The sequence below is a fragment of the Miniopterus natalensis genome, chromosome 17, assembly GCF_054644295.1.
Source record: "Miniopterus natalensis isolate mMinNat1 chromosome 17, mMinNat1.hap1, whole genome shotgun sequence".
Taxonomy (NCBI): Eukaryota; Metazoa; Chordata; class Mammalia; order Chiroptera; family Miniopteridae; genus Miniopterus; species Miniopterus natalensis.
The window spans coordinates 4083587-4154313 of NC_142097.1; the positions used below are offsets into that span (position 1 = coordinate 4083587).

The 70727-nt window shown below is 49.3% G+C and overlaps 1 protein-coding gene and 1 pseudogene across 2 annotated transcripts; one reads left to right on the plus strand and one right to left on the minus strand.

The window, feature by feature from the left end:
• The first annotated feature begins 15331 nt into the window (after nucleotides 1-15331).
• Nucleotides 15332-44745, plus strand: PMP22 (peripheral myelin protein 22). Of its 2 annotated transcripts, none has more exons than XM_016196412.2 (5): nucleotides 15332-15452; nucleotides 17137-17247; nucleotides 18448-18544; nucleotides 35069-35209; nucleotides 43455-44745. In XM_016196412.2, exons 2-5 carry the CDS (start codon nucleotides 17170-17172, stop codon nucleotides 43616-43618), a joined length of 480 nt encoding a protein of 159 aa, XP_016051898.1. In that variant the 5' UTR covers nucleotides 15332-15452; nucleotides 17137-17169; the 3' UTR covers nucleotides 43619-44745. The 2 variants fall into 2 exon arrangements, with proteins under 2 accessions (XP_016051898.1, XP_016051899.1); XM_016196413.2 differs by having other exon boundaries at nucleotides 17140-17247.
• Nucleotides 44746-54638: 9893 nt separating this feature from the next.
• Nucleotides 54639-57859, minus strand: LOC107524546 (rho guanine nucleotide exchange factor 7 pseudogene; annotated as a pseudogene).
• Between the last annotated feature and the right edge of the window lie 12868 nt (nucleotides 57860-70727).

Sequence of the window (70727 nt, forward strand, 5' to 3'; positions counted from 1 at the left end):
ACAGGTATCCGTTACTACAGCCCCCATAGAGCCGCCTCCCCGCCCGGGGCCTCTGCGCCCTGCCTTTCATCACCCTGGCTCCCCAGCCCCCCACCACTGACCTGCTGCCGTCTCCAGAGCTCTGCCTTTCCCAGGGCCTGGACCCTTACATGCGTAGCCTTTTCAGATCGGCTTCTTTCACTTACTAATAGGCATTAGATTTTCCCCATGTCATTTCACGGCTCCTTAGCTCATTTCTTTTTCGTGCGCTAAGTAATATTCCCTGCCTGGATGTAGTGCAGCTTATTTATACATGTGGTTATTTTAATTTTGCTGAGGCACAGGACAAACTGGCTGGCTGAGAGCACAGTGTGACATGTACGAGCAGGAGCAAGTCACCAAACCGGTGAGGAGACGGCTGGCTGCCCACCGTCCACGTCCCAGGGATACTTGGGTCTCTGGGGGGCCACCAGCACAGTTGCCTTCACATGTGATAAAATCCTATCTCCGTTTTGTTGTGAAAAACAATGCCAAAGCAAAAGCCAGCTGCTAGTGACAATGATAAAAATGAGGAGAAGCTAGGGACCTCTAAGGAAGCAATTGTCCTTCAGAAATCCGAAGCTTCTAGAGAAAGGGTGGACTCCGTGTGGAAGCTCAGGCAGTGCCCAGACTTACCCCGATGACTAGGACAGCTCTGCCCTGCATAAAGCGAGGGGTGGTGGGGAGGGAGTCTCGGAGAAGCTTTAGGAAGGGGTTCACCTTGCAGCTGCTCTCGGAAGGTGTCTTACCGTGACCGTGAGGCTAGGTCAGGTGATGAGAAAGACCGTGCATCGTCTGCCTGGAAAATACTGGTCAAAATGAAACGAAAGGACTTCTGTTTCTGGCCAAGAAGTAGTGATAGGGACTATTTACCTTCTGATGAGAAAAAGAAAAGAAAAGAAACAAACAACAAAAAATACAGACAAAATATACAACAACTGGACACTGGTCATCAGGCAACAAACAGCAGTGATCTCGAGAGACAGGAAACGAATTAGGCGAGCCCTGCGCTAGCCCCCAGTTTCCCACACTCGGGGAGTTTTCAGGCCAGAATGCAAGGAGGAACCTGGGGAGAGCCGGAGGAGGCAGAGGTGGGCGGAGGGGACAGAGCTGAGCGTCTGAGAAGATTAAAGCAGCTCAACTTTGCAGGCCTGGAGTTCAGAGGGCAGAGAGCTGCGGAGAGGGAGGCCCGCGAACGCTCCGTGGGATACCCACCAGCACACGCACACGTGCTACTGGAGACACAGGGAAAGAGCCACCTGAAAAGAGGAGGGGGCACGGCATCCGGGCGCACGCGGGGCTGCGAAAAATGCCTGTTCCCACTATCCAGACTGGAAAAACCCGGGCGCATTGGGTGGAGTGGTCAGGAGAGCCTTGCTTCAGCAGGGAGCAATAATTAGCTCTGGACTAAACACAGTTCTGGACCTGCTAACTATCTGAAAAACAAAACCAGAAAGGACCAAGCTGTGTCCAAGTAATTTAACCACATCCTAGAACCAAGCTCAAGCATATTTACAGGAGGACGAGCCCTCAGCAGACAATGCTCCGTTGGTAAGGCATTTGGCGACAGCACAGAGAAAAGAGAGCCAGGACGGGCAGATTGTTTAAGTTCTCTAAGCTTTGCTTTCCTCATTGGTTAAAAAGAAAACATCCCTGGCCCGGTTGCTCAGAGAGTCATTCTACTATGCTAAGGTTATGGGTTCGATCTCAGGACACATACAAGAATCAACCAATGAATGAATGAATAAGTGGGACACTAAATCGATGTTTCTCTCTCTCTGCTCTCTCTCTCTCCTTCTCTCCCTCTCTCAAATAAATGAATAAAAATTAAAATTAAAAATAAAACACAACCCAGCAGGCATTGCTCAGCAGTTGGGCATCAACTGTGATCCAGGAGATCGCAGTTTGATTCCTGGTCAGGGCACATGCCCGAGTTGCAGCTCGATTCCAGGTGGGGACGTGCAGGAGGCAGCCGATCAATGACTCTCTCATCATTGATGTTTCTACTTCTCTTCCCCTCTCCCTTCCTCTCTCTGAAATCAATAAAGACATACTTAAAAATAAAATAAATAAATAAATAAAACACAATAGAAATAATAGATCCAAAAATAGTATTGTCAACAGTGGCTGCCCCCGAGGGTTGGGGATTGCATGGAAGGGGCTTGAAGAAGCTTTCTTGGCTGAAGATAATGTTCTGTATTACACAGGTGAATGCAATTGTCAGATTTCATCAATGATACATTTAAGATGTGTGCATTTTACTGTATTAAATTTTACCTTTAAAAATTAAACATATAATGAGCTTAACTAATGATGATCATGGAAAAGAATTTAAGAGTGAAATATCACAATATCTGCAAGTTACTTTTAAATGCATAAAAAATAATATGGGTTGGTAGACAGATAGATAAAGCATATACTGATAGACAGCAATTATAGAATCTGGGTGGTGGGTATTGGGTGTTTACTGTGCAATTCTTTCAACTTTCCTGAATTTTTTTTATAATAAAATGTTGGGGGAAAATAATAGTACCTCTTTTTCCTGGCACCAATTTAATACTTAACACAATATCTAGAACATAATACGTCGGTGATGATTGTTATTACTAATGGTAATTAGATAGTGACAAAATGAAGGTGGTCAAAGCATTTTGCAGTAAGTCAAATAAAGCGATGGCCTGAAAGTGAGCAGTTGCGGTGAGAATGGAGGTGAGGAGACATTTCAGAGGCAGAACCGCCAACACCCGGTGACCAGCCGGTAACTGGTGTTTGGAGAAGGGGCAGAGTCCGGACGATGACCCAGTCTCGGCCTTGGCAATGGACAGTGGTGGTACCACTGGAGATGCCCGTCCTCTGTGCATGAAGGAGTGCAGGCTTTAGAGCGCCCTGGGGCCCAGGGGGTTCACTGCCAAGGAGCTGCCCCTTTGACAGGCCCGTCTCCCCCCTTCTACAGAGAATGTGAAATACACCACACAGTGTCCTGACCCCAGAGAAGAAAACTTTAATGCTCCAAGGCCCTCTCAAGAAGATACTTCAAGGGATGCTCCTTAGAGCACTCTGCAGATTTTTCTGGAAGCGATACCCTTTACGCTCCTGGTGTGTGCAGGTCCTTAAGAAAGTGGTGGTTCGATGGAGGGGGACACTGCCTGGAGCGTGGGGTGCACAAGCTGCAGTGCTGAACCCCAGCCCCGGCCCCATAAACACTCACCCAGCAGTGCTCGCACCCACATCCAGGACAGGGTGGCGCTCAGCGCAGCACTGCCATCAAGACTGTGGCTCCCAGATGGCTGCAGAGCAACGCTTCTTAGTACAACTGCTTTTGCTAACCAATGAGGTGCTAAACATTAAGAGTTATGATTTTTATTATTCAGGGCCTTTCCCGAGAAAGGGTTCTTTTCCTGTTATTTGCTATTACATTGGAGTTTGAAGAAATGCCATTTGGGTCAGTGTTGAAAAAAATTCAATAGTCAGGCTCATGCCACGACTGAGAGTTTGTGGTTCCAGGCCAGGGGCTGTAGGTACCATAGGGCCAGCCCCAGTCTTCTCGACAGCAATGCTACTCAAAGGGGGGCCCACACACATGACCGGAGCCAGCTCACACACTGTCACAGGGCTGCCGTGACATGAGTACAGAAACTGAGGGGAAGAGCTTAGAAAGCTTTATAGCATCTCTATGCTTCACGACATCCTATGCAGGATCAGTGGACTCGTCCACCTCACACGTCCTGCAGGATCATGTGACTGACTGATAGATTAGGAAGAAAGAAAGAGGAAAGGAAGGGACGGAGGGTGGAGGGGAGAGGAAGGGAGGGAGGGAGGGAGGAATGGAGGGAAGGAGGGAGGAATGGGAGGAAGGAAGGAATGGGGGGAGGAAGGAAAGGAGGGAAGGAGGGAGGAATGAGAGGAAGGAAGGAAGGAATGGGGGGAGGAAGGAAGGGAGGGAAGGAGGGAGGAATGAGAGGAAGGAAGGAAGGAATGGGGGGAGGAAGGAAAGGAGGGAGGGAGGAAGGAAGGTAAAAGAAAAGCATATGGTGTTCACCACCCTTGGTTAGAGGTGCCCTGCTCTGCACTGCAGCTCAGAGCCCTCCACGGATACATACCCAGGACTCTTTGCAGAGCCACAGGCTTCTCCCTAGAACCACAAGACTCAGAAAATACCTGAAAATCTTCACAGAGTCAAGGAATTCCCACAGAACCTCAGGAGTCTTCTCACTCTCTCACCTCATCACTCTTCTTCCTCACAAATGCTGCTGAGCCAACTGCTACAGTCCACTTTCTAGGCTGCAGAGCACCAGGCATGAGTGGAAGCACCAGGCCATTGCCTTCACCCTGCTGGCATGGGGTCCTGCTTCTGAGTATAGCGTGCTTGGTGCCTAACCCCACCTTCTAGGATTCTTAATGTATCAGTCTCTTTTGCTATGTAACAAATCACCACAAAAAGCAGTGGCTTAAAAAGACAAAGTATTGGTTTTCCCAATTCTGAGGGCTGCCTTGGCCTTGTTTGGCATCCTTTCCGGTCTGGGCAAGGAGCAGCTGTTCTCTCCGGGGCTGGTTCACATGCCCAGGGCCTCAGCTGGGGTGGCTGGGATGGTTGGGCTTGTTCTCCATGTGGTCTATCAGTATCCAGCAGGCCTCCCTGGGCCTTTTTAGATGATGGGGCAACAGTCTCCAGCAGCGAGAGGGCAAGCCCCAGTGAGCAAGCTCCATTTAAGTGTCTGCTTATGCCACAAGCAGGTCACTTGGCCGTGTCCAGAGTCAGGGAGTGGAGGAATGGACTGCACTTTTTCATGGAGGGAGCATAAAGGCTACATGGCAAAGAGGCGTGCAGGTAGGAGCAAGAAGCTTTTGTGGCTATTTTTGCATTTAACGAAGATTGAAGAGGCCAAGTGACTTTGTTTGCTCTTGGCCTGTAGTAGCTGCTGCTCAATAAAAAGCTATTGAATAAATATTGTTTTAAGAGCCGTCAGTTCTTCTTCTTGTCACCTAGTAGAGCTTAAGATGTTCAAAATACCCTTCTTCCAGAGTCTGGTTTTAACTGTTGATGGCCTCGGATGCCAAAAACACTTAAGTCACCTTCTGTTTACTTTGTCATCATGAAAGAAGCCAGCGAAGGCCAGTGACCTTAGTAAGATTCACTGTATGGCTTTTGCTTCCTTTATAGAAGCAACCACTGGTGCAAACTGGGAACGGATGCTTCAGTGTGCAGTTGTCAGGCCTGTGACAGCCAGTTTCAGCCCTACCTCAGCATTCCTACATAACCCTGTGTATAGAGCGAGGGTCAGGGACCAGCTGCTGAAATTGTTGGGTGGAAAATGGCTGCATCAGTCACCTGAGAGGGACATAGCACTGAGCGTCGGGCTCTGATGGACTGCCACCAAGTCTATGCATAGGTCATGTACATAGCTCCATAACTGAGCAGCCCAGTGCTCAGCCTCATAGCAGATCTTCTCCCTCAGTTTGAAGGGACAAAGGTTCCTTTTCAAGAGGTCTTCCAGTTGGGGGCCCATCACTGGCTCTTCATGCCTACCACTCACCCTGGGTTCCCTAGAAGAAACTCTTCAGCTGGACTATTTGAGGAAGCTGGGATGGCCAGTGTGATGCTAGCTCCAGAACACTTCTGTTTCTCTGGGGGATCGCCTGTCCTTCTCTGCATGCATGAGTCCTAGGGGCATCACTGGGTCCTGGATCTCTGGGCACCAGCCCCAATATTCCTCTATTTATTACCTCTCTCTCTATATGGGGGTTTGTTAGAGGGTCTTGGAGATGATCTAGGAAAAATATGACCACAAGAGGCAGTAACACAAAACAAGCTTTACTAGGTGGCACTTGGACAGGGTTCCGTGAGAGGCAAGGTCTCGCACAGAATGAGATTGTCCAGTGGCTACCATAAGCAGAGGGCTGCCATCCAGGAAAGAAGAGGAAAGAACTCCTGGGAAAGTTGGGAGCCTAAGGGGGGGCTCACCTGCTTAGGAGATGTTGCCAGCTGCACAGTGGGAGTCTCTGGGTCAGAGAACTCTGAAGGCTGGAGCAACTGGGGGTCTTATAACTGCAAGGCTCTGTTTCATCAATGGCCAGCCACGGTGAGGTGAGGTTTGATGGGGTACACAAAGCATACATGTCCTAAATGGCTAATAATCTTCTTGTTTGGGCTATTTTTAAAGTAATTGGATGTGTAAAAATTTGCTTTAGATGCCAGTTGGCTTTAAACATAATGAGTCTCAGCCTGCAGTGAAGAAATAAGCAACATAGGGACCAATACATAGAGGCCACCTTTGGATCATTCATATGACACTATAACTGGGTATGAGGTGTCTTCATAGACCATGATGAAGCCACTCCCAGAGCTGAATGATGGTGGCCCCCCCCAAAAGGAGAGTAAGCACATAACAAGGGAGAGCCTGGGTGGCCACTGGGAAGGACATGGCACAGCATGGCCTCAGGCCACATCCACCCAATTCCTTACTTGGAATCACAGCAAAAATCTCTGGCCTCAGTGGATGCTTTCTCTTTCCTGCCTGGGAAACTTAGCCTGGCCTGGAGCCCTTAGCTGGCTCCTGCCTTCCCATATGCCTCTTCATTTCCTGAAATGTCTATAGTCAGTTTGAAGAAATGCCATTTCTTCCACCTGCCTTCATCAATAGAGACTAGACTGTCAGAGCTGAAGAGGTCATGGGAAGCTCCCAGGTTTCCAACTGGGAGTTTCGTGTAAATGAAGTTTTGGAAAGAATTTGAGAGCAAAAGTTCCGGGTTCAATAAATTTAGAAAATGCTTCATAAACATGTCCCCTCCTAGAGGTCCACAAGACAGGTGCATATTCAATGGTTTGTGATTATATAGGAGTGAGGGGTGAGACCATGCCAAGTAGACCACCCCTGAGAAGACTGTTGAAAATATCTTGCTGGGAAGGAAAATTCAAAAAAGTCTTGAGGTCTTCCAGTCATTGAGGAGCTCGCAAGGCAGTGAAATTCAGATATTGTAGGTACTTTGATTTCACTATGGTTGCACACTGTAATGGATGAATGAGGAGAGACAGATAGATTGTTAGAGTAATGTGGCAGGTGACAGACCACTGACAATCATGTAGAGCTCTCCCCCTTGGTCAGATGGAGCATAATTTTCAGTGCACTTTCACTCGTCTGAATCATGTCTGACTGTGCTCTTGCTGTGGGTTGTAGGAATTCTCAGATTCAAAGTCACAAAACTTAAATCAATGAACTGTTGGCTCATTTGGGGTTCCTCAAGATCAGTAGAAGTCCAGCCACTTCCCCCAAGTCTTCTGGTGTATTTTAAATAAGTACAAAATAAGGTTACTAAACTCATGGTGCACATAAATGCTTACATTTTACCAACAGTATTGTAGGATGCACAGCTTAATTCAATCCTGGCTTAACCCTTCTGAGCCTGGATGTGTGACTCCAATTGGAGACAGCATAGAAGGAGCAGGGCCTGGCCTGTGGCCCCCGGTCCTCCCTGGAGCAGGCGCTGTGCCCATTTTCTCTGCCAGAAAGCCACAGATTCGTCATGATGAAGGCATGAGGCTCAGCTGTGTGATTATTAATCACTATTAGCCCCAGGGCATGTTCACTTCCATGCAAATATATTTTTCCCCTTTTAAGTTAGAACTTGAAGACAGTGTTGAAAGAATTCTTTTATACTGCATCCTCCAGGCTGCCCAGCCTTTCAGGCTTCGCTTTCATTTTTGTCACTGTTGGAACTCGGGTACCTCTAAGACTATACACTTGATGGAGTTTAGTGGTTAAGAAGGTAGGGTCTTGGCCTCAGGGGTCAAAGTTTACATTTGGCTACACCACAGCCAACTGTGTGCCCTTGGGCAGCACATTCACTTCTTGGTGCCCTAGGGGTCATAGCAGTCAGCTCCTCTGGGGTTGTTGCAGGTCACAATGACAGGCTGAGCACAGTGACTGGTAAGTGTCCAATAGATTGCAGGTATAGCGATTTATAACATTTTCCCAACAAACCACGTTGTTGATTTCCTCATTTCACTAAGCAATCGTCCTCAACATTATTTTTAATATCCACGTAGCATTTCATCTTTTCTCTGTACCCAAACTTACCCAGCCCCTTTCCTATTGTTTGAGATTTAGAATGCGCAGATTTTCCTTCATCAGAAAGAGTGCTGCAGTAAATAGCTTTGCATAACCATGACTATTTTAAGATACATTTCTAAAATTTTAATTCGGAGTTAAAATCCTAAGGTGATTGTCCATGAGACCCAGGATTGCCACTGGAGTCTCCTAGCTTGGGAGTTTCCAAGTCTTCAACCACGAAGAGTAAGAGAACTTGATGCTTGGCCCAGTGTTGCCTTGAACCTCTCAGAAGCATGTGGCCTTTGTCTGTGAACTTCCCAGGCTTTGGCTGAGGTTTCCCACTTGGTAAGTGGTCCAGGGACTCGGAGATGAAGAGAACATCTGCCCTCAAGCTTGAAGGGCAATCACTGTTTGCCCAGCTCAGAGGCATGCTCAGGGCATCATGGATACAATGGTGCATCATGGGAACTGTTCTCCCAGGTTCCCTTCCAGAACATTCGCGAGGGTCTCCTTTTTGCTGGAGATTGATGTCCCACAGCTTGGCGTGGCCGCATATGCCCGAATCAAGCATTCCCTTGGCTTATATAGTTGCCTTTCCTGTCCTCCCCTAGTGAGGACAACCGCTGACATTAAGCCCAGGTTCCCTTCCTTGGCATTGTCGTGCCTGGTCCATGGGGCCTAGAAAACCCATCCAACCCTCTCTTACTGCATCCATTGCTGTGTGGCCTGATAGCTCACATTGCTGCCTCAGTGGCTTATCCTGGCTGGCGTAGAAAAATGTCCCGTAGGGGTTCAAGTCTTAGAAGAGTTTCAGAATTTCCAATCCCAAGTACAAATGAGTTTCGAAAGCTCTCTTGCTTAAGTTGCTCTTGAGCCCCTCTCTGCTAGCTCATGAGGTCTCAGGGAAAGGACCTCTCGCCCCCTCCACTTGCGTCTGTGGCGGCCGGCTTTCCTAAGGAGCATTGCGTTTGGGAACAAAGAATTCTCTGTGCTTCGTATTGTTCCAACGGCACAACGCAATCACGCTGCCCGTGGTCTCTCCCAAGCGTGAAGGAGCAGGATGCAATTTATCCCAAAAAGAATGTATGAATTTGCGTAATTTAGGGAATGGTCTGCGCCAACTTGAGTTTGTGTCTTAGGTGCTCTCTGCCTGCTTCTGCGCTGTTCACTGGGAACACCTTCTGGGGGCTTGGAGGTCACATCACTTCAAACTTGTCTGTTTGTAGAGGGATCTGCTCTTGGAGGGCAAGCTGGCTCCTTCAGGTTCTTCCCTCCTTCCTCTCCTCCTCTTCCCTCTCTCTTTTTCCTCCCTCCCTTCCTTCCTTCCTTCTTCCCTCCCCTCCCTCCTTCCTTCTTCCCCCCCTTCCTTCCCCTTTGCCATCTCTTCCCATTTGCTTGCTCTTTTAATAATCAGCTGCTCTAACCCAAGGTCAGCCCCGAGGTCAGAAGAGTCTAGATGAGACTAGATGAGGCAATAGCCCGACATTTGAGGACCCTCCGGACCAGCTGTGCCCCGGCTCCGCCAAGCCCACCCACACAGGCTGCGGCTGGGATGGAGCAGGAAAGGCCTGTAGTGTAAACACGGCCCAGACACCGACCGAATGCTGCTGAGACAGACACTCCGGAGACCGCGTTGCCCACTGGACAGATGCCCAGGGGAGACTCCCCTCTGTTTTCCAAGTGGGGTGTCTGCATAATGGAAAATCACAGGTTTGGAAATCAGAAGAACTTGTCGTAGGTCACAGCCTGGCACTCACTCGATGGTCCCTGGAGGGAGCTGCAAATGGTCATCACAGTTCCTGGTCAAATAAGACACTCCATGGAACAGAATTGTAGTAGCTGTAAGTGCATTAAAAAAGGGCTGCTGCCCGCTTCCCGAGTCTGCCTGGATTCCACTCCCCAAGGACAGTGACAGCCTGGTGAGATGACACTGCTGGCTCTGTGTGGGATCCACTGGCTCTGGGGCATCGCAGGTAAGCAACGCAGGCCTCAGGGGCAGGACGAGGCAGGGCGGGTAAATGGGGACTCCCAGGATGAGGCAGTCAGCAGAGGTGTGGGGACACTTTCTTGGTTTATTAACAGAAAAAGAAATGTGAATCTATAAATAGGTATAACGTATCAGGATCTTCGGTAAACAAAGGAGGTTAGACTATGCAGTGCCTGTGGGAGCAACAGGAAAAGGCATGGATGTGCCACGACTGCGGGAGCCTGCCGCGCATCACGGGCGTCGCTGCGGGCTCTGCAGCCAGGGGCTGGGTTTGAATCTGTCATTCCTTTGTCGTGAGAAAGTCACTCAATGTCTTGCTCTCCCTTAGTTTCCCTTTATATAAAAGGTGGTGATGGGTGCATATTTTGTAAGGTTGTTGTAAGGATTAAACGACTGACTTCATGCAGAATCCTCAGAATGGTGCCTAACGCACGCAAGTACCTAGTAACCACGAGCTACTATGGTTGTAATGACTTTTCTCGCTGACTGTGGGATGACCTGTTGCTCACAGGCTGAAGAGGCCTGTGTATCGGAAGAGCTCGGGTGTGGAATTAGCCAGTCTGACTCCACTGGGTTTCCCCCAGGACGTCTGCCCAGTTCTCACTTTCCCCATCTGTAATAATAACACCTGAAATAATAACAATAGTAATAAGTGTGACTTGGTAAGCATCCTGTTCTTTATTACGGCAGGTGGCCTTGTGGGACATTCTCCATGACCTTGAGGACAGACACATTGCTCAACACAGATCTCCTCTGGAGATCCAGGAGGGCACTTCCCTGGGTGACTGTGGGGAGGCAGAGTCTGGCCTGGGTGTTGGGGCCTGGTGGATGTGGCCAGCGGAGTGCAGCACTGACCAGCTCCGGTGCCTTGAAGCCTCAAGGAGCATGCCATACAGGCCACAGCCAAAGCCAGCAGGTTCTCCAGGGCTTTCCTGCAGGAGATGGGGAACCAAAAGAGATGCAAGGCCAGGAGAGCAAGTAAGTCCTGAAACCTGGAGCTCCTGGAAGGCTGGGAGCTGATCAGATTGGCCCTAGCTCCTCAGAAACAGAATGCATTCCCCCCACCCCCTGCCCCACCCTTCTTCCTCTGAGCAGAAATGATCTTTTCAGAGGTCTCCAGGCTTAATCCTGGCCTGGAGGGCAGCAGCCTTCAGAGTCTCAGTGTGTGGAGCACCTTAGGAAGGGGGCTGTCTGGGGGAGCCTGAAAACCATGCTCACTGGTACCCTTCCAAGTCAGGAGAGAATCAAGGGAGGCTCCTCTCTCTCTCTCTCTCTCTCTCTCTCTCTCTCTCTCTCTCGCACCCTGATTTGCCTAGCAGGGCTGTGAATTATAACTTGCAGAGCATTGCCACCCACTTTGGGCCTTGCCTCAACTGGGCTCCACAACAGAAGGCAACTGGAGGGAAACCAGGAGCCATCTGACAGCATAGGGCAATCTGTCTGATGCTGGACCATTGTGAGAGATGCGACGAGCCCCATTGCAGACCACGTAGAAGATGCTAGAAGCACAGGCCCAGGAGAGGCCCAACGTAAAACTCTCAGGTGATTCTAAAGAGCAGTTCAAGCCTGAGAACCACTGCTGGGAAAAATAAAAATGACTCACCCAAAGGGAAAAGGTGAATCTGTTTCATTGGGACTGGATACGCTGGCTGGGAGCAGAGCAGGGGAGAGGGCCACTTGGACCCTGACCCCACCCCGATTGATTGCGAGGCCCAACAGAACAAAATGTCTGCTGAGGGCGCTCCTCCAAGCTCTGCAGGGCACTCCAGACTGGGATCCCTAAAGTAAGAGGTGGGGAGCCCTGGCTGGGGGGCTCAGTGGGTTGGAGTGTCATCGTGCTGTGCACCAAAAGGTTTTGGGTTCGATTCCTGGTCAGGGCACATACAGCAGGCAACAGGTGGATGTTTTCCCGCCCCCTCAACAAAAACCCCAAACCAAAAAGCAATAAAACATATCTTCAGGTGAGGATTAAAAAAAAAAAAGAGATGGGGAAATTGCCAGAATTTTAGGAAACTCATTCAATAAAACCAACTCCCTTTGTCCTGGAGTTTCCAAGCAGGAGAGCTTGCAAGGGATGGAGGGCTCTTTTTGAGAGCTTGAAGGTGTAGAAGCCACAGAGAGCCTGCAGAATACTATGCTTTCATTTGTCCAGCTCTTCATAACTTTTCAATTTGCTCCTCTAGCCTATCCTGCCTGACAGGTTAGAATGTTTTCAATAGAGGTTTGTTGTTTTTTCCTTTGAATTGAATTATCTCATGAATGTCAACATTTTATAGTGACATTTAGACCTTTGGTTCCCTGGGGTGAAGCTATGAGAGATGATCTGTGTGATGTCTGAGATCCATAAATGATGTTGTTGATTAAAAGTAAAATCTGTCCGCACACAGATAGCACTATGGACATAGACCCTCCACACAGTATGTTTCATCTTTGCAGGATTCCCTGGGAGGTGGGAGGTGGGAGGTGGGCACTGAGAGCCCAGGAGACCTCTTTGCTCTTACACAGGCTGGCACTCACAGTGAGAATAGCCTTGGCGTCCTTGGCGTCGCAGCTTTCGGGCATCCCCAAAGCTCATCTCCTTGTTGATTTCAGGTTCTGCATGCCCTGCAGAGCCTTGGGATCACCCTGTTTCGGAAAGTGCACAAAGTTGGGCACTGTCTCTTTAAATAGTAGAGGCTGGGAGGCTCTCAGGCCACCATGACATATCCCAGCATTGGACCAGCCCCTGAATAACTGGAGGGACGCCTGGTCTGGCTTTCAGTGACAGGGAGCTCTACCAGGGAGCATCTTGGGGAGCCTGGTTGGGAGCGGTGGCGCTTGGTCTGCCAGCTGCTGGCCTCTCTGCTGCCCTGTGGGGAGGCCCTGCCCTTGCACCCTTTGCTTTGACTGCAAAGAAAGCCGCGTGGAGGAAGGGGTGACACTGTTTGGGCTGGTGAGTTTTACTGCAAACTGTGCCTCTGAGTGGTGTGTACGTATGCTTTACGGAGTGTTTGTTGCCCAAGCCCCCAACCCCTGCAAACCGCAAATGGAAAGGATTGCGGTGGAGACAGTGCATTTGTGTTGGAATTGACTGGGGAGTCAGGGAATTTTTTAACCCTAGGTTAAGAGCTGGACATATACTCTGGCTGGGGTGGCGAGAACGACCATCTGAGGGCATCTAGAAAGCCCAGTACATCAGATTTGAAGCGATAAGGGGGTCCAGATGCTTTTTTCCTGATGGGAAGCAGCTCTGTGTATTGATCCTGCATTGGCAAGCAGGTCAGAGAGAAGCTTCCACCTGTAGCTGAGCGGCGGCCCGCCCTGGGTGGGGCAGAGCTCACGTGCACTGCACTGAGCAGCCTCTGGAGACAGGAGAGGCAGGAGGACCGCTGCCTTCACAGCCCTGTGGCCTGTTATTGATTAAAATATTGGGTTCAAAAGAAAGGAAGCTATGAGCTGTGCCTTACAATGTGTATACTTTTCTGGGTGTATAAATATATTAAAAAATTTACTTGGGGGGGGAAAAAAAGAGGAAAAATCCTGAGTTAAATATGCTAATATTTTTAAAGTGCTTAGAATAGCACTGGGTATGTAGTGACTACGTAAATGTTGGCTAAATAATAAATTAAATAAAAGTCTAAGTGGCATAAAACAAAGCAAACCTCTTAGGGCCAACCTGACTATAACATGATCTGGGAGAAGAAAAACACTCCCCTTTCTCTAGTTTGTCATTCTACTTGCATATGCATCTTAACCCGCGGAGACAGGAGCCTTTAGTCGGGGCAGCCAGGCTTGCCCCTGACCTTGTTGTAAGGCCTAAATGTGATATCGGAGTAAGAATGGTGACAAGGTACTGGGCACTGGTCCCTTATTATTGGTTTCACACGATGCTCGCTGCTTCCCGTCCTTTAAAATAGGCATTATTAGTCCTGTTTGCTGAGAGAAAACAGAAGCTCCTTGAACTTCAGCTAATTGCCCGAATTCATAAGCCCTGAGTCAGCAGGGTAATCAGGTTTGGCTGAGGCAGAGCCAAGTGCCTATGGGGCCACACTGCCTCTCACAGACCAGGTGTAAAGTCCTGCCAAAGTGCCTGACATATGTTGGGCACTGAAAACAATTTTTAACCTGATAATATAACGATTTTTAAGAGACCATTGTTTGAAGAATTTTTCAAGTAACTTATTTTCACTTGAAGATAAGAATGCATGTACAATTAACTACATAAGCAGCTCCTTTCAAATAGTTAAATAATGTGGAATGATTTGAATACTTTAAAGTGATGAGGCTTTATGACACAGTTCACTAGCAGGCAGCTGTGTGTGCGCCCCCCCATGATTAGGCAAAGACTTTAACATCCACATTGGGGCCCTCGGTGGGTCCGCGCAGCCAGGCGGCCTGCAGGAGGGCCTGAGCGCATCCTCGCCACGCCCGTCTGCAAGGGCTGGTCTTTCTGGGTGACGCTGGGCGGGCCGGCCGAGCTCAGGCGGCTATGAATCAGCTGATTTCCCTGGCTGCTCTTCCCCCACCTCAAATGGCCAACTCCCCATCTCTGGCATGGACGCCAGCCCAGCCTGGGAGGCAAGCCAGGCAAACTTCTCTCGGAGCGTACGGGGCTGCGCTCTGGTTTTGCCCAGGCTAGGAGGGGCTGCACCCCAGGGCAGGCTGTCTCATAGTTGGCGGGACTCTCCCTCCGCCCCCGAACTCTCCTCCAAGCAGGGTCCCCTAGATCGGTCCGCTCCCATCCTAGCACCGCCCGCATGCAGACCCTGGTGGCAGGGCTCGCGCGGTGCAGACGTGCGGGGCTAAGACGACGGGGCGGGCCGGGTGCCATCTCCCAGCGCTGGTGCCAGCCCCCTCCCTGCCACCCCCCCCCCCCCGCAGGAGAGGCATCCAGCCTCGCTCCCCAAGTGAACCCAGACTGCGTGAGTGAGCCCCCCCAAGCCCAGGGCTGGGCACCCATGGGGGCTTTTCCCACGTGGCCTGAGGGGCGGAGGGGCCGGTTTGTTGGTCAACACTTGGTTTCCATGAGCTGGCGGAGCGAGGGGAAGTGGAGGTGAGAAAGCTCCGCCGCCTCCTAGTTTCCAGTAAAAGTCGCGGCGGTTTTGCAGCGATCGGCTTTCTCCCGAAGCCCACGGAAGACCGAGTAGCCGCGTCCCGCCCCCCCGCCGCGTCCTGCCCTTTCTCCCCGCCGAGTCCCGCCCCCCTGCGCGCGCCGGCCCAGGGACACACCCTGCCGCCGCGACGCAGACGGGGCGTCGTTCCCGTTAAAGGGGAACGCCGGGAGCCTCCCTGCGGCCCCTCGCTTCCCGCTAGCAGCCCGGCCGCGCGCTCCTCGGGGACGCCAGCAGCCAGCCGAGAGGACTCCGCGAGTGCGTGCCTGAGGCCACCCTGAGGATCGGGGACAGCTACCCCTTTGGGCTGTAAGTGCCTTGGTAGGGAAAGTGGAGGAGATGGAGGAGAGACGTGGGCATCTTTCGTCGATGGCGCCAGAAGGCGCGGAGCGGGCGCGGGCGCGGGCGCGGGGCTGGCCCGGTCCCCGAGCTTTGCGTATCGGGCGCGGGCAGACGGACTACGGTCTGTCCCGAAAGGCCCCTACCGGGCTGGGAGGGGTACAGAGGGGGGCGTGTGGTCTGGAAACCGTACGGGGCGCGGGTGCTGCGGTCGGGATATGGGGCAGGGGCGGAGCAGTTTTCGCCTCGCTGGAAAGGAGCCTACTTGGGGACTCACTGGCAGAGCAGTGCCTGCGGTGGGCATCCCCGGGTGCGGCCGGCCCCCGCTTTCTAGCTATGTGCCGGATCATCCTCCGCTTGCCCCTCCCGGCGCTAGGAGCCACTGGATTTAATTTAAACCTTCGGGGACACATCAGAAAACCGTGCTTATTTCTTCCTGGACATTCCTGGATTCCTTTGAATGTACTGCTTACGGAGGGGAACCAAGGGGCTGGGGATTGGGCACTTTAAAACCGAGTTATGAAACGTCTCCCTGGCCCAAGACTCCGTCCTGAAATGGTCCCCAAAGATGCAGCTGGCCTCTGAGCTTTACATATCCTCTAACAGGTCCCCCCCTCCCCCGGCCTTGGGTTCCCCAAGGTGCGTAAAATGCGGGGCGAGGACCGCACAAGAGCGGGCAGATGTCTCGCAGGCTGCGGCCGCTGCGGCTCTCCTGGGGCTCAACCCTTCACCCTCTGCCCCTCCCTCCCACCGACGTGGGCCCCGCGCCGTCAGACGGCCGGCTTAGTTCACAGAGCACCCTTTAGGACTTAAAACTGGAAAGTTAAGGTGGGCTTTTCAGAAAAGATTTCATCCCAGGTCTGCCGGACCGGGTAGCGTCCCGGGGCTCCGCGTGCTTAGTGCCCCGAGGGGCTGAAGGGCTAGTGCGGGGGGCGGGGGGGCTGGCTGCGGGGTGGCCCCGCCCACAGGGGCCGCCGGGGGAGGCGCGCGGGGGCGCGCGGGGGGCGCGCGGGCCCGGGGCTCTCCCCCGCCGCTCTGCCTCCGGATCCCGATCCCACCCTGGCCTCGCCCCGGAGCCGCCCGTGTCTGGCTGGCTGAGCCGGGGCCTGGACGGCTCCCGGCGCTGGCGGGACCGAGTGGAAACTTGGAGACTAACGGAATGCGGAGCGCGCCGGGATCTGGGAAGCCCACCGCCTGCCAGGCGCTCTCCCCAGCCTGCCCCCGGCGTCCGCAGGCCTCCCTCGGGAATCTGGGCGCCTAGCCCCTCGCCCCCACCTTCACTCCGCTCTCTGACCCCTTCCCCAAGTTGGGCTGCCCGCGGGAGGCGCCCGGGGTGGGTGGAGGCGGGCTGTGGCCTCTGCTCGTCATTCTGGAAAAACCTCTCCTCCTGGACTGACTTACCACATGTTTTTTTCCAAAAGCAAAAGATGTTCTGTTGTCGGGGCGCCCCCCCGCCCCCACCCCGGCCGGTCGCTGGGCGGGCAGCCTACGGTGCGCTGCTGCCCCCTGCCGGCCGCCGCGGGCCGCGAGCGCCCCCACCGGGCCGCGGGGTGGGGGCGCCGGGCATTCCGGGCGCCGGACCTCCCCCCGCCCCGCCCGCGCTGGGCGCGCGGCCGCGCGGGGCTCACGTCCAGCCTTGGCTCTCTCCCCGCAGCAGAAACTCCGCTGAGCAGAACTTGCCGCCAAAATGCTCCTCCTGCTGCTGGGTATCATCGTGCTCCACGTGGCCGTGCTGGTGCCGCTGTTCGTCTCCACGATCGTCAGCGTGAGTGTCCCGCGGGGGGGGGGGGGGGCACCCAGTCCTCGCCCAGTGCTCTGGCCTCCCCAGGCCACGGCTCCCCCCGTGCCCCTTTGGGTCAGGGCTGCGTGGTGACTTGCGGACCAGAAGTCCCACAGGTTCCAGGGCCTTTTGCAGTTTGTGGCCACCTGAGCCTTTTCGGTGGTTTTGAGAAAACCAGAGCCGACTAAGGGTAGAAAGGAAGCAGCCACTGGACTGGGGCGGCTGGCTGGGCCTCTTTAAGCCCAGTAGATTCTGGGCAGATCCAGGGTCCCCAGACCTTTCTTGGATAAAGTCGTTCAGCGTTTTTTTCTTGATGCAGGTTGGTTGAGGAAGTGGAGTATTTTCCAAATGCCATAGGTCAGGTGGGCAGCTTGTTCACAAAACCCCCGTTAGGATTTAAAATTGAGAAGTTAAACTTGGCTTTTTTAAGAAGAGTTGACGGTCCCAGGTCTGCTTTATGATGTGAGCACAGCACCTTCTTAGTAAAGCCTCCCCTGCATGAACAGGGCACCAGGGTAACATCACAGAACCATCGGGCAGCAGGCAGATTAGATTCTAGTCACGTTTTCTTGGCTGTGAAGATGAACACAGACTCAGGCAGGTAGGTGCTGTGGCTCTAACTTCTTAACATAAGGCAGATCCTAGGCAGGATCTTCTTGTCTGTTTCAAAGGTTGAGAAGTAATTATATTCAGGACTTGTGAATTTCATAAGCATTCGAATTTATCACTTATTAGCATTTTACAACATTTTAATTGTGCCTGATAATCTTGTCCAATGGGTAGGAGTTATAAATAAGGAAACAGGCTCAGACAGGTAGTGGTTTGGGGATTGACAGCCAGAAGATCCAGGAGGAGGGACCCTTGAAGCAGGTGTCCCCCCCAGGTGAGTCCATGGCTCCTTCTACTACAGTACACAGCTCTGCACGTAGTAACAGATGTGTGTGCTACTTTTCCACTTACAAAGTGCTTTTCACTTACAAAAACTGGCCTTCCCCAGACATAATGCCTGAGCCAGACCAACACCTCTCCTTTCTCCAGCATTACTGTGACCTCCCGCTGGGGCGGCCCTAGGCAGGCCAGGGGCACAGGTGAATAAGGTGTCTCTTGGCTCTCCCTTGGTCTTCTCCCGCCCTGTCTATCACTCCTCACTACCTCACCTGATCTAGGATGTCTGGTTCTTTCCAGCAATGGATCAAGGGCAATGGCCATGTGACTGACCTCTGGCAGAACTGTAGCACCTCCTCGGGCCACATCCACCACTGCTTCTCATCATCGGCAAACGGTGAGGCTGGAGCTTTGCTCCACAAGCTTGTCTTATCTGTCTGTAGCATGTTCTTAGTCCAGACCTGGAAGCCCTTGTTTTTGGAAGACATAAGCTCGGGAGTTGTTGCTGGGGTTGGGTGGAATGTGACAGGGCGCCATGAATTAAGACAAAAGGAGAGGGGCAGAAGTTTCACTGGCTAAGCAAAGAGCCTGGGTATCATTGTACATTCTCTGTGCTCACAGGATGCCCTTGAGCTTCCCCTTATCCCTAAGTGTAACGCTGCTTGTGAGTCAAGACGTGTGGATACAGATAAACAATAAAGGTGGCGTAGTGGCAAAAACTTGGGTTGACCTCTCGGGACTTTGGCTTGGTGGCTGTCTCTCTTCAGAAATGTCCTGCCTCTTCCTGTTGCAGCGACAGTGGGGCTGTCCCAAGCATAGTTGGGCCAGCTTTGGTCCCCTAGTTACAAAACTGTCTTTCCAAGTCCTGGGATTCAGTAATGCCATTTAGTACAGAAATTTTGAGTGTTTCTTTGTGCAAGAGGGGTACTTGAAGCCCTTTGCAAAGCCCTTAGCTGAACCCGGGAGGTTCCTTCATCCAGATGATTGTGTTTCTCCTTAGCATCAGTGCTTGTGAGGTACTGGCAATCAGGCTCCCTTGGATTCGAGTTAAGGGCATAATTGGCAGTGGAAGAACCTGCTGGATACCTCAAGTTCTCAGAGGAGAGGAGTACTCAGCAGGGGCCTCGTGTCTGGGTGTGGAGAGGCTGAGGTGAATAGATGCATTCTTTTTGGTGGCTGGGTGATGTTTAGTGGCAGCGTGGACCCTGGAAGGAGCCACAGTGCTTGGCATTGATACAGTGAGCCTGGCTCGGCACACTCCTGTGTTCCGCAGGAAGTGTCCTCAGCCTGCAGAGGGAAGCAGGAGAGGTCTGAGAGTGCTTTGCTGACATCCTGGGTTTAAAAGTCCAATAACATACGGGTTTTGATGTGGCTGTAGTGACTCATAAATCCAATATTTCTGTTGAAGATGCTACACCCAATGGAAGAAACCAGTTTAGATCCAGCTCATCCAAGAATGCAGTGAAGTTGCCAGTTCCTTTGCTGGGCTCTGCCTCCTATAGGCTCCACACCCAGTAGCACCCGAGCTATTGCTGAAGCATTTCAAACGAAACATCTGGAGCCTCAGTATAAAGAGAAAGGGCTAGATATGCACTTGGCGGTTGATGTGGGGGAACTGGTGAGGAGTAGGAAACCATGCTTTGTGTCTCCGCTTTGCTGGGGGGAGAAAAGCAAGGCCCCAGTTTGTCCTTACCGAAGCGAGCAGCCTGTGATCTTTTGTTTAAGCGCATGACGGACGTTGAATTAAAACCGCCCTAGAAGTTACGTAGTGAGGTTACATGGTGAGTTGCAAGTAAATGCGATGCTCGTGAGTGACTGAGAATCTGAGATAGCACTGCTTGTCCCCAAAGCCACAGCTTCTGGGGTCTCCCCCTTCAGGGTCTGCCCAAGTGCACTGAAAACTCAGGAAGGGAGTTTCCTCACTCGTCACTGACACCTGGTGGTCACAAGTGGTGACAGTCCTGGAGGCAGGCTTTCCCTGAGGCCGGCTCTGAGTGCATCCGGCCCTGCCAGCCGGCCTGGGACCCTGCCTCGGTGGGCGGGAGGCGGATCGGGCGGGCATGGTGAGGCCAGCCGGGCCAGCAGAAACCAGGCGGTGGAGCAGCCCGTAAGCTGTGCCCAAACCTTGCCTGCGGGGGGGGGGGGAGGGGGAGCAGTGTTAGGCCCCAGCCTGATGCCTGATGACCCGCCGCACCTTCTGCAGTCCTAAATCGCCCGTGTTGGCGCTAGACGCAGGCCTCAGAGGGGCACTGTGTTATTTCAGCCAGACAACTTCTCCCGCCACGGGCTCTTGGTGCACCAAGCTCATCCTGCAGGGTTGGTGTAGCTGACCGAGGGGTTTTTGCGTGGTTACTTTTGTGGGGGTCCTGGAGCGTGAGTTCTCTGCTTCTGCATTCTCAGCTTTCACAAGGGCATTTGGAGGAAATCTGGACATGCCCTTAAACAGACTGCGGTTATATTGGACCTGGGCGGGTGGACTACATTAGAAGTTTCCATTTCAGCTCCCCAGCCGTTGTCTCTGGTGACATCTTCCTGACGGGGCAGCTTGTGTGACAAACGCCAGCTCTGAGGGGGAAAACTCCTCTGGGTCTTTGCTGCCTTTTTGATGGGGTTTAACAATTTCTGTGCCAGACAAGAAGGCAAAAGATATATACATTTTAAAAATTAGACTCTCTTTACAAATGAACTATATCTGTTGCAAACCATTTACCTTGGTCTGAATTTGCTTTTAGCATGTTTGGAACATAATTTCTATTTTACTTAATTCAAAAGTAATTTGTTATTGATAGTGATGTATGCAGCGTATGCTGCAAGTGTCTGGGAAAACACGTTGGTTAGCAGAACTTGTTATTTTTTCTGAAGGGGCTCATTTTTGTATGCGAGGGGCCGTGGCACTATACTTCTCAGGGCTGCCATTCACTTTGTTTTTTATATGAATCGTGTCCCTTGCCAGGTTAACCTTATGGCAGGCAAGCCTCTATGTCATACAGTTTGAAGGAGGCATATCAGATCTTTCCCCCAAGTCGCCTCTGGGTATTAGAAACAGTTTTAGATATTTCACAGACTGCCCTCACCTCTGCCTGCCTTTCCATTTTTAGAATTTATTTACATACTTTCTGGCCCCATCCTGATCCTGGCTGCAGGTGGAGGTGAGGGAGTTTGACTGAGGCATATCCAAGGTGACCTTGTAGTGAATGCCTCTTGGGTCCAGGGAATCAATCCAAGGACCTAGAAAATGTGCACCTTGCCCTCGGTGGTCCTGAGCCTCTTCGAGCAGTCAGGAGGTAAGTGTAGAGGGATGAATCACTGTGAAGGCAGCTTAGGCCAGATGCCCAACGGGTGGGGGCAGGCAGGCAGTGCCAGGGTTCAGGGGAGGAAGTGGAAGGGAAGTCTCGTGTGGGAGGTGGAATTTGATCCAGCCTCCAAAGCATGGGCAGGATTTAAATAAATACAGGCAAAGAGGAGGACAGTCCCTATCAAGGCAGCGACGTGACCTAAAGCCAGGGGAACAGTGCTGCAGGGGGTGTGATTAACCAGTCAGCTCATGCTCACTTTAGGATTAGGATTAACAGCATACAACAGAACATCTTCAAATGTCAGCAGCTTAAATGGATAGTGTTTCTCTGACTTTTAAAGGAAGTCTGGAAGTAGGCAATCGTCAGAGAGGTAGGGCAGTTTCATGAAGCTGTCAGGTGCTTTCTTGCTTATTTCTTCGCCACGTCTTGGATTTGGCCTTCACCCTCATGGACCCACAGGCTGCTAGAGCTCCAGCCATTTCATCCATGCTCCAGGCAATAGGGTGGAGAAAGGAGGAGCAGGAGAGTGTGTCCCCTTCCCTTTGAATGAAACGCCCTCAGATGGACCACACACTTGATTCTATCTTTATTGGAACTTAGTCACACAGCCACACCTAGTGACAAGGGAGGCTGAGAATGCAGTCATTTGCCCTTGTGAGATGCATGGCTTCTCAATCCATACACATTTAATAGCCAGCACCTCCCAGGAAGCTGGCTTGAAACCCTTCTCTCCTAGGCTTTGACAGCCCCGCTCCCTATCCAGTCACCCTATTTCAGAGCAGCTCTGCTGGGTCCGATGCAAGTTTAAGATTCTTCAAATGGTCTGTATCCATGACTTCAGGCTTTGTCAGCAGCCTGAAGGGTCACCACCAGTCCACGGTGACCCTTATCAGGAGCTGCAGAACCCTCCCACTTCCCTCTCTCCGGCCTCCCTGGTCATTAATGCAGTCTTACTGTTTCATGCTCTCTCTTGGTCCTTTGTTTCCTTCTGGTCCAGACCTCTCTCCTGAGCCCCAGACCTGCATGTCCAGCTACCCACCGGATAGCTCCACTGGGAAGTCTCAGAGGGACCCCAGCCAGTCAGTGTTCACTGCCCTCCACCCAATTCACCCCTTGACAGTTTCTAGTATTTTAGTGAATGCTGCTCCACCGGCCAGCAAGCTAAACATCTAGTCTGCCCGACGTCTCTCCTTTCTCAGTCGTCACAGGTCCCCCAGGCCACTCACCCTCCCCGTTTCTATTGCTGTGCCTCCCTACTTGTCAGAGCTGCCGCCACCTGTGAGCTCCTAACCTTCCTTGCTCCCTTATAACTCATTTTTCATATTGAATCCAGGTGATATTTTAAAAAATCCAAATCTAATGATATTACTCTTGAATTAAAACCTTTCAGAGGCCCCTCATCGGTCTTGCTCTCCAGATGACATCTGTACCAAGGCCTATAGAAACCTACCTGTTTCCCACAAGACCTCATCTTCCCTCTCCCCTCCTTTCCCTCTTGGAATGTCAGCCTCTCTTACTTCCTTGATCGTGAACTTCCCGCCTCAGGACTCCCTCCCTTCCTCTGTCCTTTCATTCAGAGCTATTCACTGAACACCTACCATGTACCAGGTACCATTGTGGACGCTCAAGATACAAATGAGTAAGAGCTTGTATTTTCCTGGGTGAAAGTCAGTAAACATGGATAATTGTGGGGGCTGATAGGAACTACAGCGAGAATGAGACAGGACAGTGTGCTGAAGAGGAACTGGGGTGGGAGGAGTGACACCTTGAGGACCATCAGGAGTCGGCCATGTGGAACCTCACACAGGCTCCAGGCAGAGGGACCATCCAGGGCAGGATCGCTGGGGAGGGAAGGAGCCCGGCAGAGCTGAGAAAGAGAGGGCAGGCTGGTGGGAACAGAGCGAGGAGGAGTACAGCGGGTCCCCCCAAGTCCTTCTAGACCAAGTGAGGAGTCTGGTGCATAGAGATACGTTTCCGGTCTCTGTGATGTCGTTTGGCCTGCCCTGTCTTATATGTGTTCTATAAATGTCTGTTTTATTCCAAGTGAGAGTAACAGCCCAGAGCATTTATAAGGCAGAATGTACCAGAAACCTTGCAAAGTAGAATCACCGAACAAAAAGTGTTAGTTCACTCAGTTCAAGGTCAGTGCTTTGCCAATCTCTGGGTCAGTACTTTCAAACTCACTTGTGCTGTTCAATATAGTCCCAGTGATGACCCAGGTCACAGGTTCTCTCCACTTCTGCCGTTTTCTTTTCCCCTGCTGCCTTACTCATTTCCCTCGCCAAGATCTTTAATCTTCACAATCTGAAAATAGCTGTGAGCAATATTTTATGTTAGGAAGTTAGTATGGAAAAACAACTAGGTTCTCTCTGCCTTGATGAAGACTGTGGGGTCAGGGTGTGGCGGGCGGAGCCTGTTTGGCAGGGTTCACACAGTGGGCATTCATCTAGAGACAAGACAAGGCTGGTTCCTGGAGCCCTGGTTTTCACACTGATAAGTTCTGAGCAGCTTGGCTGGGATCTGGGGGTAGGAGTGCACCAGGCCTCCTCTGAAAGTCCTGAAGGTGCCCATCTTCCTGGGGTCCTTATACCGCAAGTGAGTTTAAAATTTACTGGCCCAGCGGGTAGCAAAACATTTGTCTTGCATTGAGTGAACTAACGCTTTTTGTTTCGAAATCTCAGAATTACCCAGATTTTAAGTCCACACCTGCACAAGTGTTCTCCCACTCTGTATTTTATCTGTGTGGACCCCTGTGTGGGGCAGAATGGGGCAGAGGACAGGAGTCTGCTTACAGGCCCTGGAGCTGGAAGGCACAGCCCTGGCCTCACCCTGCCCCGGGCTGGCCTTAGCTAGCTTCAGAGACTCAAACTGCGGCAGGATCCCGGCAGAGTTTGTCTTCAGTAAAACTGCCTCCTGTCCCCTGTCCCCACTTACAAAGTCCTCTCTCGTCTCGGGAGAGAGTTAACAAACTTTTTCATACTGAGAGATTAGGCACGTGAAATGCATACATTCTTGAAACATTTTGATTTTTAAAGAGGAGGCCTGTGCTCAACACAAAAGCATGAAGGAAAAACGGGGCTTTCTTCCAGGGTGTCCCTGTCCTTTGCCACCTCTTGTTTATAGAGGCCGCACACATGCACTTGCTTCCCCATGACCCCAGGCTGGTCCTGTCTGCCCCAGTGTATGGCTGGAGCCAGGGTTGGAAGCCAAGACAATGAGCCCCATTGCCTTTCCTTCTATTCTAAACGACAATGACAACTCAAGGCAGTCAGCAGGCATGCACAGCATTAGACAAATGCTTTGGGTTGAAAATTAGGAAAAGATAAACCTCATTAGCCTCCAGAGCCCCCAATTCTGGTGCTCGTGGGCTCCTGTGGTCTCTGTCTGTATAATTCCAGAGTCCTGTTGTTTCTCCTGTTAGTGGCGTTGTCATTTCGTAAAGGGCATTAGACCATTTCCTCTTCTGTGGCTCAGCTTTTGGTCAGATTTTAGAAAACACAGAGGCCCTCTGCATTTATGGGTTCATGTTTTGCAATTTAACATCTTTGTGGCTCCCTGGTCTAACCCACAATCTCTGCCCAAGTAATGGCTCTTGATTTGACAGGCCCTTGTAGGACGCCCAACCCTGGCAGGCGAGAGGTCCCAGGGTGGAATGTGGTGTCATGATGCTGACGTTTCAACCCTCGCAGTTTCCCATCAGATAGATGCCAGCAGCCAGGAGCTAATTTGGAATGCTCATTCAAGCCTGCATCTGGGCCATGTGGCCCTTGAAGCTCACAGGCTTTGCTTTTAAAAAATTTAAATTGCATTCCTAGGATTTCCCAGAGTCGAGAAAGCATCCCTTGTGTTATTTCAGGAGCAGGGATTGGCTGTGATGCGGCCTGAGGTTGTGGATATTGGTTTTCGGTGAGAGAAGTTTGTCTGGCAAGAAGCCTTCCGAGTATGTGGTCATCGACACACAGACTCCCAGCGTGGGCAGGGAACCAGGAGGCCATTGTCCCTTCACCTTATCCACCTAGCTCAGGCCCCTCTGTGACTTGCCTACCACATGTTCATCCTATCAGTGCTGGGGAACTCACTACCTTTCAAGAGAGCCCCTTTCATTCGAAGAGCTAACAATGTGGTCTATTCATTTATTTGATGTGGACACATGGAGCTGAAAGACCCTGCTTTTGTGGAGCTCATGGTGAGCTGGGGGAGACAGAGACTATAGGAAGTAAATAGTTGTGGATGGTGGAAAATGGTCTATAGGAGACACATAGGGTAACAAATAGAAAGTCACCGCTGGGGAGGAAGCAGCTGGTCACCGAAGACCTCTTCCTCCCATCATTGTGTGGATTGAGATGTAAAGGCCGAGAGGCACCAGACATGGGAGGAACCCCAGCAAAAAACTGCAGGACGTAATGGGAAGAGTTGATGTGTCCACAGTGACAGGGTCCGGTGGCTGGGCCTGCTGGCGGAGGAAGGGGTGTGAGGTGCAGCAGGAGAGGGAGAAGGGTGAGATCGCTAGGTCCTCACAGACTGAGGTACTAAGAAGCATAGCTGGGACCCACTGAAGGGTTTTAGGCAGAAGAGTGGTATGTTTTTTTCTTTTTAAATTTATCTTTATTGTTGAAAGTATTACAATGTTCCCCACTCCCCATTGATTCCCATCCGATTGTGTTTTGGAAGCTCATGCTGGCTAGTATGTTGAGAGGGTAGAATGGGAGCAGAGTGCTTGGATTTAGACACCTGTGGCTCATGGCAGAGGTCTGGGCTGGACGTTCAAATGTGGGAGCCCTTAGTCTTCAGAGGGGTGTTTGATGTCATGGTGCTGAATAAAATTACCAGGGGAGTGAATGAGAGGAAAGGGCAGAAAGAACGGAATAGAGGCCAGGGCTGAGTCTGCTGCTGCTCCTGGGGCTCACGGGTCCAGGAAAGGGTTTGCTGCTGATTGGGAAGACATGGCCGTGATGTGGGAGGGATGCCCTGACATGTGTCAATTAAGAAATCAGACTTTGTTGAACCCAAGTCTGTCCCCTCTCTTGTCCAGCCATTTCTAGTGGTCTTTGTTCATGCCTGATGTGCTAGACTTGGGTTTCACTTGGTTGCACGGCTTGTCCTTAATGAGTTTCAATCTCTTTAGTGCTGGTGACGTCCTCTGGAGTCCCAGCTGTGCGAGGGCCGCCTCTAGATCACAGGCCGCCGCTTCCGGCCCCGAGGCTGGGTCAGTGGGAGGCTTGCTGATGCTCAGAAGATCGGGAATCTCTTTCCCTTTGCCATACCTTTTCCCTCTTCCCTCTCTATCTTTTGTAGATTCTAAATGTAAAGGAAGGCAGTGGCATCATTTAATTCATTAGTTTTGAGACAGATTGTTGAGCTTCTCAGCACCCGCAGTGTGTTGTGCTGGAAAATCCAGCAGCCTGGGCGTCAGGAGCCCTGGCTTTTCTGCTCTCTCTCTGCCTCTGAGCAACTGGGGCCTAGGAGAGTGGGCCCGGAGGCAGGACCTGGGGTGGGTGCCCACATCATGTGCGCCTGGGGCCTCTCCTACTCAGGATGTAGTTGGGACGTGGGCGGGTCCTGAGCGGGGCAGCTTTGGACGTGGAGTGGAGCTTGAGGCGGCGTGGGCAGGAGAAGGGCGCCGTGCTCGGGGAAGGGCATGTCGGGGGGTTTGCTGTGTTGATTCCAGGGCGGGTGGGGGCTGTGTTGATTCCAGGTCTTAATTTGCACGATGCTTGGCCCTTTTTATACTTTAGGGATATTCTGATTATTTTTATATGGAGAATGCCTTTTAAACCCAAAGATCTTGAACTCAGTCATCTCACAAGTACATTCTCCACTGGCACAGCTCACGGTCAGGCGGTTAAAGTGTCTTCTGTCTCTTCACTGTCATTTTCTGTGGCCAAACCCAGCACTGCTGAGTGAGCTATTCTTAAAAAACATTCTGATAACTGAAATTTAAAAGTTCGGCAGGCTCCCCCCACCATGGCAGGACTGCTTTATATTTCACTGTCCATTATGATGTCCAAGGAGGAGGCGAATGTACTTGACCGTGAACCTACTCCCTCCATGTTTTGTTTAATCAACTGGTGGGGTACGTCTTCCCACGGTGCTTTGGGAGACACAGCCTAACCTGATCCCAATGCTACTAGAGTTTTCCAACCAGGGAATGAAAGAAGCGTTGGTTTTCAGGTAACCTCAGGTCCCTCGTGGCTGTACTATACTTCCTTTTCCAGTCCAGGGACTAGATAGCAGAACAAGACTATTGTCAAGCCGCGTATATAAACTAGACTCTGTAAAAGTCGTTCCTGTGCCTACCAGGGAGCCCCTCGCCTCGGGTGCAGTGAAGGGAGTGATGGGAAGCTTGTGTCAGTTGACGTGAAGGCCTTTCCGCTGATGAGCAGCTTGTTCACTAGGTCCCGGCCGTAGGTTTTGCCTGTTAACATGCCCCCTCGCCGTGGTGCCATGGCGTCCTCATCGCCGTGAGCTCCGTCCACGCCTGCGGGCTGAAGGCCCACGTAGTTCCACTGGGGCTCGCATCCTGCAGGGGCCGCAGCAGAGCTGGCTCGGGACCTGAATCCTGTTTCCAAGCCTGCAGCTGGTCTGGACGGGAAGGGGGCCGAGGCCCTGGGGGAGGACCTGCTGGGCCTGCACATGTTCCAGCTGGTGGGCGAAGCCCAGTGCAAAGGCCACATTGTTCAGGACAGAGGCTCCTCGGCAAGTCAGCTATTTCAGGAATGACATTCACACCGAGAAGCGGGGAAAATGGAGGCTTGTGCGATGGCAGGGGGCTGGGAGGTGTGAGGGTGGCCCGTGCTTTTGAGAGCAGCCCAGCACCGTGCAAGCCTGTGGTGCTGTCTCTTGCAGTTGGGTCTGTCCCCTCCAATGGCTCTCCTCACGGCTTGTTTCTCCCGTGGCCTCTTCAGTTTATCTTCTGACTGTCCTGCAGCCGTCCTTTCTCTTTCAAGAAAACCTGTTCTCCTAAATGAGTCAGAAAGCTTTTCTGAACTGACCGGAATGGGACCCGAGGGGAGTCAGGGGGCGAGGGGGGGAGGGGCAGCTCCGTGCCGGTGATGCAAGATGCAGAAGGACCCAGACGAACCGCCTCACCAGCCCTGGCCGGGGAGCTCAGCTGGTTGGAGCATCGTCCCAAGGACCAAAAGGCTGTGGGTTTGATTTCTGGGCAGGGCACATCCCTAGGTTGTGGGTTCAATCCCCGGTCAGGGTGCATATGGGAGGCAACCAATCCATGTTTCTCTCTCATATCGATGTTTCTCTCTCTCTCAAATCAATAAACATATATTCGGTGAGCATAAAACAAATAAATAAATAAAATAGGAGTGCTTCACCCCTTCTGGGCCCTTAATTTACTGGATTGTGGGCCCCAGGCTAAGAATACAGCTGAGGGGGTGGATGTACTTCCTTCACCGCTTAGCTGCAGGCGGCAGGCGCCTGACCTTGACGCGAGCTTTCACCCTCATGCAACTCAACCTTCTCCTTACTGGGGGAGCCGGGTCTGCCGTAGCCAAAGCCCGTTTCCAAAAGCTTTTCAGCAGCCCTTCTGCCTGACCCTCGCACTGGAACAGTAGGTCTGCAGAGAGTTTTAGGGCTTTTAATTCCTGTGCCCAGCACCACTGTTGAGATTAAAATGCTGCCCCTGGGAATTCCACAGTGTTTACGAGGCCCTGAGTGAGGCCTGGAGAACGACAGTGGTCTCTGCTAATGACTGCAAACTTGTCCTGGGGCTTGGGTAGGCGTCCAGATCTGCCACTTGGAATGCTGGCCTCGCATCAGATTTGCTCTGTATAGAACAAGTTTGTAATTGGCAGCTTTTCCCATTGCATCTAACTCTAATAATTATTTTCTGTACATCTGATCTGTTGGGCTATAGAAGAGGTTGGCACGTTATAGTCTGCAGGCCAAATCTGGCCAAGCCTCTGACTTTGTAAATAAAGTTTTATTAAATGAATGGGGCGCACCCATTCATTTACATATTGACTAAGGCAATTTTGCTCTAAAATGGCAAAGGTGAGTAGTTGCCAAGGAGAAAGACAAGCAACCTGCTAAACCTGAAACATTTACAGTCTGACTCTTACAGATAATTCGCCCACCCCTGTGCCGAAGATTAGACATGAATGGATATGAAAGTTGTACCAAGATACTTTTCAGAGTTCTGGTTGATGCCCTAATAATATGGCTATGTAAACAATGTGGTCCCCATTATTCCATCACTTGGAGTGGCCCACATGGAGATGTCCTAAAAGCCATACCCTGGAACATCTGTAAATGCTACTTACCCTCAACACCAGCCATTTAAATGAGGTTATTTATACTATCCTCTAGCAGCTTTTAGAACAACTCTTTTATTTGATATGACAACAACCTTGTGTACCTCATGTTAGAAAAGAGGAAGTCAAGGCCCAAAAAGTATTAAGTGGCAAGTTAAAAATGTGGTCAGCAGAACTAGATAGCAGAGCAACCCCTGTTCTAAGCAGAGCGCATGACGGCCTGAGTAGAGCAGGGCTCTGTGCCTCACCTGGGATCAGACGCCCCGCACCCGGAGCATGTGACAGCTGCTCTTCGTTACTGCCCGCCTGGGTCTAGCCCAGTTCCCATGAGTGGTCTGGCCCTGGAGTGATGTCCTTTGAACCTCAGGACCTCCTCAGGGCATCATGGGCGTCTCTTCAGGACAAATACCTGTCAGGCTGGGCTTTTGACTCTTTCCCCAGCCTCTTGGGGCGGCCTGGCAGCCGCTTGCCCCTGGCTTGCCGTCTCCCCTCTGCCCATAAGCAGCTTGGATGGCCAGCGGGGAGGGGAGGAGAAGCCCCTCTTTGCCTGTGGACCCAGGCCTGCCCAGGACGCCAGCAGCACTTTGGGTTTGGGAATCCTAACTTAGTATTGACTGCCATTTCCGCTTTATCTTGTCATCTTTTATATTGGTTTTAATTGTTTACATATTATATGAAAATAATCTCCTTATTCAAGATAAATAAAATGATGTAAGTTAAATGAAAGACCTTCTGAACCAAACTCCTTCATTGCATCTCCAGTTCCTGGGGTAGCCATTGATATGAGTGTAGCGAGTCATTGCCCCCCCTTTTTAATGAACACAAACACACATACACACATTCATGCATGTGTACAGATATATACACAGGTAGGTTTTCCGTGTGTATTTACATAATGACATCATGCTGTATGTAAACCTTACTCTTTGCATTGTCTTGGAGATCTTTCAGAGGTGGTTCATTTTCTAACTCATGATTTTTTTTTTTAAAGATATATCTTTATTGATTTCAGAGAGAGGAAGGGAGAGATAGAAGCATAAATGATGAGAGAGTCATTGATCTGCTGCCTCCTGCGCCAACCTGGGCATGTGCCCTGACCAGGAATTAAATCTCAATCTCCTGGATCCTAGTTCGATACTCAATGGCTGAGCCATGCCCGGCTGGGCTACCTCATAATTTTTTAATTATTGTAGGGATATAATCTAATTCATTTCACTCACAGGAATGATGTTACCAATGAACATCCTTATTCATTTCTCTTTGAGGTTTAAGTATTTATCCAGAATATAGTGATTAAGCTGTGGAGTCCTGTTGTAGGCATTTAAAATTTAAATATATTCTGCCAATTGCTGGTCATCAGAGGATTGTGAGGATATTGTTCCTGTGAATAGTGCATAGAGGTGTCCATCACACATGCACACTGTGAATATCAGTCTTTTTGTTTTTACCAATTAGATGGATAAAGATTGATAACACATTCCTCATGGATTTTACTTGCATTTTTCTGGTTACTAGTGAGGTTGAAGTATGTTTATAGGCTATTCATATTGCTCCTTTGTGATCACATGTCTATATGGCTTTTTAATTCTGCACTTAGGAATTGAGTTTTGTGAATGATGTGAGCCAGAGATCTATTTTTAGTTTTTGAACCATAGATTACCAACACCACTTATCTGTTTGTTGAATTCTTTCCCTACTGATTTCTATGCTATGTCTATTGTGTACTAAATTCACATGCATATTTCTAAAGTCTTCATTCTGTCCCATTGTGTTTTTTTCATGACTAATACCACATTGTTTGAGTTGCTAAAACTTTATCCTATAAATATCATATGAGCTTTGTACATCCATATGTTTGACATCTGGCAGGTGATGCCTGCCTCTTTGGTTTTGTTTATTTGCCTGTTTTTGGTCTTTGCTGTTGTGTTTGGTTCAAAATTTTTCTTGGCTATTATTACTCAGGTTTTTTAGATGAATTTTTGAAACACTTTGTCAAGGTTTAGTTGAGATATTAATTAGGATAACACTGAATTTGTAGATTATGGTGGAGAAAGTGGCATGTTTACAACTTTAAGTGTTTCTATCTGGAAACATAGTATGTTTCTGTTTCTTTAGCACTTCTTTTATGTACTTTAATAAAATTTATCTACTGTATTGATTCCCCCCAAAACAATCTAGATTCTTTAATTAACTATATTTTTGTCATATTTCTCTATTTTGTTAATCTCTGCTTTTATTAGTATTAAGTCAACTAATTTGGGATTTAATTCTTTCTGTTCTAACTTCTTTAGTTCGAAGTTTAGTTCATTCCTTTTCAATACTTTCTAGTAAGTGCTCTATCGGTATATGTACTCTTCCAAGTACTGCGTGGGCCACCGCCCAGGTGTGGTATGTAGTGCTCAAAATATTGTTCCTTCCTGAAGAAATTTCTACTTCTCATCTTGACTTCTTTATCCAAGGGGTTATCTGGAATACTACTATTTTTTTTTTTAAATATATCTTTATTGATTTCAGAGAGAGGAAAGGAGAGGGAGAGATAGAAACATCAATGATGAGAGGGCCATTGATCGGCTGCCTCCTGCATGACCCTGACCAGGGATCGAGCCCGCAACCTGGGCCCGGGCCCTGACCGGGAATCGAACCCCGATCGCCCGGATCCTAGGTCGACACTCAACTGCTGAGCCACACCCGGCCAGGCTGGAATACTACTTTTAAATTTCCAAATTTATTTTGGCTAATTTGTTTTTAATTTCTACTTCCTATTTGCTTTTAGTTGTGCCTACATTGCCTATTTCATTTGAGATTTATTGAGATTTTTTTGTTGCCTAAAACATAGTTTGTAGAACTGTCCCATGTGTGTTTGAAAATAATTTATAGTCCTTGCTATATGGCCACAAATTTTCTATATACCTATCAAATAGACTTGGTTAATCCTGTTCTACAAACCTCTCTCCTACTGTATATTTGATCTTGATTTATCTAGTCTGAGAGAGGTATGCTAAAGTCGTCCACTGTGATTGTACTTTATGAGCTTCTTCTCATATTTTAATTATTTTTTGCTTTGCATGTTCCTGGCCATGCTATATGCATAAAGGTTTCTGACTGTTATTTCTTCATGGCAAACCGGGCCCTTTCCTCTCTATGAAACATCCCTCTTTGGCCACTTTCATCCTTTTGGATTTAAATCCTGTCTGATGCTGTCATTACTATTCCTGCTTTCTCTTTGCTGATACTTGCCTGGCACCTCCTTTTAAAACCTCTGACTTTTGACTTGTTTGATTTACGTGTAGCTCTTACACAAGACGATACATAAGAATGGGCAGTTCAAGGTGAGATTCTACATCGTGCAACAGGCGACTTGACTCCTTTCACATACATTGTGACTGACGATAGAACTGGACTTACTATCTTCATGTTTGTGTTTCATTTATTGTGCTTATGGTTGAAAACCTTTTTCTTCAGCTTCAGCCCCAGAACCAACCAAAGGGCTTGGCTCAAAAACAGTAGGTGCTCAACAAAAGCTCATCTGATAAAAACTCCCTAGATCTCCTAATTCTGATCTGGTTTGAGAAACAACTATTGCCATAACAGCTCAGTTGTAATGGGGTTGGGACTAAAGTTTGAACTATTGGTAAACAAAGTTTCAAGAAGGATTTACGTACACTATTTAGCCTAAGGGACTTTCCCTGTTCTTGTAGGTTTAATGTAGGAGATTTTAGGTTTTCTCTAAATACGACGTCTGGGAGAAGTTCCCGTTGTCATGGCGGTGGAGGCGAAGTCCAAGGTGAGGTCTCAGAACTGGAGGCGAAGCCCCAGGATGTGCCTGCACCAGCTGCCTCCTTCTGTGGTGCCTTTGGGGGAGCCCCCAGCAAAGCAGAGTCGCTGTCTGTTTAAAAGCTGTGGATCTGCCTCTCAGATTTCTTTAGGTCTCTAGCTCCACCTACTAGAGTGCTGGATCATTGGTTTACTTAAAAAATAATAGTATTACAGCGACATTAGCTTTATTGCAGACTGTCCTTCCAGGAGAGCCACTAGGCTGGATACAGACAAACACATTTCATTAGGGATATATAAAAATGAAGTCAGGATGGCTCAGAACCCATTAGACATCAGTCTCTTACCTTAATTGACAAAGAAACTGAAAAAATAAAAAAGCATATGTTCTGTGAAAAGAATACTAGCCTGGAGGGCGGGCCTCCCAGTTCGGCGGTGCCAGTGGCTCATCCAGACGTCCCTAGGATCTCCTTCAGGACAGAGGAGCTAAATTAGCTGATCTCCCTTGTTTCTCCCAACTCTAAAATGCTTCTCGTCTGTCTGGAAAATCTTACATGAAGCTGCAGGAACAGTTAATCTAACCAGCACCTTTAAGGTTCTGCCATGAGCTACGACTGTTACTTCAGCCGGGCTTATTTCGTCCAGTTGCGACTGTGAACACCCCGTTGGTGGCTGTGAAAGCTGCGCGAGCACCCTGAGCCCCAGCGCCGCAGTGTCGCCTCGGTCAGAGCGGCGCCCGCCCAGCACGGCTCTGGCGCCTGGAGGACAGGACGCGGGTGACAGGCGGGCAGGGCCAGCCGGCTCAGCTCTCCTAAGCGGACGCGTGGGTCTCCCTCTGCGGTGCGGAGCCCAGGCCGCGTCCTCTCCTCTCGCTGAAGTGACATCACTTTGCGGGAGATGGAGAGCGCGGGAACTCCCTCCCTGCCTGAATTTCAGGTGGGAGCCTGAGGCCTGACCTGAGGCTGGGGGCCCATGAAGGTGGGGGGCGTAACGTGGTGGCCGAGGTGTGAGGTGAGGCCGCTGGTGGGATCAGGACCGGCCAAGAGCAGGCGCAGTTGCTGAGCGCGGGGTTTCCGTAGCTCTCCTCCGCCAGCATTTTCTTCGCGTTTCCTACCATTTCCGTATCCCCCCATCCCTAAGATGTCTGTATTCTTTGGGGGATGCTGATATTTTGAAAAGTAGTTTTAAGCTATTATAATACAGGGGTTCCAGTGGCCCTTCAAAAACCTCTGAGGCCGAGAGGAGAGAAGGCAGTGGGCAGGGCCCAGGCCCTCTTTAACATGTACCTATAAACATCAGTAATACCTTTGGCAAAAAGACCGGAAGGCAATTCCATATATTTTAATTTGAGTTTAACTGCTAGTGGTTGGACTGTAGATATTTTCTTACAGCCCTTCCCTAAAATGTCCACAATTGACTTTTAAGGGGACAAAAGCGAATTGTCCGATTTCGCTCATAAAAGAGGGCTTGTGCAGCCGAGCACTGTGGCTCTCGAGGGCCACGGGGCACCAGGCCCCAAGCTCCTCGTGACAGAGCCCTCCTAGCCATGCTGGCCTGTCCTAACCCTGTCTCTCTTCCCTCCAGCATGGCTGCAGTCTGTCCAGGCCACCATGATCCTGTCCGTCGTCTTCAGTGTCATATCGCTGTTCCTGTTCTTCTGCCAGCTCTTCACCCTCACCAAGGGGGGCCGGTTTTACCTCACTGGATTCTTCCAAATCCTTGCTGGTAAGTGGAGATGATGGAGTCCACGTGGAAGCTGGAAGCTGGGACCATCCAAGGCCGTGCAATGATCACTTAGTAGAAGGATGTGGCCGCAGAATGATTGATTTTCCTGTCTGCTCAGTGAACGATTTTCATAAAGTACAGGGGTGTGTGTGTGTGTGTGTGTGTGTGCGTGTGCACACGTGTGCATATATCTTAGAATAGGGAACTACCTACTTCTTCATGGAATGATGTACACAGAAAATAGGAGTTAGGGGCTCTGGAAGGAAGGTCCCTGGCCACGCAGACCTATCACCAGGAAGGAAGCTGCCATCTGGACATAGGATCTGCCGTCAGTGCCACGGGTGTCAGCACAGCAGAGCCAGTCCTGAGGATGGATTCCTGTAGGTTATGTTAGGCCCCAAGGAGCCATTCCGGCTTCAACACGCAGAGGGTCCCTGGTGTGGTGCTGAGAGCGGCCAAGGTCGCTCTCAGGTGCGTGTCCCTTCCTCTGCACGGTGATGAAGCCGCACTGACAAAGTCTTACTGTCCCTCACGCCGGCTCCTCGGGTCCACTGGGCTTGGTTTCCTGTTGTCATTTTCAAGTGTCTTCATTTGGGCACCATTGTGTAACCTGCCATCATTTCCAAACATGGGACCCTGACAATACACACAAGATATTCTTTATCTCCTCCCTAAACTGACTTTGGACAGGTTGCCCGTATATTTACAATGTGAGAGTCCTAGGAGCCTTGAGTATACAAGGCGACATCTTCCAACGTTGCCTCTAGATTCTGACCAATGTCTCACTCCAGCCAGTCATCCTTTTGCATGTTGACTGAGTTAGCAGGGCACTGGAGAGAAGCAAGAGGCAAAGGTACTGATGGATTCTATAGTCCAAGTTAATAAATCACAAACTCCATATGGACCAGAGCACATCTGGCTGCCTTGAGCTATTCTAGATTCCAGCTTTCTGAGTAGGCAGATGGCATAGCATCTCTTTTTTAGTTGGTTGTCAGAATGTCCATAGTGTTGAGTCACCACCTTATGCTCAGGAGCAGTCATTTGGAGCGTTGAAAGCAGTGTCCTTGATGGATGGGTGGAGGGGTGGGTGGATATCATGGCCTGCAGAGGTCTGTGTGGTTGAATTCAACCTCAGGTTGAATGTTGATGACCTTTTCTAGTAGCCAGAGGGTTACCTTTTCCTGGAAAAAGGAAGTAACCAGGAGATCCACTTCCCATTAAATACTTAAATATAACATTTCAATATGTGCAGTTTCAGGATTTCAAAACCAAATAGTGCTTTGCTACGTGCCCAATTTCATTATACCAAACCCAACTCCTGGATTGCTGCCAGCCTTGTTAAATTACTAATCACGCAGTAAGAGGTCATTTCTAGGTGTGCTCCAAGCAGAGTTATAATTTTCGCTCTGCTTCCAGAAGTAATACACAAACCTAAAATGTATTCTGGGTTTTCTTTGGCTCACCATTTAAGTTCGATATGTATTCAAATGATGATTATATCCATTGTATTAATGGGTGTATCCTCAAGATAAAGTAGTATAGACTTGGGAAGCAGAAGTTTCATGAAATACTTATATTTGATCTATACAAGTTTGTTACTTTACTGATACATAGATGGTCGTTGGGGGTGAATACGGTGCCTACACTCCCTCTGGATGCCTACACCCCCTCTCATGGCACAGGGCCTGGATAGTTAGGTACCGCTTTGTATTCAGAGACACGGAACACACCAGCATTTTCAAGGAAGGCACAATCCGAGGAGGAAACTCTGCTGTTTGTGTTTTCTTTCACTGACTGATTTGCAGTGGAAGGTCGATGCGGATTTGCATTATTTATTATCCTTAAGTTCCCAGGCATCCGTGAGGAATGAGAGCCTGCATCTTTGGAACTAACTAAACTGAAACAGTGACTGAGAAGAGCTAAGTCTCTGCGGAAGGGGCTTCTGAGAGCAGGCCGCACTTTCCCCTTGTTTTCCCACGGGCTGTTTCAGCTTCAAATTGTGCACCGGTGCCTCTTTCACAAGGTCGGGTTCAGTAAAAACCCCAAGTCCAGAGATGAGAACCACTGAGGGCAGACGCTGTCCCTGTGCTGCGTCTTCAAGTGTTTTGTTCAGCAAAAAGCTCTTAGGAGTTGAGATTTTCTGATCTTCCAAGGTTCATTTCTTGTCCGTACTCACTTTGTCCGTCTTCATTCTCCTCTGAACTCAACACGAGCCTTGTTGAACTCTCTAAAAACCTCTGAGCTTAAAAGCCCTGAGTTGTCCTTCCTTTATCTCCTTCAAATCTAGCTGCTTATCTCTCACAAGACCCACTGTTCAGTTGAGTTTGTCAGTGTAGCTGACCACATACGAACAAGACTTTATCTTGAATTGGAAGTGTTGAGCCAGAACAGCAGCTGTCGTTTGTAAGTCCGAAGAATGTTCTGTTCTTAATTGCTAACTCCAGTCAACGTGACCTGAAAGTTTGTCTTCTAGGGACCACAGGTCTCTGGGGTGCTGCATTTGAACTTGCTGTAGGGTCTTTCCATTAAAATAGAGAACAAAAAGAGTTAGGGATTTGACTTAGAAGCTTCCTGACTCTTAATGTCTGACAGTTCTAGATCAACTTTCTCCTGTGTGCTTCCCAATTCACAACCCACTAAGAAACCAGTAACTAGAGAGAAAATTAGGGGAAGGTTGTTGGAGTTGAGAACTGCTGATAGCCTGAGAAATTACAGCTTAATACTGAGGAATAAATCAGAAAAGCTAAAACAGACAAAAAGCAGGAGGGAAGGGAGGATATGGGGAGGGAGGAAGGGAGCAGAAAGCAGCCTCACAACCATGGAATGTAACTCTGAGTGGTCCTGCCACAGCGGTAGGATCCACGCAGGGCAGATGCATCCTCAGAGCCTAAAGCATTTTAAGTGGAAGCCACCAGATCCTCCACCGAGTCTCCCACGTGACGTTTGCAGGCTGGATTGTCTCTGCGTAGCTTCTCTTTGGGGAGCCTCACTGTGATCTTTACAGATCTGGCACCTAAGGGTGCAGGAAAGGCAGGGGAAAGGTGTGTGGGGCTCTTGGGGCTGACTGGAGATTGAGATTGGGGGCTGTCTCTGCCTTGTTCTAGATTACAGCTCTGTCTGTGGCAATAGGTCCACAGACCTATTGCTTTGCTGCGACATCCTTTCTCCATTTCATAAGCCACAAGGCTCGCACTTAAGAACTATCTTTCCTTGATGACATACTTCTTAGGTTGGCTGCTTCCTAAACACATATCAAGAGGCATCTTCCTCTAGTTAAGTGCTTTTCGATCTTAGCTGCACAGCAGAAGTACCTTTTAAAAGAGGGGGTGCTTTTTAATAAATGCCAGTGCTCAGACTTCATTCCTGGAGAGTCTCACTTAAGAGCTCTTGGGTGGGGCCGCTCCCTGGGTGGGGTCGGAACCCCTGGAGTAGCCATTAAACTGCCCAAATCCCACTGTCAGTTCTTCTGGGACATTTCCCCGCAGACTGTTCCTCCTACTCACGAGCCATTGATTCTTCTAAACCCTTCTTAGAGAAGGGCCAACCCCATCCTGTGTCTGGGGTTCGGTGTCATTCTTATTTGCAGAGCCTGTAGCCATCTGGTCCCCTCACCCTAGCTCTGCTGCATTGGGTTGCACTAGATGGGGAAACATCCAGAAATTCATGCAGATACAGACCTGAACGCGAGCTATGCATGATTTTATTTATCTCATTCCTTACGCCCAGCCATGAGCTCTGTGCACCCCACATAAAAGGAGGCCCTGGTGACCTCCTCACCGGGTGACTGCATAGTTGTGTTCCGCTGGCACAATCAAACTCAGGCCACACGCCTACTGTTCATTGTAATTAGAGGAACAAAAACGTGGAGGAGGAGACTCCTGAGTGAGTTTTACTTTTTCTGTTTGTTTTGTTTCTTTTATCAGGTTGATATCGATGTAGATACAGGGCTTTAGGATAAAATAATTTGGGAGGTGAGTAAAAGCACAGTGCCTTCCCCGTTCCGAGGGCATGGCAGGCAGCTCCGGCTGGACGCCACATGTAGAGCCCCCAGGAGAGAACCTGCCCTGAGGTCGCCGTGGCCGTGCCCGGCTGTCCAGCCTGCCGGGCGCTCTGGGCGGCGGGGTCAGAGGGTGCTGCGCTGGAGCCTGGGCCAGGCGCAGAGGCTTTGTGTAGGGGTTCGGCCTCCCGGCCCCTTCCTGCCCCACCCGTCACCCTGAGGATGTGGAGGGTGGCACAGGGGGACTCACTCACCGGACCAGTGCTAGCGGGGCACCTTCCTCGACAGCTCGGCCCCGTGGTCTCACCTGGCTTTCACTTCCAGCCAACCTCACTCTGGCTTCTGCTCCAGGCTCTCAAACGAGCTGCTTTTGCAAAGCTTACGGAGGTCCGCTTTTCAGTCATTTGCTGAATTCCTCCCCTCCTTTCAATACTGTTTTCTAGTCACCACTTGAAACTGTTTACTCCTGCGGCTTCCAGGTCCTTACTGTTTTCCCAGTTACCTAAGTTAACCCACCAGTCAGGCCAGAGTCCCCTCCCTCCTCCCATATCCAGCCCACCCCCGAGTCCTGCTAGTGGGTAGCATTCTGCATAGATATGGTGTCCATGGCTTTTCTTTTACTCACTAACAGCACTGCAGCTGTGCAGAAGCCCCCGCCTGCACCTTTCTGTCCCGTCTTGTCCCCACCCCTACACCTGTTTTCCACACTGCTCTCGGGGACCGTCCTGACCATCCTGTATGCTCTGCTGAAGTGCTTCCCTCCACGCCTCCCTCAACATGCTGTAAGGCCCCTTTCCTGGCCTGAGTGAGCTCTCCAGCTTCATCTGTATCATGGGACACTTACCATGACCTGCTGGTGGCTTCCACCCAGCTCTCTCAGTTCCCCTTGCCTCGCCCATGTTCTTCCTTTGCCTGGATTCCCTTCCCGCCTTTCTCCACCTGGCTGCCTCTTACACATCCTTAGTCCCAAGTCGAGTGCTGCCCCCCCCGTCAGGCCTCTCCAGCCCCCAGTTTGGGCTTAGTGCCCATCCATGCTCTCAGGGTGTCCGCTGCATTCCTCTCACCCTCCCTTGAAGCCACATCCTACAGTAGTGGAAGTTTTTACTGACATGTCTGCTTTGGGGTGACACTCATCCCTTGAAGGTAGGGGCCAGGTCTCTTTCTCTGGGTGCTCTCAGCATCTAGAACAGTGCACACAACAGGTACTTGTTACATGTTTATTGAGCCAAACAGAATAGAGGTAAGGAAGTTCAGAGAATTCCCACCCTTTCTTTCTTTCTTTCTTTGGCTTCATCCCCTTTGTTGCTCCCTTCCAAAAGGTCTGGTCTCTACTTGCTCACCTGCAGTTGCTATCATCACTAAGGGGGCTTGAGATCTCTTCTTCAAGAAGACTTTAAAGGGAGAAATTTTTTTTTTTTTTAATATATCTTTATTGATTTCAGAGAGAGGAAAGGAGAGGGAGAGAGAGATAGAAACATCAATGATGAGAGAGTCATTGATCGAGCCCGCAACCGGGCATGTGCCCTGACCGGGAATCGAACCCCAATCGCCTGGATCCCAGGTCGACGCTCAACCGCTGAGCCACGCCCGGCCGGGCAAAGGGAGAAATTTCTGGGAGTTGTTTCAGAGCCAGCCATTTGGAGACAGGTGGAAACTCTCATGAACTCTTGAATGGCCAGAACTTTTATGCTGTCTATGTCCTTCCACTCTTCCACTTAAAGATGACCTACACCCCCAGACTCAGACCCCTCTCAAGGCATTAGGCACTGCCAAAGCACAGACTGCTCACCTGGGGAAAGCAGAACACCTGCCAGTGTGTCAGGAGCTTCACTTGCCTTCATCATGGGGACTGGGACCTCCACTTACCTTCATCATGGGGACCTACACTTACCTTCATCATGGGGAATCTTCAGAAACTCATTTCCATGTACTCGTTGCTGAGAAAGTGAGTCACAGTCCACTTATGGGGAGCAATGTTTGACTTTTAGGGACTATTTATGGCATTAACTGCTCTAGATTCCAGGGCACATCTATTGCTTTACGTATGGACAGCCTTGTGATAATGTACTCCCTAGAACTGCAGTCTCCTGACAACAGTTACAAAGTGTGTACCCTCTCTTTGGCTTTGTAAGTATCTAAGCTTACTGCTTTTTAAAGCAAAACTTAAATTCATTTACTTCTGAGATTCCACTAGGGTAAATGTCTAAAATTAAGCCATCTAGTTAGTCCTTGCACTTGTGTACTCTGCCTCTCTCTATCCCTGTTGGTGGTTGATGGACTTTTTTCTCTCTGACGTTTCCTTTGCCAGTGAAGTCTGGGCACAGCTGGTCTCCACGGCTACAGCGGCATTTTGATGCCAGTGCTGTTAGCCACCCCCCATTTGGAAGCACTGCCAACACAGTAAACACCGTCCTGGCCTTTCACATTCTCTTTACACCTTCCGCTCTCCTTTGGCCGTGCTTTTCTTTCTACAGCCCTGCCCCCATTAGGTAGCTCAGATATAGCCCAAGAGACAACTTCTTAAAGATGAGAATTATTGCGATGGAGAGGTGAGCCATGGAGCCGTGGGGGAAGATCACTGAGGATCACGGACCTCAGGGGAAACGGTGTGTTTCCAGCAGATCAAAACTGTATTTCTCGAACAGAAATTTCCCAGCTGTAGTTTTCCCTCTGACACAGAAGTCTTCGCCCTCTCCCAGACTTTCAGTAGATAGCGGGGTCCTGGATCCGATCCCACTGTAGTTCTAAGACTATTTATTGTGTGGCTTACTTGCTGGGGACCAGCTGCGTGGGAGTTTTCTGCTCTGACTTGCAGAAGGACAATCAGATCAGGGTGGTGAATATGACATAGCCCTATTCTGCACTTTATTCAAACAAAGTTGCAGTGTCCCGCCAAATAGCACCGAGGTTAGATGTAGGTGGCCCAGGTCATCGGCAGCTCTGGCATCGCGGGCATCCCACACGGCCTGCTGCCATCATAATAGAGTCTCAGAGCCTCCAGAGACCCTGCTTTCAGGAGGAAACAGAGAGGCTCTGTGCAGCGGCAGGCTGCGTGCGGCATCACGGACCCCTCCCTGCAGAGGATCCTGACTGTCACGTTCATGACGACCAACGGAGGCTTTTCTCCTCACACCAAAGGGCTGCAGTGGTGGGCAAGGGACGGTGGCCTGTCCTCCCTGTGTGCGATGTCATGTCACCCCTCTTTTGCCTTCAAATCCAACCTTGGAAGCACCAGGAACGCTTGAGAGAGGCCCGGCGCAGTGAGCTTGGGCCTGGTAGTCTCTCTGTCCTCCGTCCTTGTCTCCCCCTCGCCTCTTCACCTCCGCACAGCCTCTGCCACCTCGCTGAGGCCACAGGCATTGCTCGCCCCACCCCTCATGTGCAGCCCTGCTCAGGGGATCAGCCTGGAGGTCGGCCCTGTGTCCTGCCTGGAGCCCAGCGCTGTTGCCATGACACGACTCAGATAATGGTAACGTGTCATTGCACTTCATTTGCTCCACGTAACAACCCTCTCACCTGTAGACCGGCTCACAGGTTTCCAGGAGCTCCCACACCCAACCATCCTTGTAAAGAGATGGGCAGGTTAGCCCTGGCCGGTGTGGCTCAGTGGTTAGAGCGTCCGCCCACTCACCAGAGGGTGGGGCTCCCTGTCTAGGGCACCTTCCTCAGCTGCAGGCTCTCTCCCCAGCCCTGGGGCATGTGCGGGAGGCAACCAGTCAATGTGTCCCTCTCACGTCGATGTTTCTCTCTCCCTCTCTTCCTTCCTCCTTTCCACTCTAAAAAAATCAATGGAAAAAATATCCTTGGGTGAAGATTAACAAAAAAAAAAGAAAGAATGAGACAGGCAGGTTTATCTTGCAACCTGAATTCTCGTGGCCACCTTGTGTCATCTGGGAATTGGTGAGTTAAGAAGGCAGCAAGGGAAATGGGGCAGAAAAGATGACAAAGATGATGGGTGGCCTGGGTCACACCGATTGGGAGCAGAGTCCCGGTCGCTTCCCGTGTTCCTGTGTCTTCGGGCCTCCTCCTGCCACTTCTGGATCTGGCAGCGGATTCCTTCCAGAGCTCTTCATGCTGTCCTTGCACAGCAGGGTCTGCCTCCTGCAGCCCACGCGGGGGCCTGGTGTGTGCGTGGTCAGGGCAGCGAGTGGTGTGGGCAGGTGCCCGGCCCTGTGGGCCCTGCACTGGGGGATGGAGAACGGTCCCCCTGTGGTCTCTCCCTCATCCAGATTGTCCCTCTCCCCCCAGGTCTGTGTGTGATGAGCGCAGCGTCCATCTACACGGTGAGACACACCGAATGGCACTACAGCTCTGATTACACCTATGGATTCGCCTACATCCTGGCCTGGGTCGCCTTCCCCCTGGCTCTGCTCAGCGGTGTCATCTACGTGATCTTGCGGAAGCGCGAATGAGGGGCCCGGACAGTTCGTCTGAGGCTCTGAGCATGCACAGGGGAGGGAGGAGGGAAACCTGAAAAGAGAAACAAACAAACACAAAAAGTTAGCCAAAAGACCCAAACTCAAATCAAACCAAACCAAACAGAAAGCAGTTGGGGGGCGGGGTTAGTGTTGATTGAAGATGTATATAATATCTACGGTTTATAAAACCTATTTATAACACTTTTTACATATATGTACATAGTATTGTTTGCTTTATATGTTGACCATCAGCCTTGTGTTGAAACCTTAAAGAAGTAGCTAAGGAACTTCACATCCTAACCGTATTATCAAGCTCAATATTTTTGTTCTGTTTTTTGTTTTTTTGGTTTTACCCAGAAATAAAATGATTCCATCTCTCCCCTTCCCTTTCATCTGAAAGAAGATACCTCCCTCCCACTCCACCTCATTTAGAAAACCAAAGTGTGGGTAGAAAGCCTGAATGGCCCAAAGCCCTCTCCGTGTGGTGGCCCGGTTCTCGCAGAGGCCGGCTCTGCCCACATGCCCCATGCGCGCATGGGTGAAACCCTCAAACTGGAGCCCTCGGCAAAATCACGGCTGTGGCTTTGGAATACTCGCCCTTGAGGGTGGGTGTCCTGGCCACACCTCTAGATGAGAAATCAGTGACAAAAAAACTATGAAATGGTGCTATGTATTTACCATTCCTTATTATCACTAATCTTCTAAACTACTCACTGGAAATTCAATTAACAATCTTACACCGTAAAGTAGAATGGAGACCTGAATAATTCTGTGTAATATAAATGGTTTATAACTGCTTTTGTACCTAGTTGGGCTGCTATTACTACCATAACGAATGAATAATAAACACAGCTTCATCACTCCCACAGTCTTCTTGCGGTCGGAGCGTCAGGACAAGTCCCTAGACCCCCGAGGCCACGAGTTTCCAGGCTCAGCCGGGTCTAGGCTGTTCTCGGTCTCCAAGGGCTGTCTGGCAATGACTTGTATTGGCCACCACTGTAGATGTATATATGGTGCCCTTCTGATGCTAAGACTCCAGACCTTTTTTTTGCTTCGCTTTTTCTGATTTTATACCAACTGTGTGGACTAAGATGCATTAAAATAAACATCAGAGTAACTCACTGATCTCTCTCGGGTTTCTGTGGGGCCCTGGGTGTGTGAGGTGCATGTCAAAGCAGAGGGAGCACTTTGGTGGGAAGGGAGGGAGAGCAGACAGTCCGGGTTGTGGTTTGGTGTGAAGGGACCAAAAGCACAGCTTTGGCCAGGCCTTCCGGAAGCCGGGCGATGTCTGCCAATTGCGCGGGGCCCGGGACTGCAGTGGAAGTGGACGTTGTGACTGCGCTGGAGGGGACTTGAGGGTTCACTTAGTCAGCCCTCTCTCGTGCTCTGTGCTCTGGCCGGGACGGGGACCACAGGTATTCATGTGCTCACCTGACACCTGGGGAGCGTGGGCGTGAGCCGCACAGATCCCTGCCCTTTAGATATGGTGCAAAGTCTGCACGATGGGGAATTGACCCCAGACTTCCAGATAAAACCTTGTTGGCATCACCTGAGCTCCAGCCACCGACCCGAGGGAGGGAAGAGCCGACCGTGTCCCCCGCTCCGGCTTTCTGGGCTGTCTCACTCGTTTTCACCCATGGACCTTTGACCGTGCGTCGGCAGTAAGTGAAGCTGATGATGCGTTTAATATTCTTCAGTACTTATTGAGCACCTGTGTTGAACCAGAGATGAAAATAACATAATTCTCAATCTCAAAGGGTCACCTTTTAGTGACAAGTACAAGCAAACAAGTGACTACATTATAATGCAGAGCATGTGAATCAGGCAGCTGGGTCTGCATCCACCCTCTGCCGCTTACCAGCTGTCTGGGGCTGGACGCGTTGCTTCAACTCGGACGCTGGAGCCTGGTGGGCAAGATGCAGATCCAGGCCGTGCTTACGACATCGTAGGGGTTACGAGGGGGTACTAAGCGTGAAGTGTTGGCACGGTGCTGGGGACAGAAAGCGTTCTATAAGCTCGTGTCTATCGCAGGTGTTAGCAGAGGTGTGGGAGGAGGCTGGCTGCTCTGGGGGGTCCCAGCGTCGGGCTGCACTTAGAGCCTCCCGTGCTGGGGCCCCCTCGAGAGATGCGACTCCTGTGTCTGTGGCGGGCCCCCCTGCCGGGGATCACCGCTACGGCCAGGTGACAGCCTCGGGGGGCCACTGCCTGCTAGATGGTAACGTGCTAACGCATCCCCTGTGAAACAGGCGCTGGCTCGGGAGGTGCGGCGGGGATTGGGGCTCTGTGTTTCCAGCCAGAGCCTGAAGGATGCTGGCGCTGCTGGTTGCACTGCACGTAGCGAGCACCTGGGATGAAGCCTCCGCCAGGCCCCCCGCACCCTCCCGCCTCGGACACTGAGCCGGGGCTGCTTCCGAGGTTCCCGGCGGTGACCAGCGTGCTCTGCCCCTGCCCCTGCCCCTGCCCCTGCCCCTGGCCCTGCCCCTGCCCCTGCCCCTGCCCCTGCCCCTGGCCCTGCCCCTGGCCCTGGCCCTGCCCCTGCCCCTGCCCCTGCCCCTGGCCCTGGCCCTGCCCCTGCCCCTGCCCCTGGCCCTGGCCCTGCCCCTGCCCCTGCCCCTGGCCCTGCCCCTGCCCCTGCCCCTGCCTCTGCCTTGCCCCTGCCCCTGCCCCTGCCCCTGCCCCTGCCCCTGGCCCTGCCCCTGCCTTGCCCCTGCCCCTGCCCCTGGCCCTGGCCCTGCCCCTGCCCCTGGCCCTGCCCCTGCCCCTGCCCCTGCCTTGCCCCTGCCCCTGGCCCTGCCCCTGCCCCTGGCCCTGGCCCTGGCCCTGGCCCTGCCCCTGGCCCTGGCCCTGCCCCTGCCCCTGCCCCTGCCGCTGGCCCTGCCCCTGCCCTGCCCCTGCCCCTGCCCCTGCCCCTGCCCCTGCCCCTGGCCCTGCCCCTGCCCCTGCCCCTGGCCCTGGCCCTGCCCCTGCCCCTGGCCCTGCCCCTGCCCCTGCCCCTGCCGCTGGCCCTGCCCCTGCCCTGCCCCTGCCCCTGCCCCTGCCCCTGCCCCTGCCCCTGCCCCTGGCCCTGCCCCTGCCCCTGCCCCTGCCCCTGGCCCTGCCCCTGCCCCTGCCCCTGCCCCTGCCTTGCCCCTGCCTTGCCCCTGCCCCTGCCCCTGCCTTGCGCCTGCCCCTGCCTTGCCCCTGCCCCTGCCCCTGCCCCTGCCCCTGCCTTGCCCCTGCCCCTGCCCCTGCCTTGCCCCTGCCCCTGCCCCTGCCCCTGCCCCTGCCTTGCCCCTGCCTTGCCCCTGCCCCTGCCCCTGCCCCTGCCTTGCCCCTGCCCCTGCCCCTGCCCCTGCCCCTGCCTTGCCCCTGCCCCTGCCCCTGGCCCTGCCCCTGCCCCTGCCACTGGCCCTGCCACTGGCCCTGCCACTGGCCGGGTGGTGCAGGTGGCACAGGTGGCCAGGGAAGGCACAGGAGAGGGGACTGAGGAAGCCGGCATGGATCCAGGCCCGCCTCAGAGTGACTGTGGCCATCCCACAGGGGAGCGGGTCGGAGCCTTCCTGCTGGTGGAGGCTCTTGCCTTTAACTTGTAAAAAGCACAACATCTGTGAAGTGCAATAAACTGAGGTCTATCTGCACTTGTACTTCATAAAGTTTCTTTTATAACTTTTGACTAGAAATTAAAAATGAATACAGACAATGTTAGAGATAAAGAGGGACATTTCATAAAGCTAAAGGGCTCAGTACGCCAGGGAGGTGTCGCAGCTATAAACATATATGCACCTAATATTAGAACGCCCAAAAATATGAGGCAAAACTGACAAAAATGAAGAGAAAATACACAATTAAACAATAATTGTTGGAGACCTAAATGCCCCACTTTGAAGAATAGACAAAACAACTGAACAGAAAATCAACAAAGAAATAAAATACTTGAAAACCCCCATAAACCAACTAGACCTAACAAACCTGTAGAACATTCTGCCTAACAAGAATGGAATATATGTTCTCAAGTGCGCACAGATTCGGCCTCCAAGATCTGCCTCGTGTAAGGCCACAGGACAAATCTAAGTACATTTAAGAGGATACAAATAACACAAGGTATGTTCTTTGACCTCAATAGAACGAAATGAGGAATCAGTGGCAGGAAAAGAAATGAGAAATAAATATGTGGAAGTTAAATAACACATCGCTGTGTAACCAATGGGTTAAAGAAAAAATCAAAAGAAAAATCAGAAAGGACTTTGAGATGAATGAAAGTGAGGACACAACCTATCAAAATGTAGGGGATGCAGTTAAAGCTGTGGTTAAAGGGAAATTTATAGCTGTAAAGGACCATATCAACAATCTCGCTCTCTACCTTGCAACCCTGGAGACAGAAAAGCATATTAAACCGAGAGCACACACAAGGAGGAAGGTAATAAAGATCAGAGCAGAAATTAACAAAATGGAAAATAGAAAAAAATAGAGAAAATCAATGAAACCAAAAGTTGGTTTTTTGTTTTTTTAAAACATGAACAAAATGGAAACTCTTTAGCTAGATCTATTGTGATATTATGGTATAATAAGAAATATATATATATTAGGTCTTCCTCCTTGGTTGCAGGCACAAAACTCCAAAAACTCTCATAATTTCCGGAGTGAAAAGGAGAGGAAGAGCTTTTGTTGTTCATAATATGCCCTTGCCAGTCACTCCAAATTTATGCTAGTGAGGTGATGTTTGGAGGATGAGAGCTGGTTGCCAGAGGAAATCAGCCAGGTGATTAGAGAGTTGGAACTTCAGTCCCACCTCCTGACTTCCGGAGAGGGGAGAGGGTTGGAGATTTCATTAGTCACCCTGGCAGTGATCTAATCAATCATGCCTGTGGGGTGGAATCTCTATAAGATCCTAATAAAGGGCAGAGAGCTTCCAGGTTGGTGGGCACAGCTGCCTGCAGGGAGGGTGGTGAGCCTTAAACTCCATGTGGTAGGAGCTCCTGCACTTGGGATCTTCCCAGACCTCACCTTATGTTCCTCCTCATCTGGCTGGACATAAGCATCCTTTATAATATCCTTTATAATAAACCAGTCAATGTAAGGAAAGTGTTTTCCTGAGTTCTGTGAGCCATTAAAAAGCTAATTAATGACTCTGAGGAGGGTGTCGTGGGAACCCTGACTTGGACTCTAGTTGGACAGCAGTGTCCGTAACCTGGGGACCCACTCCATGCAACCATCACCTGAAGTGGGGGCAGTCTTGTGGGACAGAGCCCTTAACCTGTGGGGTCTGCACTAACTCTGGGTAGCTAGTGTCAGAATGGAATTGAATTGTAAGGATCCAGGTGATATCTGCAGAGAATTGGAGAATTTCTTGATGTGGAGAACCCTACACATTTAGGCATTTAATGTCAGAAATGTTGTGACCTATGAATAGAGAATTTGTGAATAGAGAAACAGTTTTCCCTTAATGACCAAAAAAATCACCGGAATCAGAAATGATACAGGGAACCCTAAAGAAATTTAGAAAAGAAAAAAAGATTGTGAAGTAATACTATGAACAATTGTATGCCAATAATTAGACAATTTAGATGAAATGACAAATTCCTAGAAAGATAAAATTACAGTAAAACCTCGATATAACAGACTAATTTGGGTGAGGGGGGTGTCAGTTAAAGCCAAAAGTCTGTTATATAATAAAGTAGGTTTTCCAAATTGCTCTGCTATGAACATAGGAGTGCATATATTTTTTCTGATTAGTGTTTCAGGATATATTCCTAGCAGTGGGATCACTGGGTCAAAAGGCAGCTCCATTTTTAATTTTTTCAGGAACCTCCACACTGTTTTGCACAGTGGCTGCCCCAGTCTGCATTCCCACCAGCAGTGCACTGGAGTCCCCTTTGTCCACACCCTCGCTAGCACTGTTGTTTGTTGATTTGCTGACGGTAACTACTCTGGCAGGTGTGAAGTGACACCTCATTGCTGTTTTAATTTGCATCTCTCTGATGATTAGTGACTTTGAGCATCTTTTCATATGTCTCTTGGCCATCTGTATGTCCTCTTTGGAGAAGTGCCTATTCAGGTCCTTTGCCCATTTTAAAAATTGGATTGTTTGTCTTTCTTTTGTTAAGTTGTATGAATTCCTTATACATCTTGGATAGTAACCCCTTATCATTTACACCGTGGAATACTATGCAGCTGTAAAAAAGAAGGATCCCTTACCCTGTGAGACAGCATGGAGGGATCTGGAGAGTATTATGCTAAACGAAAAAGTCAGAGAAAGACAAGAATCACATGATCTCACTCATATGTGGAATCTAAAGAACAAAATAAACAGATGAACAAAATAGATCCAGAGACATAGAAGCATGGAACAGACTGACCAATCTCAGAGGGAAGGCAGGGATGGGTGTGGAGAGATTAACTGAAGAATTTACATGCATATATGCATAACCCGTGGACTCAGACAATAGCGTGGTGAAGGTCGGGTGCTGGGGTCAATGGGGAAAAAAGGGGAACATTGTAATACTTTCAACAATAAAGATAAATTTTAAAAAATTAAGCATGTACGAAAAGTTTAATTTCACAGAAAAGTTTTCTATATGTATTATAGTAGTTTTAAATTTATACTGAACAGGTCTAGTAAGTGTGTGCATTCACCAGTCACGTCAAGTAAACAAACGCACAGGGCTGGGGCGGGCTTAGCGCACGTGGGAACATCCACGGGCTCACGTTAAAACTGCTGCAGAGAGTCAGGCCAGGTGACAACAGAGCCCATTACTGTGGGTGATGCAGTGTGATCACGTGCTAATCATCCCCCAAACATTGTTTACGAGCGCTGACTCTTGGGTTTAAATATGTAGGCTCTAGTTGTAGGTATATAATATTCATTTTTGTTGGCAAAATTACTGCAGTGTTTTTCCAACATATGGCCTATTTGCTAAAACTTGTCAAAAATAACTGAATTAATAAAAACAAAAACCTGTTAATTATAAGCAAATCTTGGTTAAAAGCCTTTTAAAATTAATAGGGTATCAATTTTCACGTATGACAGAGAGATCTGAAACTTTGTCCATTAAATCTGATGTCTGTTAAATTGACGCCAGCAAAATCGAGGGTTTGGTGTACAGAAACTGACTCAAGAATAAATCATCTAAATAGACCTATAACAAGTGAAGAGATTCAAGTAGTTATCAAAAAACTACCCACAGCCCTGGCCGGTCTGGCTCAGTGGTTGGAGCACTGGCCTGTGCGTGGAAAGGTCACGGGTTTGATTCCCAGTCAAGGGCACATACTTGGGTTGCAGGTTTGATCCAGCCCTGGTCCGGGTGAGTGTGGAGGCAACCAATCAATGTGTCTCCCTCACATGGGTGTTTCTCTCTCTCCCTCTCTCCCCTCCGTCCCTCCCTCCCATCCTCTCTCTCTCTAAAAGTCAATGAAAAAAATATCCTCCGGGGAAGCCTGAGGAGGGGGCGGGAGTGGGGTGCAGGAGGTCAATGGGGGAAAAGGGGGACATCTGTAATATTATCAACAATAAAGGTAAATAAAATAACAATAATAATAATAATTTATTTCATTGTGTACATATTTCTTGATTCTAAACAGGAATTTTAACCAAGAATTTATATTAAATATTACCAATTTTTTTTCATTCTTTATCAAAATTACTCATTACTTTTTTCTACGCTTAGCCAGTTACTATGGCGAATCCCGTCAATAGTTTTCTTAATACTGACTTGTCCATTTGGTAAATGGAATAAAGGCTGCATTTTATGGGCTGTAACTGTTGGATTATTTTTGCTAGCATTTCATTAAAGCTTCTTGGAGTTTATATTTATATTGGGTTGATTTTTTTAGCTTTTTGTATGTTTTTAAAAATAGGTTTAATCTTAAGGTTATGTCAGGGCTGTCACACAAATGCAGATCTTTACCTTTTATATGCGTGTTTAAGGGCCTTGTGTCATGTAGGTAGTATTTGCTTTGAAGATGTGACAGAACTTGGCAGTGGACCTTCCCCGGCTCCTGCACAGTCATCCTGCCAACTAGAGAGAAGCACTCTGGGCCCTTCCTCAGGTTTCTCTTCATGGCTTGTTTCCTGTTTAAGCATTTGAACTCTTAATTTATTTTGATAAGTTATATATTTTCTAGGAATTACTATACATTTTCTTTAGATTTTCACATTTATTTTCATAAAATTATACAGGCTTTTCTAATTATAATTTAAAATCCTCTGTTCCTCATTTTTTTGTATTTGTGGTTTTTTTCTCGATTAATACTTTTTTCATATTTGTAACATAAGAAAAATAATTGGTTTAATAATTGCAACAATGTAGCATGAGTAGCACCAGGACAGTCTGTGACAGTCAGTGTCCCCACTGCTGTGAATGGGGACCCTGTGAGTCCTGGAGAAATGAAGTGAGGGACAGCAGCAAGTCGACACAAGGCCGGGAGGCCTTCAACATCCCGGAGGCCCTGGCGCACGTGCACAGGCGCCCACCCAAAGCACACGGACAGAGTCCCGATGCCACGTCTCAGCATCGCACGGAACTGAGTGCTTCACACCTCGGGACAGGACTGGCTTTGCCTCCGGCATGGAAGGTGAGAGCGGAGCAGTGACCCTCAGGGTGAACTCTGCCCCTTCCTACCCGCCCATCAACTTCCAAGCCCTCGGCAGGTCACAGGGAGAAACATACTCAGTCTGTTGACAAAATAGGGCAGCTTTGTAGAAAGAATCGCTCTCAGATGCAATTTCTCTGTTCTGTAGAAAGCTTAGTGAAATGTTGGCTCCACAGGAAGAAAAGGAAGAGCATTACACCCCACCCCACCCCACTCCACTCCACTCCACTCCACCCCACCCCACCCCACCGGGGGGAGGGACGGTAAAAACACACCTGCTCTCACTTGACACGTCACTCCGCAGTTACGGCAGTTTCTGTGGGACCCGGCGCAGGAAGCTGCGGCGACATTGCCCATCACAGTGGTGGGAGATCAGGTGGTAAGTGTTGTTCCTGAGCTAAAATCTGCTTAAACAGCAAACTTTTCAATACACTAAAATTTAATTGTTTTTCACTGCAATGTTTCATGCATCACCAAAAAAATACTATTGTGCTTACCAAAAAAAAAATGACAATCTTTCTTAGTTCTCGAACTAATGAACAAAATGCTAAGTACAGGAAGCTGGCAATTCTCCCTGGAAGGCCAAGCGGGCAGGCCCGTGCCGGGCCCAGTGCCTCGGGGGCGGCCCTCCAGTGAGACGGGCAGGCACAGGGGTTGTCGGCAAGGGCGTGGAACAAGAACGGTGAAAACCAACCAGAAAACCACTGGCTCCAAAGCTGCCCAGCGTGTAGGCATCAGAAGATTACGACACAGTTAAAGGGTCACTTGACCAATAAATAGGTGGCAAATCACAGAAAGTCACATCTGATTGTCACGTGGGTGTTTCTGAGGAGTCTCAACACACAGTGCTACAGTTTTGGTTTTTAAAGATAAAACACTTGTTAATGAAGAAGTATCTCACTTGAAAACTGACCTTTTTCGAAGAGGGAAATGGGAAGCACAGTCCGTGGTCCTGTCTCCAAGGCAGAAGGACAAGCGGGCTCCGTGGCTGAGCTTCCTTCCCGGGGTGCTGAGGCTTCTCCAGGCCCTGGCCCCCCAGGTCAGTGGCGCCTGGGTCAGGACCCGCTTCCTCCTCCGTCTGCGCTGCCGTTTGGATACAGAGAGAAATGGGACCCACGTTTAGACGGTAATCACTGGGCGGAATTGAAGGTGTATGCGGTTTCCTTCTCTTTCCCAGCGAGCCCCGCAGAGACGCTCGCTGCACCCGACGGCAAGACAGAGCGCGGGGCTCGCACTGGCCGGAGCGAGTCACCCCACCCGCCCTCGCCAGCGCCCAGCCTCACCTCGGTTCCCCTTCACCCGCGGCCGTGATGTGTAAGGAACAAGGCATTTTACTTACAGGGTCTCGGGAAGCTTCTCTTGGCGGGGAGACAAGAGAGGGCACTTTGTCAGGTTACAACCAGCCCGCAGGTAACAGTCTGCGCGGTCCTCCGAGCGCAGCCAGCACTCTGATGATCACAGTGTTCACGAGAAGCAGACAAGAGGGCGCACCTGTAGCTGCACTTGGTGGCGGGTGAGAGGCTGAGCCCCAGACTCGCCCTCAAGCTGCCAGGGCACTGCGCCCGGAGCCGCCGCAGGCGGTGGCAGGGGTGCCGCTGGAGCCGCAGGTGTTCAGGTGGCAGGCAGGTCTCCGCAGCTGCCGACCAGGCTGTTCGGCAGGCGTGCCAAGGGGGACGCATTTTTAGAGCAGCGTGGAGACTCCGGCGGTCAGGACCCGTCAGGCATCTACCAAGTGCCGTCCGGGTGGCCTCCACGCGCCTGCTTTCCACGTGTGCATGAACACGAGTTCCAGTTCACGGGTCCAGGAACGCTCGTGGGAAGGACGCTGGGCGTGGGTATCAGCCCAGACGGAACAATCGTGGATAAGCGTCCGAATGGGAATTTACAAGAAACATGCACATGTAACGTTTATGTAAAAGTCTGAAACACCAGGCTGTGGTCAGCACTGCACTTTCTGCAAAATGAGGAAGCTGAGATGTTACCAGAGTCACGCTCAGCCCTCAGTGTGCGCCTTGTGCGTGGATTCGCCAAGAACACTGGGGCCATTTCCACGCGTGTGGCAAGCTGTCCTGTGGTCCTGAACTGCGCACCGGCTGGGGCCGTGGTCTTGTGACGGGTCTTGGAGAAAGAACCGAGGACGTTGCTTAGAGCCTGGCCTCACCCCCAGCAGGGTTGTGCGTGGGCTTCAGAACTTTCATCGCCAGCTCTGTCCTTGCCCCAGAGATTTCTTCACCTTCCAGTTACCTGCCTTCTTTCTGGGACCTGAGCCTTTAATTCACAGACAGTATCAGCAAGGCTCTCCTTCCGTCGCTTTCTCACCTTCTTTATTGTTTCTTCGACCATAATTTTCTCTTTGTCTGGAAGCAAAAGTTGTGGAGCAGATTCCTCGCGGGACCTTGAAGCGCGGCTTCGCGTGTTGGGGCTCCTGCGAGAGCTCCCGTGACGTTCAGGATCGGAGCATCTTCCTCTCAGCGAGTCTGTCTGGAGGCCCCGGCTCAGGTTTGCGCTCAGGCCGCAGCTCTTTTGTTCCTGGGGCTCTTACTCAGACCCTCCGCGCAGCAGGGAGCAGCTGAGGGCAGGAGGGAGGTGGCGCAGCAGGCAGCCGGCGCTCCCGGGCTGCGGCCCGAGTTGATGGTGGCGCGAGAAGTGGGGGTGGGACGGGTGGGGCAGCCGGTGCTAGGCCGTCGGGGACACCCTGCTGGCTGCACGCTTGCTGGGTGGGGCGGTCGACTGGGAGGGGAGGGCATGAAACAGTGCAGAGTGAGGCTTAATGGGGGGGTGTTGCTGACAGGTGTGACTTTCATTTGCTCCTGTAGATGGTCCACCCCTTCACGGAGATCCCGCTGGTTGTTGCCTGAGACCAATATCCACTCAGTCGTGCTTCCTGACATCTCAAGTGCATTTCTGTGGTTTTCACTGTCCTCAAGCTGTGTGATTGTGATTCCTGCCATTGGTAGCTTCCCTGATAGATAAAACCACTCATCCCGGGACTGGCAGACAACATTAGAGAATATTTGGGAAGGGTGGAAGATACCTTCCCCACGTCCCCTCACTTCCCGCACGCCGAATCGTGACCTGGGACATGTACATGGTGCTGCCCAAGGCCTTGCACCATCTCCCTCCCAGCTCCGATGGCTTCCCTCAGGGTCTGCGGTGCCTTTTCCATAGGTCTCGACACTGGGCTGAACGGATTTTGAAGACGGTCGTGGATTTTTGAATGTCTGTCTACCTGGATAATGATCCTCCCTGTGTCTCTTGAGCTTCTTGAGCAGCGTGGAGTACTTATCCAGGAGCATGAGCGGTTTGCTGAGGCCGGTGGTCAACACGAGGATCCCGGAGTACTGGCACTTTCATCTCCATGAACTCTCCCAGCTCCTCACGGTGCTCCGGGAGAAGCCATGCAGATGGGTGATTGGCACAGTACACGAGGCACAAGGTTTTCATTTGTGGCATCTGATTGAAAAAGCAGCCTCCAGCTCTGCTGAGCTTCAGGTAAGTTGGTGCAGAGCATTTGCTGAAAAGAACACATTTCTTGTAGATTTCCCAGGAAATGGGCAGTGCTCGCTGAACTTCATTTCTGCCTGGTCTGCAATGGCTGTAGATCAGCTGAGAGTGCGGGGGGCAGAGATGTCGATCATACTCTGTTAACCATGACTGTGAAACGGGGAGGGCACCTAATAGGAACAAGACCATGTTGTTTAATGATTATTCACCTTACTAACTATAGATAAGAAGTTTTCCTACAGGCTCTGGGAAACGGGAGGATGTGCTGCAAGAAGGAAAACAGAGCTGTAAAAAGATGAGACACTTTGGGGCCTGGATGGACCCATTGCTCAGAAAAGAAAATGCATTTTGAGAACAGATGAAGGACAGGATGCACTTTGATTTTTGTTGCTGTGCCTGGAGCCTGAACCCCCTCCAGGAGTTTACTTCCAGAACATTGGCTATTCTCAGGTGCCAGGAGCTGGTGGAACTGGGTTTTAATGCCACTAAAAATTAATCACCTTGTTATCAAACTTCAAGATCCTGGAAGGAGACACATGGACCACAGACCCTGCAGCCATCCTCACCCCGCCCCTTCCCCCTTGCACGCAGCCCTATGTAAGTAGCCAGGTGCTAAGGGAAGGGTGGAGCAGATTCTATGTGGACAAATCCCACTGCTCTCCCATTTTGCCGGCAATAATGGAATAAATGCTCAAATATGATTCAGCTTTGTCTCTGCTTAATTGGCTAAAGTAGCGACAGGCAGCCTGGACCCACTGTGTCTGGTTTCAAAAGCACAATCTGAAGTTCTTTATCATTCATTTTCTGTTTCCAGAATATTCTGTAGCTCCACATTATAATAGCTTTAGTTAACAGTGGTCATATCGAACCCTTTGGGAGGCTCTTTAATGTTTCTGATTTGGGAGACCTGGGCTTTTCACTGGGCCTGATCTCTCCCTTCCTCCTCTCTGGTGACATGGGTGACATCTCCATGGCGGAGGAAGGCTCATCTTCCTTTGTCTGCCGGAAGTTAAGCTCTGCTCTACCAGTTTATTGTTGCTGTTACCCGTCATCACGTCCAAACTATGATGCTGAACCTGAACAGTTTGGAAGTTCGACTGTGTGAAGGCTGGGTCTCTGGGAGTCAAAAGACTTTCTCTGGTGAGATGAGGGCCAGGCACACACATGGTCACAATCCAATGTCTGTTTTTACTTCATTCAGAGTCACTAAGGTAAACTGAGGACTTGCTAAAAATCTGCCCCTGATACAGATCACTTGCATCACGTGTCTCTAGGCACAGGGAGGCCCCGCACCCTTGAGGGGACTCACACTGCTGCTCAGGTCCTGGCTCTCTCCAGGGCTCCGGTTAGACCCTCTCTCCCTCCCTGGGGTTGCACCAGTCTCAGGCCCTTCCCTCTCCAAGGTTTCTTGATTAGTCTTAATAGTGGTTTATATCTTTTTTTCTCTTAAAAATATTATTTTTATCAATTTCACATTTTTGTCCTAATTTTTGTTTTCCTCTTCCTGAGTTTATTATTTTATATTATTTTGCCATTTCTCCCTTTGAGCTCTAATAATTTCTTGCTTTATTAATGTTGATACTATATTTGTTGCATAAAGAATTATGCTTGAATTACACCCTCTAGAATATAACATGGTGCTTTTTGACTGAATCAAGTATCGGAAAGGCTTTTATTCCAATTCTACACCACGTAGACAGGTGATGTCAGTCCTGAAAGTTCAAATATTGACTGTAAAGGGGACCAAAATTTTGTCGCCACAAAACATGCCTTTTGGAATATTGACTTAAACTGATTATAAAGAAACAAAAGGCTGGCCTGGCTGTCATGGCTCAGCGGTTGAACGTCAACCTGTGATCCAGGGGATTGTGGTTTGATCCCCGGTCAGGGCACATGCCCGGATTTCGGACTCGATCCCCAGCAGGGGGCGTGCAGGAGGCAGCCGATCAATGACTCATCCTTGATGTATCTCTCTCCCTCTCCCCCTCTCCCTTCCTCTCTCTGAAATCAATGAAGTCATATTTTAAAAAAAAGAAAAAGAAAAGAAACAAAAGGTTCAGAAAAAACCTTTGACCCTCTTCCCCTTCCTGTCTAAAGAAATTCAGATAGAAAACCTACTTGGGGAAGGGCTCTTAGTACATTCACTCACTTTAGCATATTCATCTTATCACACAAATTAGCACACATGTGACACCAGGAGGACACCTAGCACAGCCTTTTCCCTCTGTGTCCCAGTGTCTCTGGGTGGCCCAGCAAGAACTTGGTTACCACAGGCTTGCTTTTCTCTGCTGCCTGAGAATTACCTGCTTCCCCTTCCCAGACCCAGGCCCCCGCCCGCCCTGCTCCTTTGTCCAGAATGGCACGGAAATCTCAATGGCCTGTTGCACCCTGGGTCTCGTATCTTATGACACCCCCGGCATGTACCTCCTCAATAGACTTTGTGATTTTCTCCTGCTAATAGGTCTTTGTTAATCTGGTTATTAGCCCAGGTGGAAGAACTTAAGTGAGAGGAAAGGTTTCAGCCCCCAGAGGTGCTTCGTCTGCTTCATTACCAGGCCAAAAATTCAAGGAGTCAGCCACAATTTGTGGATTTCAAAGGAGATTTCCAGCAGAGGGAGCCCCTGCTCGGGTAATAGAAGGAAGGACCTTGTTTGTCTCTGTTAAAACTTGCTGACTGGAGATTTTGAGTAGAATTTATTTTTATATTTTCCCGCCCCCAGTTATGCTTGTGCACCAGGCACAAGATTTCTTTGGACTGAAATGAACCAAATGACCATCTCTGTATCTAGATTCCAGGGCAGGCGTCTCCCAGTGTCCGGGACCCTGGCTTCGTCGGCTGGTAAGGGACACGAAGCTCCGAGGGTGCCTGGAGCCCCTTCCATGCGTCCCAGGGCCTGGCGGCTCCCCTGCGCTTCCTGGGCTGCTCAGAGCCATGCTCGTCGGTAGGAAAGAGGCTTTGAGCGCGCGTCCCGTGTGTGCTGGGCGTCAGGCCGCTGCACACAAGGCCTCGGGTGAGTACGGTAAAGGGGACAGGTCCTTGGCAGAGGCCGGCACGGAGCCTCGCCCTGGAGCTCGCGCAGGCCCTCAGGAGGGGCATCTCGGGGCCTGTCTGGGAAATGGAAAGAAAGTGGCTTCTTAGTAATCTCTCTAAGTTAGGGGAGAACGCTAATATTCATAAATTCATCCCCTGGTTGTTTAATGCCAACCAACAGCGCTTACTTGTTCATTCCTTGAAAACTGACTAGAGCTTAGGAACTGACCTCACTTGCTAGTGGCAGCCTCGCAGACTCGGCGGCAGGGTGGGGGTTACACCCCCGAGGGCAGGACCGCGCCTGTGGTCCAGAATCAGGCCCCCACGCCCCCCCGCGGCCCCTTCGCTTCCCGTGAAACTTGGGCACGTTGTCCACGCTTCTCAAGATAACAGCGGAATTTGCCTCACAGAGCTGAGCGTCGAGGGGCATAGCCCGGCGAATGGGAAGTGCCTAGCATGCCGGGCACCCTTGGTGCTGTCGTCTTTCTTAGGCCCGTTTTGCCTTCGGTGTCTAACTTCTTTCAGGTCCTCAATTCCTCTCCTCTCTCCTGGAGCTCTGCGGGCCCCGCAGTTGCTGACAGCGCAGGACTCAGGCACCTGCTGTGCTGGACGCACTGCAGGGTGGGAAGGGCGTGGTTGGCGAGGAGTGACGTCACGGACACAAAATCTATTTTAACTGTTGAAGGAAAAGTCTTAAAACACAAAGCCCACAAAGGCAGCCTCTGCGACCAGGGAACAAAGCAGCTCCAATGGTGGTAATTTTTCTCACTTCAAGGCACCAGAAACTTTTCTTTTTAATTTGGGAAAAGGAGGGGAAAAGATCTTCCGTAAGTCTAGGTACAATAATGTAACTTTATAAGTACTTGTCTGATACAAACTAAGGAATTTAGCATGACTCTCAATATCAAGTTTCAAATTTTAATCTGTGTGTTTTGGGCTGAACTGATCATCTTAAACTGGTCTATAGTTACTGGACTTCTCCAGGGAGCCCCTCTCACTGCGTATCCTATAAAATAAGAGTGTGCTGTTGTAAAGCCTCATTTGTTTTCATTGACTTTACTCTTTTCTCCCACAATTGCTTTTTTCCCCTTTTATTTATTTATTTATTTATTTATTTATTTATTTATTTATTTACTTATTTACTTATTTATTTATTTATTTATTTTAAATTTATCTTTATTGTTGAAAATATTACAGATATCCCCCCTTTTTCCCCCACTGATCCCCTCTACCCCACATCCACCCCACCCCCAGGCCTTCCCCACACCAATGTCTGTGTCCATGGGTTATGCACATATGCATACAAGTTCTTTGATTAATCTCTCCCCCGACTCCCCCACCCCTCCTTCCCTTTGAGATCCCTCAGTCTGCTCAATGCTTCTGTGTCTCTGGATCCATTTTGTTCATCAGTTTATTTTGTTTGTTAGATTCCACATAAACATAATCTGCCCTTTGGGTGGAAGGAAGCTCCCGATGTCTGTAGTGAAGAGAGTAAGATGGGGTTTAAAAGAGGAAGAATTGTTGAGTTTTGAAATATTTTTTCAGACAACCCCTTGGAATAAGAGATGGAGAGGACACTCTTTGATTGCAAGGTGCCCCCATGAAGCACAGGACACTCACTTCAGGTGAGCTGGGGAACCTGAGATTGGAAAAAATAAATGACTGCTCTCAGGGAGCTGTGGGGGCTGCTAATGGTGAGGGAGACTAGGTCCCAAGGACTGGGGCCCAACTGAACACATCCAGCTGTTCCCAAAATGTCCCTTGCAATCTCTTTCTAACAATGAAATATTAAGACATGAGAGGAGGAAAGAAATGGCTGCCTCCCTTTTGCTGCTATTATGGGAGCTTCAGTCATTGTTGTAGGTCAGTTGCAAGTTTGCAAGTATATCAATGATCACACTGACTTTTTGGGGGGGGGGGACATAAATACTGACCACAGAGAAACTTCAGAGTGTTCTCATAGTACAGATCTGCGCTGTTCAGTACAGTGGGCCCCAGCCACGAGGGGCTGTTGAGCACTTGAAATGTGGCTGGTGTGGCTAAGGAACTGTACTTTTAACTTTATTTATAGTTAATTTACATTGAATTTAAATTCAGTGTTTTTGTATTACATTTATTATATGTTGAAATGGTAATATTTTAGATACATTGGGTTAAATATATTTTTAAATTAATTTCACCTGTTTCACTTTACATTTTTGAAGATACACCTGTAGAATGGTGTTCTACAGGTGGTATTCTACAGGTGTTCATCAGTAGTTCATTCCTTTTAATGGTGGAAAAGTACCCTATTGTATGAGTAACACATTTTGGTTATCCATTCTCTCAACGGTGTTTTGTAATTTTAGATACTTTTTATCCCTAACTATTTCATACTCATGCTATTGTAAATGATGCTGGTTTTTAGTTTCACTTTCTAAGTATTTGTTCCTAGTACATGCAAATACAATTGATTTTTGTATGTTGACTTTGTATTTTGCAACCTTGCTAAACTCATAAATTAATTTTAGTGGCTTTTTTTGTACTTTCCATCAGGTTTCCTATGTAGACAATCATGTAACCTGTGAGTAACTACAGTTTTGCTTCTTTATTACTAGTCTTGGTGCCTTTAATTTCTTTTTCTGGTTTTATTGTGCTGGCTAGGTCTTTCAGGACAATATTGAATGCAAGTGGAGAGCACACATCTCTGGCTTGTGCTTGATCAGAGGAGGAGAGCATTCAGTCTTTTTTTTAAAAAACATATCTTTATTGATTTCAGAGAGAGGAAAGGAGGGTGAGAGAGAGAGAGAAACATCAATGATGAGAGTCATTAATCGGCTGCAGCCCGCAACCCGGGCATGCGCCCCGACTGGGAATCGAACCCAGGTCGCCTGGATCCTAGGCCGATGCTCAACCGCTGAGCCACGCCCGGCCGGGCGGGCGTTGTCTTTCATCAAGCATGGTGCTAGCCTTGCCTCTTTCACAGGTGTCCTGTGTAACGCTGAGGAAATTGCCTTCGATTCCTGCTTTCCTAAGAGTTTTGTTTGTTGAATTTTGTCAAATGCTCCTTTGGCAGCTATCAAGATGATCATACAGATTCTCATGATTAGTTTGTTAATATGAAAAGTTACATTGATTGATTTGAAAATATTAAATCAACCCTGAATTCTTGGAATAAACCCTCTTGGTCATGATCTGTATTGTTGGGTTTGATTTAGTATAATTTTATTTAGATCTTTTTATATCTACGTTCAAGAGGAATATTGGTGCATAGTTTACATTTCTTGTAATGTCTTTCTCTGGCTTTGGTATCAGAGAATTCTTGCCTCAAGGAATCAATTGCCTCAAGGGAAATATACCTTCCTTTGCAATTTTCTTTCTTTTTTTTTTTTTTAAATGTATCTTTATTGATTTCAGAGAGAGGAAAGGAGAGGGAGAGAGAGATAGAAACATCAATGATGAGAGAGTCATTGATCGAGCCCGCAACCCGGGCATGTGCCCTGACCGGGAATCAAACCCCGATCGCCTGGATCCCAGGTCAACGCTCAACCACTGAGCCACGCCCAATCGGGCACCTTTGCAATTTTCTGAAAGAGCTTATGTAGAATTAGTATTATTTTTCTTTAAATGGTTATACATTTCACCACTGAAGCCTTCTGGGCCTAGAGTTGTTGTATGAAAGTTTTTAACTACAAACTCAATTTCTTAACATATTTATAGGGCTATTAAGGTTATTTTTAATGAGTTTTAGTAGCATTTTTCAAGAAATTTGTCAATTTCATCTAAATTATAGGGTTTATCAAATTTATTGATTTATCTGTAAATTCACTTAATTTCCTTCTTTATCTGCAGGATATTATGCAGACTATCACCCTTCTCATTTTCGATATTGATTTTTTGTGCTTTCTCTCTTCTTTTCCTGATCAATCTATCTAGAGCAGGGATTGGCAACACGGAGCTGTGGGCCAGCCATGTGTTTTGCAAACACATTTTTGTTGGAACACAACCTCACTTACCTGTTTGTATATTGTATATGGCTGTTTTGTTGCTACAGTGTCAGAGATGAGTAATTAGTACAGAAAGGGTACAGCCTGTAGGCCTAAAATGTTTACTGTCTGGTCCTTTAAGAAAAAGTTTGTACTTTTTGGATTAATTAATTATTCTTTATTACTCCATTTGTATCATTCACTGTTCAACCAGAGAAACAGAAACAGTAGGAAAAACATACATATATGAATAGATTAATAGATAGACTTATTGCAAGAAATTGGCTTAGGTGATTGTGAGGGCTGGCTAAGCAAGCCTGCAACCCACAGGTCAGGTAGCTGAAAAGAGCAGCCTAGGACCCCACAGACATGGGCCAAGCTGTTGTCTGCTAGCAGTCAAGAGGGGAAAATCCAGCAAAAGAGAGCAATCGCTGTTTGGAGTCCGGCTCAGGGACTGCCTCGGGCTTTCACTGATTGAGTCAGGCTCACCAGGGTCATCTTTCCTACTTACAGTCAGCTGATCAGGAACATTATGACATCTGCAAAATCCCTTTACTGCGGCACCTGATTAGTTTTTGATGGAATAACTGGGAGAAGGAATGTGTATGTCACAAAAAGGCTGCTGTTCTTCCTTATAGTTTATTCTAGCCAAGCTGACACATCAAAAACCACCACAGGATTTTATTTCCTTTGTATGCTTACAAGCTATAGCTCTTTGTTTTATATGTTAGTGCTTTGGGGTTTATAATACACATTTTCAATTTATAATATTCTAGCTTTAGTTGGTATATAAATTTATATATAGTATAGTTTATATATAGCTTAAGAAACTTACAATAATATATTTCCATTTTTCCCTTCTCAGCTTTTGTGCTATTATTGTTATATATTTTATATACACGTATGTATATATGTATATATATAACATCACATTGTTACTGTATTTGTCTAAACAATAATTTTTATAATGTTTTTCCCCCAATTTTTTTTATTGTGATAAAATACACATAACATAAAAATTACCATCTTAGTCATTTTTAAGCATACAGCTCAGTGGTATTAAATGTGCTCATAATACAGTGCAGCATCCCCACCGTCCCTCTCCAGGCCCTTTTCATCTTGTGAAACCGAACCTCTGCACCTAGCAAACAGGAACCCTCCACTCCCCGCCCCCAGCCTCTGGGACCCGCCGTCCTCCTTTCTGCCTCCGAACGTGCCGGCTCGGGTACCTCGTCTAAGGGGAGCCCCGCAGTGTTTGTTTTTGCGTGACTGGCTTATTTCACCTGCCAGTGTTCTCAAGGTTCATCTGGGTTGAAGCACGCGTCCCAGTTCCCTTCCTTTCGAAGGCTGGGGAATATTCCATCGTGTGTGCCGCACTTGGGTCGCTTCCATACTGAGCTATTATGAGTAATGCTGCTCGGAACATGGTGTACAGCTTTCTCGTTCAGACCCTGTTTTCAATTCTGTTGGATATCTTTTACAGTGTTTTTGGGTGTATATCCATGTGTAGTTGTTTTTTTTAGCATTTTCTCTGGGTATTAAAATATGCAAATATGACTTTTACTGATGTCAACTGATATCCACATCTCACCACTTGAATGACAGTGGTAACTTTGCTCCCATTTAGATCCTCTTACCTTCCCTCTTTTTAAATCTTGAATATCAGCTGTGCTATAAATTTTCAGTCATCAGAAATGATTTATGAAACTCATGGAGAGAGTGGTGTATTCCATACGCCCGTGTTTCTCTTTTGGCTAACCTCTTACTCCTTTCTGGCTCTCCAAGATCCCTTCTTTTATCACTTCGTTTCTGTTTGCAGAATTCCTCTGAGCCGCCCTTTAAGGGTTGGTCTGCTAACGACACATTATTTTAGTTTTCTTTTGGCTAATGGGTGGTTTTGCCAGATACGGAATTTGTGACTGAAGTTTTTTCCTTCAGTACTTGGGAAAATGTCCCTTTTTCCTGCCTTCATGGTTCCTGATAAGCAGTCAGCTGACGTGCACATTGACACTTTTCTGGAGGTGATGCGGCGAGTCTCTCTGGCTGCTCTCAAGGTTATTTTTTCCTGTCTTTACTTTTCAGAACTTCAATTATAATGTGTCTTGGCACGAATTTCTTTGGATTAATCCTATTTGTGGCTTGCTTAGTTTCTTGAACCTGAGCCTTTTGTCAAATTTGGGAAGGTTTTACCCATTATTTCTTCAAAAAGTTTTTCAGTCCACTCTCTGTCTCCTCCTTTCAGGACTCCAATGATACAAATGCTGGATTTTTTGTTATTGCTGTACAGGTCCCCGAGGTTTATTTTTGTGTGTGGCCTGTTTTCTTTATGCTGCTCAGATTGTGTTAATTCTAGTCTTCCGTCCCCAAGTTGAACTACTTCAGTCTCTGTCACCTCCATTCTATTGCTGAGCCCATCATCAAGGTTTTGACTCCTGATAAGGTGCTTCAGCTCTATAATTTCCACGTGTTTCTTTTTTAACATTTTTCTTTCTTTGATAAGATTTTCTTTTTTCACTTGTTATAAAAGCATTGGTCCTTGCTTGTTGAAATATTTTTATGATGGCTGCTTTAAAATCTCGGTCTGATCATTCCAGCACCTGAGTGAGCTTCACATTGGTGCTGGTCATCTTTTCTCATTCAGATTGTGCTGTCCCTGGATCTGAGTACAGCAGGAACTTTGTATTGTTAGACATGTTGGCTATTAAGTTAGGAGACTCTCTAAATTCTTAGGTTTTGTCAGGAAGTCACACTGCATAGGGCGAACACACAGATCCTGGCCTATTTTGCGGCTAATTTTAACAGGCTTTGCGGGACCGTGTGCTTGCTCTGTGTACCTGCCGCTTCGGCTTCCACTGCTCCCCGCTGTGCTGTCTGGGGGTGGAAGGAGCGTCCCCAGACGGGCCTCGTGGTGTGTCTGGGTGGGACACTGCCCCTGGTCCACAGAGCGCCTCAGACTCTGGGAGCTTACTGTGGCAGGACCCCTTCCGCTGCTGCTCCTGGCCATGCCATGCTCTGGAGCAGGTGGTCAGTCTCAGTCTGGATGCAGGAGACTGGTCCTTGAGCTGGGCCATTTGTTGCGCGGGTTCCCCTCGGCTGTGTCCCTGGTTGCACAGTGTCTCTGGCTGCTTATTATTGGGGGCTTGAAGCTTCTAGTTGGTTCCCCTCCCAGGACCAGGGGGCTATATCCTGGTGTTACCGCTGGGACTCCCTGTTGATCTGGGGAGCATGACTCTACCTGGGATATATGGATCCAGCTTGAGGACTGTGAAATGCTAAATGCGCTTATTCTGCTGTGTGAAGGGCTTGGGGAGAAGCGGCGCGTCACACCGGCACTCTGTTGCTCCTCCGGTGACCAGGTTCCAAACCGGCCTGCCTTCCTCTTCCCACCTGCGGGGTTCTCCTCTGGTTGTCCCTTTGGTTTCTGGGGTTTATAGTTGTGTTTCTTGGGAAGAAACAGGGAGAGACAAGTCTATGACATTTTGTCCAGAATGGAAGCCATCAATGACCTTCTAGAGAAATCTAAATAAGAAGAACATATATTAATTATTTATACTGGGTGGGACAAAGGCAGCTTTACAGTTGTTTCCATGGAAAATAATACAATAATTAATAAGTAATAATGCAAGAAGAAACTGTTCCGCCGCTCACCGGGGTAAGCCCCTTGGCTCACCCTGTGTGTGCACAGTCGCCTTTTCCTGGACCCGCTTTCCTGGCATCGCCTTCTTCTGACTGAGAAGCTGTGCTAACATTCCCGAGGGAGCAGCCAGCGGAGGTGAGTTCTTTCCATTTTCCAGGCCTTCCAAGTCTTCCATTCGCTTTGCTTCTGAGATACGAGTGTAGAATTCTAAGCTGACAGCTTCCTTCGACTCCTTGAAGACGTCACCGCGTCGTCTTCCCGCTCACTGGGTGCGACCAGGATTCTGCCACCTGCCTTACCTTCGTCCCCTGCAGGACACGCCCCGGACCCACCTGCCCCCGCTGCTTATTAACGTCTTCTCTTTGTCACTGGTTTTTGAGCAATTTGATTATGTTACAATTTGCAGTTTTGTCTATTTTATCTTGTTCTTGAGTTTAATGAGATTCTTGGATTTGTGACTTTATAGCTATCATCAGAGTTGAAAAAATTTTAGTCCTGTTTGTTTCATTAGGAAGAGGCAGTGTCTTCTATGAATGTCCATCATCTCTTAAAAATCCAGGACTGACGAGTTCCTTAGAAATTACATAGTACCACACTTGTCACATTTTTTTGATAAATACGAATGTTTTGGTTTATATTTTAGAAGATTAGCCAAAATGACTAGGCCTTTCTCGGGTGTAAAGTGAAACGACCTTTCCTAAGCTCGGTTAAGGACATCATTTGGCATCCTGGGGTGAAGGGATCTTAGTAAAGGATAAACTTGTTACCTGCGCATACTTCTCTGATTGCTGTATAAACGGCTCCAGGCTCTGCAGGGGTCAACTTGATTCAGTAATTCCAGGTTATGTAGAATTACTTGATACATGCTTGATATGAGACATGTAAAATTAAATACGGCAGCGCGACTTGTAGCAGTAAAGAGCAGTAACACGCATGCCCGTCGGTACAGAGGACTGGCTCAACACGCCCGGTGCGCCCACGCAGGGCATGCTGTTTAGCTCTGACAGAGTGGGGAAGCGCTGTGCTAGCGTGAAAGGGGAGCTAAGATATACGATTACGTAAAACATAACGTGAAACATTATGCGTTTTGTGAAACAGCATGAAAATCAGCTTAGTAGGCTAGCACTGGTATGTCAACCTGTTTATTGCTTATAAATGCACATGACATTTCTGGAAAAATACATAGTTGGGAGGGGGAGCTAGGTAACTGCGGAGCGAGGAGAGATGCCTCCTTTCTGCCCTGGCCCTTTCCCACCCTGTGGGTGCCGCGTCATGCCTGGCTGGCTTGTTTGAAGACAAACTCCTAGCACAGGAAAACCACGTGGCAGGAATGGTTCACAAAGCAGTTAATAGAAAAGCAATCATACTTTCTAAAATTCTGCCCTGAAGAGCGAGAAATGGAGGCGAGTTTTTCACAGTTTGTTTGTAAGCTGCCCGTGGTGAATGCTACTTTTTCGTCTTAGCTGAGAGAGCACTGGGTTTGACACTAGAAACCCAGAGGAAAGAGCTCGGTTGGACCTCAGAAGGCATGGCTTCGAGGCCTCGCTCCGAACACGGTGGCGGGTGTCATTGGGGATGTCAGGCCATTCTTTCGGAGCCCGAGTTGTCGTCTCTGTGGAGACCGAATGAGATGGGCATGTGTGACTGCCTCGTGTACATCCTGGCACACGTGTTTTTCATCCATCCAGGAGAAGTCACTGCACTAAAAGCACAGGAGGACCTCAGCCTTACTCAGGCCGCTCAGTACCCGTGTGAGAGGTGAGCCAGACCAGAAATTCTCTGTGAGCTCTTCTCACGAGAAGGTCAGTTGGAATGAGAAAAGGCCTGTGCTGCCCAGGAGTGCTGCCCAGAGGAGGGAGGGGGGTGCAGCCCCGGGGGCTTTTTGGCCTTTGTGGACATTAGACAGCTGGCAGTTGGGGGCAGAAGTACTTTCTGGGGAGCAGGAGTTACTCCTAGTTGGGAGGTAGTGTTGGGTGTGTGAGTGAAGGAAGAAAGAGCTGAGCTTGCAAATCCAGGGTGTCTGTGAGATTTGGGGGGAGAAAGCTGAGAGAGCCAGGAAAGGAGACTGTCACAGAGCAGCGGTGAGTGTGGGAACAGGGAGAGAGAGGTTCGCAAGCTGTCTTGTGTCACTTGTACCTTTAATCTCCCTTACAGTTCTCTACATAAATATTTGAATAACTTTTTTTTTTTAAGAGAGAGGAAGGGACAGGGAGAGAGAAAAATGAACCAGCAATCTTTCAGAGCACAGGACTACATCCAACCAACTGAGCCACACGGGCCAGGGCTATTTGAATAACTTTTTACTTTTGGTTGCTAGGCATTTTCTTGAGCCTGGATCATAGAGGATACCAGGATTTTTTCGGGTTACAACTGTCACATGAGGATCTTGGGCCCTGAGGGTCCTCACTGGCACATCGGTGTCCTTAGAAGCTTTGACGAGCTGTGGAGGGTCTAGTGGCTGTTCGGAGGCTCTTGGTGCTCTGTGCTTTTCATGACATTCTAATTCACTCTTTTCCTCCACAGGAGGAGCTGAAGAACATCTAGCGAGCCCCCCCTTTCGCGCCCACTGGGACACGGCACCATCCTTTCTCTGCTATACAGACGCCTCTTAGGACCACGTCTTCACCAGTCATGCAAGGCTCTGCGTGACCTGGGCCCTACATGCCTCTTAAACCTCGCTTCCTACCACCACTCCCCTTCCTCCTCTGTTCCATGGGTCCTACTGTTTCCCAAAATACCACACACACGCCTCCCTGGGGCCGCTCCTCCAGGCGCCCCCTGCCTCCTCCAGCGCCCTCTCAGCTGTGTGCTGCCACCTCCTAAGAGAAAGTTCCATGAGAAAGGCTTTCAAATCGTTTCTCCCTCTGCTTCACTCTTTTCCACAGATAACACGCACTGCTGACGTTTTACTGAGTCCTCTGTACTTATATATGTGCATTCACTGCTCTCTACTCCGCTTGAACAAGCTCTATGAAGTCATGCTGCTCATGGCTGCACTCGGAGGCCAGGAAGCGATGCTTAATAAACAGCTGTTGAGCAGACGAGTGATAAACAAATGGTGGGTCTTGTCTCTCACTCACGTCGGCGGCATCCACTACTAGGGTACAGAACTCAGTGTAAGGTAACGATATGAAAAACGGAGAGGCCCTTTAAGCCACTAGGCTCTTAGAAAGATTATAGACTAATAGGGTGGGGTAGACAGATGTATGCACAGAACCTCTGTGGCATACTTATAATATGACCAAAGTTCAAAATGACGTGGTTGCTTCCCAAAGTGAGAAATAATAGTGTCACCTGCCACTTATTTAGTGCTTTCCCGTGTGGTGCTGGAGAGTTGCCACACATGGTTTCTTTGATGATGCCTATGAAAGTGATATGAAAATCTCAACTTACAAAACAGGTCAATTAAAGGGTGGCTATTTGCATTACAAAGAATTCTTTGTGGTGCAAAAGGATCAGTGCAGGGTTCCTTTAAATAGCATTTCCCTTAGTGTGTTAAAGTGTTTATTTATAGATCATTAACTGCTTGACCAAGATGCCTCAGGGAAGAGCAACTGAAAGACAACTGGTCAGGAGGCCCTACCAGTGGAAGATCAATTAAATCTGAAGACAAAAATGTCTTTGAAATGATGCCTAAAATCAATGGGGGAAGGGGATTCACTTGCCCAAATTTGCTTTGTCACATCTATTGGATGAGCTGTATCCCTATGTGTTCCTATTGATGCTGAACCAAGGCAGACGTGTTCTCTGCTCAGTGTGGCTCAAGTCTGACCCATCCAGGGTCATAGCTACGTTTGGCCTCCTTTTGGTTGTGCTTTAATTAAGAGGTAAAATTATTAAAGCAGCAGATGTTTCTAGCCTGAGGACCTGGGCCCAGTTACATCAAGCAGATGGTCCCAAGCAAGATAGCATCCCTTAATGAAGAAGCATTTGCAATTCATGAGCATTCATGATGTCCATTTCTCTTACTCCCGATGTTCTGCTTGTCAGGGGTCCCATTGTGTGGCCAGGGAGCATGGTGAATTAGGCAAACCCCTTCTGGTTTGTGATGGAGTCTTGTGCTGATGAAAATTAAAAGTAGTATCTCCCAGAAGATCAAGAGACCCAGCTCTCCAGAGTGGAGACTTCTCCTGCCCTCCCTCTTATCTGCCTGGTCATCTGCCAGAGCGTCATCCTCTGCGTCACAGGCCCAACCCAAGGCTTGACTTTGCCTAGAGGACCCCGAGCTGTGGAAAACCTTACTAGCTCCTCCATTTGATTTCTAAAATTCTTACCTTGGAATTGACACTGGTCAGCTCTGGAGTTCACTTTGATGCTTTGCCAGGAAGACTGGCAGCCAGAGGCTCAGGAAAGACTTAGGCAAAATATTCTGACAAGATACCAGAAAACTTGAATTCT

Excerpts from the sequence above, each read along its gene's own strand:
- PMP22 (XM_016196412.2), top strand. The coding sequence starts at position 17,170 with ATGCTCCTCCTGCTGCTGGGTATCATCGTGCTCCACGTGGCCGTGCTG. Across the intron at positions 18,545-35,068 it reads CTTCTCATCATCGGCAAACG|CATGGCTGCAGTCTGTCCAG; the intron begins GTGAGGCTGGAG and ends TCTTCCCTCCAG. Across the intron at positions 35,210-43,454 it reads ATTCTTCCAAATCCTTGCTG|GTCTGTGTGTGATGAGCGCA; the intron begins GTAAGTGGAGAT and ends CTCTCCCCCCAG.